At 44.5% G+C, this 65,962-nt stretch overlaps 1 long non-coding RNA gene across 1 annotated transcript; it reads left to right on the top strand.

Moving 5' to 3' along the window:
* The first annotated feature begins 12,212 nt into the window (after window positions 1–12,212).
* On the top strand, window positions 12,213–45,825 carry LOC132210697 (uncharacterized). Its single transcript, XR_009446858.1, has 5 exons — window positions 12,213–12,600; window positions 25,574–25,984; window positions 26,564–26,697; window positions 37,710–37,881; window positions 45,385–45,825. It is a non-coding gene; the product is annotated as an uncharacterized LOC132210697 (long non-coding RNA).
* Window positions 45,826–65,962: the final 20,137 nt, after the last annotated feature.

Below are 65,962 nucleotides of genomic sequence, written 5' to 3'. Positions count from 1 at the left end.
AGCACTGCAGCATACGCTCATCATTGCCCCTCTGATATTGCAGTGCTGCCTTCATACTGACCCTTTCACAATCCAGGACACACTAATATTGAACATCTAAAAGTGCAGCTCTCCCTCAGTGCTGACCCCCATCCATGCCACACCACCTCATTTCTGACCCCTTAGTGCAGCACTCCCACAGTAATGACCCCATCAGTGCTGACCTCCGTTCAGTGTTGGCCGCCCTCAGTGCAGCATTCCCTCAGTGTTGACCCACTTCAATCCTGACCCCGCCCAGAGCAACACTCCCTCAGTGCTGATTCCCCCTCTGTACCACCGTCCCTTAGTGTAGCACTCGCTTAGTGCTGACTACCTTCAGTCCTGATCCCTCAGAGCCAGCCCTACTTTGTGCAGCACTCCCTCAGTGCAGCATTCCCTCAGCGCGGACATCCCTCAGATACTCTCGCAGTACTGCCCCTCCCACAGACCCTCACAGCTGACAACCCTCAGTGAAGCACTCCCTCAGTGCCGACCCCGCTCAGTGCAGAACTGTTAAGGTGGGGATGCAGGTGCACTCAATCTGTTCATTAAGAACTGTCGACGTGATATCACCTCAATTTCTCTGCTCCCCGCACCAAACCCAACCTACGTCCTGCCCAACTGACCGCCCTCCATGCACTCAATTCTAACCCCGACTTCGTTATTAAGCCTGCTGATAAGGTGGTGCTGTTGCAGTCCGGCGAGCTGAAGTCTACCTTGCAGAGGCTGAGCGCCAGCTCTCAGACACCTCCTCCTACCTCTCCTGGACCATGACCGCACCATGCCATAGTATCTACTACAGTAACTGATCTTGTTTCATCCGACGATCTCCCTACAGCTTGCTTCTGCGTCCCCCTAAAAATCCACAAACGGAACTGTCCTGGCACACCCATTGTTTCAGCCTGCTCCTGCCTCACAGAACTCACCTCTTCCTACCTTGACTCAGTCTTCTGTTCCCTGGTCCCAGCTCTGCCCACGTACATCCATACATCTTATGCAGGTCTAAAAACTTCCAGCTGCTTCCTCTTACACATCCATTCCCCATCGGGAGGTTCTTAGGGCTGTCCTCTGCTTCCTGGAGCAAAGACCTGAACATTCCCCTCCCACCACCACCCTCCTCCACTTGGCCGACCTCATCCTCACTCTCAACAACTTCTTTTTCAACTCCTCTTATTTTCTTCGGGTAAGAGTAGCAGCTCCGGGCACCTGCATGGGACCGAGTTATACCTGTTTCTTCGTGGAGTACGTGGAACATTCCCACCCACAACGCTTTCGCCGATACATCAATGATATCATTCGGGCTGCTTCTCTCTTGCATCTGAAATTGGAAAACTTCATCAATATCGCCTCCAATTTACACTCTGCCCTCACTTTCACCTGCTCTATCTCTGACTCCTCCCTTCCCTTCCTCAACATTTCTGCTTCCATTCCTGGGGGTAGGCTTTGCACCAGTATCCATTACAAACACTCTGACTCCCACAGCTACCTGGTCTATATATCCTCACACCCCACTTTCAGTAAAGACTCCAACCCCTTCTTGCAGTTCCTCCATCTCCATCGAATATGTTCTGATGAGGCCAACATCAACAAGGGAGCCTCCAAAATGTCCACCTTCTTCCTCAACTGAGGATTCCCCAGCTCCGTGGTTGACAGGGCCCTCAATTGTGTCCAACCCAGCACTTTTGCCCTCACCTTTTCTCTTCCCTCCCAAGATAGCAATAAGGTTCCACCTGACCTTACCTATCAACCCACATGCCCACATCCATACCAACCTCAGGCACCATTTCCACCACCACCAGCAGGATGCCGCCACCAGACACATATTCCCCTCACCTCCCTTATCCGCCTTCAGCAGGGACTGTTCCCTCCGGGACATGATGGTCCTCACTTCCTTCGCCCCCAAACCCACCATCTTCCACACAGCCACACAGCACCTTCCCCTGTCACCAGTGAAAGTTCAACACTGCCTCCTCCCTCCCCAGTATCCATGGACCCAAACACACCCTCCAGATGAAGCAACACTTCACCTGCGCTTCCCAGAATCTAGTCAACTGCATTTGCTGCTCACAATGTGGTCTCCTCTACATCGGGGAAAGGAAGTGTAGACTAGGTGACTGCTTCACAGAACATCTACCTTCAGCTCGCAACAAAGACCCTGAATAACCTGTTGCCTGCCACTTTAACACACCACTCTGTTCCCTGATCAACATGTCTGGCTCTGGTTTGCTGCAGTGCTCCAGCAAAGCTCAAAGCAAGCTCAAAGAACAACACCTCATTTTCCACTTGGGCACCCTACAGCCCTCTGGACTCAATATCAACTTCTACAATTTTAGGGCCTAAACTCTCCCAGATCCCAGCCCCCTACTCCACACACCATGCCTTGTTACCACATAGCCGGCCATTACACACTACTGTTATTATTCACTAATAGCTCCCATTTACAACTGGTCACCCTCCCATCCTTATTGGTATCACTTCTTTGTCTGTCCAACTATTATTCTCTCTCTTTAGCCTCTATCCTATCATTTACTCCCTATCGCATCCACCTGTCCACTTTTCTGCACATGAACTCATATTTTCAGAGGAAGGGTAACTGGACCCGAAAAGTTAACTCTGTTTTTTCCTTCACAGCTGCTGCCGGACCTGTTGAGCTTTTCCAGCAACTTATGTTTTTGCTCCAACCCTTGTATTGCTGGCATTAATAGCAACTTTAAAGAGTTTCAAGAAATTTGGTGTAGCTCAAACTGGTGTGGTGGCTAATGCAGCTTTTAAGTTCTAAATTCCACCTGGCATTGTGTCGTACACCAAAATTTTGTGTTCTTCTTTCGCAAATCTGTCAGCACTGCCAGTGTGCTACTAAAATTCAGCACAATTTCCAGTAAAATCTACTCAGTCCCAAAATTCAAAGTACCTCTTTCTTCAAGGACAGTGTTGGAAATTGCTCGATGGCCTGTGTCTTTCTGTTCCTTGGGGCCATCCTTCCATGTCTAATGTTCTGTCCCAAGAATGTCACTTCTGCTTTCTGTCTTTCCTATGTTGAAGATCAGTTTTGCCTCCTGCAATGCTTCGAAGAGCTTTGCCAAATACACCATGTGATCTTTCAATGAGTGACTAAAGATCACAACGTCATCTACACAGACAGCACAACTATTCAACCCTGCCACAACTCTGTTCATAAGTCTTTGAAATGTGGTTGTTGCATTCTTCAAACAAAAAGACATTACGTTAATTTGATACAGCCCATTTGGTGTCACAAATGCAGAAACTTGCCTTGCTCTCGTGGACAAAAGTACTTGCCAGTAACCATTGAAAAAGTACAACTAGGTGATAGAAATGGCTTGTCCAACATTTTCCAGACTTGGCATTGGGTATGAGTCCGATTTACTTACAGTATTGACCTTCTGATAATCCACACACAGCCATTGAGTACCACCAGGCTTTTGAACAAATATGATCGGCAAACTCCACTCACTTTGACTTGGGTCAATGGAGCCTTCTTAGAGTCTGGCTTCTACTTCCTTCTGTACCTGTGCGCCTCTGAGATGATTAAGCCTGTAGAGTTGTTCTTTTAGTGGAACAGCATTCCATACTTCAATCTCATGCTTTGAAGTACGAGTCCTCCCCATTCTATTTTCATCGATGCCCTCTGCAACAAGTTTTTCAATTCAGCCCTCTGTTCCTGAGACAGATAGGTCATTCTCTCAGATCTTCCTCAATGTTTAATTTACATTGAGGTGCATTAAAATCAAATGATTCAGATTATGATTCCTCACTCCGAGGGACAGAAGCTCGTACCTGTTTTTCCGGTTCCCTGTCCCTGTCATTGTAGAGTTTCAACATATTCATATGAAATACCTGATGAAGCTTCTTCACATCTGGAAACTTCAACTGATAGAGCACCTGACTGAAACTTCTTCTTAATCTGATAGGGACCACTATACCTTGCTTTCAAGGGGTCTCCGTTTTCTGGCAAAAGCACCAATACTTTATCCGCATGGGCAAACATCCGAATTTTAGATTTCTTATCTGCTTCTTATTCACCAAATGCTTTGCCACCTCTAGAATTAGTCCAGTTAATTCACCAACTCTGTATAATCTCTCTCTCATTTCAGATAAAAAAATCCAACTTTGCCATCTCTGACTTTGGACCGATCAACTATTCCATTTAAAGGCTCTCTTACTTCGTGTCTGAATATCCACTCAAATGGAGTAAACTGCTTTTGTGCTCCTGAGATGCTGTGTTCATCCAGCCTCACATTTTATTATCTTGGATTCTCCAGCATCTGCAGTTCCCATTATCACTGATACGATTTTAACCTCACTGCGAAGCCTCTTCCAGGGATGCCTAACTTGAAGAAGTTACCCTCCTCCCTCCGGACCAACCTCAGGGAATCTCTCTTCCATTGCTCCTCTCCACCTATCTTCTCTCCATCTTCGGTCCGCCTCCCCCTCTCTCCCTATTTATTCCAGAACCCTCACCCCATCCCCCTCTCTGATGAAGGGTCTAGGCCTGAAACGTCAGCTTTTGTGCTCCTGAGATGCTGCTGGGCCTGCTGATTCATTTTTGGCATTTCTAATGGCAAACAATATTAAGTGGGATAACTTTATCCCAATCATTTGGGCAATCTGGGAATAAGCCCTCAGCATAGCATTCTTTTTAGGGTCTTATTCTGCCTTTCCAACGCTCACTGAAATTGAGGATAGTACGCACTCGATTTCAAGTGTTTGATGTCTAAACTATCCACGGCCCCCTGGAACAGTTTGGCAGTAAAATTGGACACTTGTTCTGACTGAATCTCCCTCAGTGGGCCATAATGTGTAAAGAAAGTAACCAACTCTTCCACAGCCCTTTTTGCCTTGACACTCCATAATGGAGTGGCCTCTGGAAATCTGGTAGACAGTTCCGTTATGGTTAGCAAGTACTGGTTCCCACTTCTGCTTTTATGGAGGGGAACAACAGAATCAACCATTACCCACATGAAAATTTCTTCAAATGCTGGAATTGGAGCTAAAACTGCTGGCTTTATTCCTGCCAGAGGCTTCCTTATCATCTGACACGTATGACAGATACAGCAAAATTCAACGACATCCTTAAGCAAACCAGGCCAATAGAAGTACGTTTGGATTTTAGCCTGAGTCTTCCCGAGCCCGAAATGACTGCCTACCTGTAATTTTTGTGCTACCCGGAATACCACCTCTCTGTATGTTACCAGCAACAGAATCTGGTGCACTTCAGCCCATGTCACCACTGTACTATCCTGCCAAGGTCTCCATTTTCGCCTTCGCATTCTATCCTTGACATCATAACACTCGGGAAAACATTTTTATTCCTTTTCCGAGTGAGATTTATGATATAGATCTTTTATTGTCTCTTTTTTTGATGTCACTCCAGTAATCATTCAAAACAAAACTCCTCTGCCTGATTGTCTACCTGTTTAGGTTCTTTCTTGACCATTTTGTCAAACGGGGTTACAGCTAATTGGGCCTGAACTCCTTGGTTTTCCCCTCCTGCTTCAACCTTTCTCTGTAGGATCTTGTCACCACATGGTCAGGAAAAATTCCAGGTTTTATTTTTGTTTTTCAATCCCCAGTTCCCTGGTTTTCCTTCAGTTTCTCCACAACAAGGGAAGTCATGCCCACTTTTGTTCTTGCCAGCTCGTTTCTAAGACAAAAAAAACCTGATTTCCTGGAATTGACCGTCTCAATCACACCCACCTACACTTCCCAGTCTTGGCTGGACTTTCCAACCTGATCTTACACAGGGGAATGCTAAATCTCTGGCTGCCTTTTCCACAGATTACCCATCTCTTGGGTAACATTTCAGCAGGAGTATAAATATTTTCATCTCTTACCATGAAAGACTGACCAGCTCCCCTATCTCTCAATACCGTAACTTCTTTACCTTCTCCCCCGCTCGCCCCCTTCTTACTGAGTAACTCTTACCCAGGGAAGTGATGTCTTTGTAGAGATTGGGCTTTGTTTCACTGTCCAGTCCAAGGCGAGGCTGTACACACTCCTGCAGCTCCTCGACTCCTTTTGGAATTTCCCTCGCTACCTCAACTATATTTTTTATTCATTCACCAGATGAGAGCATTGCTGGCCATGCAGCATTTATTGCCCATCCCTAATTGCCCAGAGAGCAGTAAAGAGTCAACCGCATTGTGTAGGTCTGGAGTCACACAATGATGGTCATTTCAGAGTAGGGAAGACTCAAGATAAAATCCAAACGCACTTCTGTCGGCCAGACCAGAGAAGGATGGCAGTTTCCTTCCCTCAAGGACATCAATGAACCAGATGGGTTTTTCCCCAACAATCGGCTATGGATTCACTCTCATCATTAGAGTGTCAATTCCATATATTTAACTGAATTCAAATTCCACCATATGCTGTGGCAGGATTCGAACCTGGGTTGTGAGAACATTATCTGCATTTGTGGGTTAACAGTCCAGTGGTAATACCATGAGGCCATTGCCTCCCCAATCCCACTGGTTTAGCATCTTTTACCACATCTTTTTTCCCAGTGCCTTTCTTAAACTACAAGCACTGTGACACCGCTGTCAAGGGAGCGAGTCATTGTCAACAGTTCAGGAGTAAGGGAGCGCATCACTGTCAACGGGTCAGAATTGATGCAACGCATCGCTGCCAACAAGTCAGGACTGAGCAAGTGCGTCGCTGCCAGCTGGTCGGGACTGAGGGAGTGCATCGCAGTTGCAGGTAAGGACCGAGTGATGGCATCGCTGACAGTGGGTCACAACTGAGGGAGAGCTTTGCTGTCATCGGGTTGGGACTCAGGAGTGCGTCACTGGCAACGGGCCAGGACTGAGGGAGCACGTCGCTGTCATCGGGTCGGGATGGAGGAGCACATCGCTGTCAACAAGTCAGGACTGAGCAAGCATGACACTGTCAACAGGTCAAGAATGAGGGAGCATGTCGTTGTCAACAGGTTAGGAGTAAGGGACCATGTCACTGTCAATGGGTCAAGAGTGTGAGAGTTTGTCTCTGTCAGCATGTCAGGTCTCAGGGAGCATGTCGCTGTCAATGGGTCAAGACTGCAGTGAGGGACCACATTGACCTCATCAGGTCGGGACTGAGGAGCGTGGCGCTGTCAGTGGGTCAGGAGTGAGGGTGCACATCACTGTCAGCGGGTCAGGACTGAGTGAGAGCGTCGCTGTCAACAGGTCAGGAGTGAGGGTGTGCATCACTGTCAGCGGGTAGGGACTGAGGGAACGCGTCGCTGTCAACGGGTCAAGACTGAGGGAGCACGTCGTTGTCAACAGGTCAGGAGTAAGGGAGCACGTCAATGTCGCGTCACTCTCAGGGAGTGCATCCCTGTCAATGGGTCAGGACTGAGGGAGCGCGTGGCGAACAGCGGGTCAGAATTGATGTAACACATCGCTGTCAACAAGTCAGGACAGAGCGAGCGCGTCGCTGTCAACAGGTCAAGGCTGGGGTAGTGCGTTGCATTTAGCAGGTCAGGACAGAGGGTACGCATCACTGTCAAGAGGTCAGGACTGAGGGAGCGCGTTGCTGTCATCGGGTTTGTACTGAGGAGCGCGTTGCTGGCAATGGATCAGGACTGAGGGTGCGTGTCGTAGATAGCGGGTTACGGCTGAGGGTGCGTGTCGCTGTCTGAGTGTCACGTCTGAGGGAAACCGTCACAGACAGAAGATCAGGACTCAGGGAGCGCGTCTCAATTAGAGGGTCAGGACTGAGGGAGCGCGGCGCTGTCAGAGTGCCAGGATTGAGGGAGCTAGTCACAGTTAGCAGGTCAGGACTGAGGGAGCGTGTCACTGTCAGTGGGTCAGGGCTGAGGGAGCTCGTTGCAGTCAATAGGTCATGACTGAGGAGCGCTGTGCTGTCAGCAGGTCAGGGCTGAGGGAGCGCATCAAAGTTAGCAGGTCAGGACTAGGGAGCGTGTTGCTGTCAGCGTGTCAGGATTGAGGTAGCCTGACAGAGTTAGCCGCTAAGGACTGAGGGAGAGCGTCGCTGTCAATGGGCAGGACTGTGGGAACACATCGCTATCAGCGGGTCAGGACTGAGGGAGCGCGTCACTGTCAGCGGGTCAGGACTCAGGGATTGCTTCGCTGTCAATGGGTCAGGACTGAGGAAGCGCGTCGCTAACAGCGGGTCAGGATTGATGTAATGCATCGCTGTCAACAAGTCAGGACAGAGTGAACGCACCGCTGTCAACAGGTCAAGGCTGATGTTGAGCATCGCTGTCAGCTGTTCGGGACTGAGGGAGTGCGGCACAGTTAGCAGGTCAAGACTGAGTCATTGCGTCACTGTCAACGTGTCAGGACTGAGGGATCGTGTCGCTGTCAGCAGGTCAGGGCTGAGGGTACGTATTGCTGACGTCGGGTTGTGATTGAGGAGGACGTCGCTATCAACGGGTCAGGACTGATGGAGCGCATCGCTGTCAGCGGGTCAGGACTGAGGGAGCGCATCTCTGTCAACGGGTCTGCAGTGAGGAACCGCATTGACCTCATCGTATCGGGACTGAGGAGAGTGTTGGTATAAATAGTTCACGCCTGAGGGAGCACTTGGCTGTCAATGCGTCAGGACTGAGGGAACACATCAAAGATAGCGGGTCAGGGCTGAGGGAGTGTGTCGTTGTCAGCGTGTCGAGTCTGAGGGAAACTCAGGGAGTGTGTCTCAGTTAACAGGTCAGGACTGGGGGAGCACGGCACTGTCAGAGTGTCAGGATTCAGGGAGCGTGACACAGTTAGCGGGTCATGACTGAGGGAGCGCGTCAATGTCAGTGTGTCAGGAATGTGGGGAGCACGTCGCTAACAGCGGGTCAGGATTGATGTAACGAATTGCTGTCAACAAGTCAGGACACAGCCAGCGCGTCGCTGTCAAGAGGTCAAGGCTGAGGTAGAGCATCGCTGCCAGCTGTTCGGGACTGAGGGAGTGCGGCACAGTTAGCAGGTCAAGACTGAGAGATTGTGTCAATGTCAACGAGTCAGGACTGAGGGATCGTGTCGCTGTCAGCAGGTCAGGACTGAGAGAACGCGTCACTATCAGCGGGTCAGGATTGATGTAACGCATCGCTGTCAACAAGTCAGGACTGAATGATGTTGTCAGCGGGTCAGGAGTGTGGGAGTTTCTCTGTCAGCATGTCAGGACTCAGGGAGCGCATCGCTGTCAACGGGTCTGCAGTGAGGAACTGCATTGACCTCATTGTGTCAGGACTGAGGAGAGCATAGCTGTCAATAGTTCAAGCCTGAGAGAGCGCGTGGCTGTCAATGCGTCAGGACTGAGGGAACGCATCGAAGATAGCGTGTCAGGTCTGAGGGAGCGCGGCGCTGTCAGAGTGTCCGGATTGAGGGAGTGCGACAGTTAGCGGGTCAGGACTGAGGGAATGCGTTGCTGTCAACTGGTCAGGACTGAGGGAGCATGTCACTGTCAATAGGTCAGGACTGAAGGAACTCAGCGCTGTCACAGGGTCAGGACTGAGGAAGCGCGTCACTATCAGCGGGTCAAGATTGATGTAGCACATCGCTGTCAGCGGGTCAGGAGTGAGTGAGCGCATCGCTGTCAGTGGGTCAGAAGTGAGGGAGCGCATCGCTGTCAACGGGTCAGGAGTGAGTGAGCGCATCGCTGTCAACGGGTCAGGAGTGAGGGAGTGCGTCGCTGCCAGTGGGTTGGGACTGAAGGGAGTGTGTGGTTGTTATCGGGTTACGACTGAGGGAATGCATTGCTGACAGTGGGTCAGGACTGAGGGAGCACATACCTGTCAATGGGTCAGTAGTGAGGGAGCGCGTCGCTATCATCGGTTTGGAACTGAGGGAGTGCATTGCTGGCAGTGGGTCAGGACTGAGGGAGTGCGTACCTGTCAATGGGTCAGTAGTGAGGGAGCGCACCACTCTCAATGGGTCAGGAGTGTGGGAATTCATCTCTGTCAGCATGTCAGGACTCAGGGAGCGCGTCACTGTCAACAGGTCTGCAGTGTAGGACCGCAAAGCCCTCATTGTGTTGGGACTGTGGTGAGCGTCGCTGTTACTGGTTCTGGCCTGAGGGAGCACGTCGCTGTCAATGGGTCAGTACTGAGGGACCATGTCGCTGTTGGCGGGTCGGTACCTAGGGAGCGCGTCGCTGTCAATAGGTCAGGACTGAGGGAGCACGTCTCTGTCAATGGGTCAGGACTGAGGGAACGCATCACTGTCAGCGGGTCAGTAGTGAGGGTGTGCGGCGCTGTGAATACGTCAGGACTGAGGGAGCGCAGCGCTATGAGCAGTTCAGGACTGAGGGACCATGTCACTGTCAACGGGTCAAGCCTGAGGGAGTGCGTGCTGTCAATGAGTCAAGAGTGAGGGAGTGCATCGCTGCCAGCGGGTTGGGACTGAGGGAACATGTCGCTGTCATCGGGTAGGGACGGATGAGAGTGTCGCTGTCAACGGGTCAGAGCTGAGAGACCGTGTCGCTGTCAATAGGTCAGGACTGAGGGAGCGCAGCACTGTCAGTGGGTCAGGACTGTGGGAGCACGTCACTATCAGTGGGCCAGGATTGATATACCGCATCGCTGTCAACAAGTCAGGACTGTGCGAGTGTGCTTCTGTCAACGGGTCAAGACTGAGGGAGCGCGTCGCTGTCAGCTGCAGATATGGGCTGAGAGATGGCAAATGTAGTTTAATGCTGAAAAGTGTGAGGTGACTCACTTTGGAAGGCATAACAGGAACACAGAGTACTGGGCTCACGGTATGATTCTTGGTAGTGTGAATGAGCAGAGAGATCTCAGTGTCCATGTGCATAGATCCCTGAAAGTTACCACCCAGGTTGATAGGGTTGTGAAGAAGGCGTACAATGTGTTAGGTTTTATTGGTAGAGGGATGGAGTTTCGGAGACATGAGGTCATGTTGCAGCTGTACAAAACACTGGTGCGGCTGCACTTGGAGTATTGCGTACAGTTCTGGTCGCCGCATTATAGGAAGGTTGTGGAAGCATTGGAAAGGGTGCAGAGAAGATTGACCAGGATGTTGCCTGGTATGGAGGAAAGGTCTTATGAGGAAAAGCTTAGGGACTTGAGGCTGTTTTCATTAGAGAGAAGAAGTTTAAGAGCTGACCAAATAGAGATATACAAGATAATCAGAGAATCAGATAGGGTGGACAGTGAGAGCCTTTTTCCTCAGATGGAGATGGCTAGCACGAGGGGACGTAACTTTAAATTGAGGGGTGATAGATACAGGACAGATGTCAGAGGTGGGCTTTTTATTCAGAGAACATGAAGGGCAGGGAATGCCCTGCCTGCAACAGTAGTAGACTCGCCAAGTTTAAGGGCATTTAAATGGTCATTGGATGAATATATGGATAATAATGAAATAGTGTAGGTTAGATGGGCTTCAGTCTGGTTTCACTGGTCAGCGCAACATCGAGGGCCGAAGGGCCTGTACTGTACTGTACTATGTTGTATGTTCTAATGAAGCCACACAAGTATTTAAAGTAACAGTTGGGGGGGAGGTGTGGCGAGAATTTTCCAGATATCTTAACTCAGATTCAAGGTAGTTAAAGAAAAAGGGTAGGGAAAGACCTTAAATCAATGTTCTAATCCAAGGGTAAGCTCAATTTAATAAAGACCAGGTGCAATTTATTCAGAGTAGGCTGAGAGCCTATAATTTCAAGTAAAAGACTGTCAGGGCAGCAGGTGGCATTCTAAGAGTATGCAGGGACAGTACAGGGTCAACATGTTCCAATAATCCCTGAATTTCTGCCTTAAATCCCCATCTCTCTTCCTACCTATGTCATTGGTGCCAATGTGGACCATGACTTGGGGCTGCTCCCCCTCCCCCTTAAGGATCCCAAAAACACGATCAGAGACATCACGCACTCTGGCACCTAGGAGGCAACACGCCAACCGTGAGTCTCTCTCGTCCCCACAGAACCTCCTATCTGTCCTCCTAACTATAGAGTCCCCAATGACTACTGCTCTACTCCCCTTTGCCCTTCCCTTCTGAGCAGCATGGACAGACTCCTTGCTAGAGGCCTGTGCCCCACTGCTTTCCCCTGATAAGTCGTCCCCCTCCAACAGTACCCAAAACGGTATACTTATTGTTGAGGGGAATGGCCATAGGGGATCCCTGCACTGCCTGCCGGTTCCCTTTCTGTCCCGTGACCGTAACCCATCTGCCTTTTTCTTGTACCTGAGGAGGGACTACCTCCCTGTAACTCCTCTCAATAACTCCCTCTGCCTCCCGAATGATCCGAAGTTCATCCAGCTCCAGCTCCGGTTCCCTAACGCGGTTTTCGAGGAGCTGGCGTTGGGTGCACTTCCCGCAGATGTAGTCAGCAGGGACACTAATGGTGACCCTTACCTCCCACATTCTGCAGGAGGAACATTCAACTGCCTTGACCTCCATTCCCATTATTCTAAATTCCCAGAGACTGGTGAAAAATAAAGAATAAAAAATAAACTAGTTACCTTACCAATCTGGCGCACAGAACCTTTTTTTTGGTTACAGGAGGAGGATGGGCGGGAGACACTACCCGGATAGTGTTTCGGGTAACGCAACCACACAAATATATTACTTCACTTACTCAGCAGTCCCGTGTCCGCTCCTGCTCAGCGTACCTCCGCCTATTCACGAGGTAAGCTTTTTAAAGATTCAAAACAGTGACTCACCAGCTTTCCGACAGGCCCCCGCTCCAAGCTCCCACTCGCTAGAATAATGTACAGTAGGCTATTGTACAAAATGCAGAGGAATGGAATTGTGGGAGATATAGCAGTTTGGATCGGAAATTGGCTTGCTGAAAGAAGACAGAGGGTGATTGTTGATAGGAAATGTTCATCCTGGAGACCAGTTACTGGTGGTGTACCGTAAGGGTCGGTGTTGGGTCCACTGCTGTTTGTCATTTTTATAAATGACCTGGATGAGGGCATAGAAGGATGGGTTAGTAAATTTGCAGACGACACTAAGGTCGGTGGAGTTGTGGATAGTGACAAAGGATGCGGTAGGTTGCAGAGAGACATTGATAAGACGCAGAGCTGGGCTGAGAGGTGGCAAATGGAGTTTAATGCGGACAAGTGTGAGGTGATGCACTTTGATAGGAGTAACCGGAAGGCAAAGTACTGGGCTAGTGGTAAGATTCTTAGTAGTGTAGATGAGCAGAGAGATCTTGGTGTCCATGTACACAGATCCTTGAAAGTTGCCACCCAAGTTGACAGGGCTGTTAAGAAGGCCTACAGTGTTTTAGCTTTTATTAATAGAGGGATCGAGTTCCGGAACCATGAGATTATGCGGCAGCTGTACAAAACTCTGGTGTGGCCGCACTTGGAGTACTGTGTACAGGTCTGGTCACCGCATTATAAGAAGGATGTGGAAGCTTTGGAAAGGGTGCAGAGGAGATTTACTAGGATGTTGCCTGGCATGGAGGGAAGGTCTTACGAGGAAAGGCTGAGGGACTTGAGGCTGTTTTCATTAGAGAGAAGAAGGTTGAGAGGTGACTTAATTGAAACATATAAAATAATCAGAGGGCTAGATAGGGTGGATAGTGAGAGCCTTTTTCCTAGGATGGTGACAGTGAGCACAAGGGGACATAGCTTTAAATTGAGGGGTGAAAGATATAGGACAGATGTCAGAGGTAGTTTCTTTACTCAGAGAGTAGTAATGGAACGCTTTGCCTGCAACGGTAGTAGATTCGCCAACTTTGGGTGCATTTAAGGCGTCATTGGATAAGCATATGGACGTATATGGAATAGTGTAGGTTAGATGGGCTTGAGATTGGTATGACAGGTCGGCACAACATCGAGGACCGAAGGGCCTGTACTGTGCTGTAATGTTCTATGTTCTATGTCCTATCAGTACATAAATATACAAGGAATGTAGGGATATAGATCAAGGACATTCAGAAGGAATGAGCTAAATTTGGCATCATGTTTGTCAGAACATTGCATGCTAAAGATTAGATTCCCTCCAGTGTGGAAACAGGCCCTTTGGCCCAACAAGTCCACACTGCCCCTTGAAGCACCCCACCCAGACCCATCCCCCTGTAACCACACATCCCTGAACACGATGGGCAATTTAGCATGCCGATCCACCTAACCTGGACATCTTTGGATTGTGGGAGGAAAACGAAGCACCCGGAGGAAACCCACGCAGACATGGGGAGAATGTGCAAATTCCACACAGACAGTAGCCCGATGCTGGAATTGAATCCGGGTCCCTGGTGCTGTGAGGCTGCAGTGCTAACCACTGAGCCACCATGCCACCCCAAAGGGGCCTGTTCCTCTGCTGAACTGTTCTCGGATCTATGTTCATCAATGTGACTGGAACTATAGATCAGAGACAATAGATTCTATAGCAAGTAACTCACTTTGGACTTCTCAAAATCTGTCCACTACCTTTAAACTACAAATTTGGGTGTCAGTGAAATACTCTCCACTCAGCTGAATGAGTGCGACTCCAACAACACTATCGATATTTGACAGCAATGCAGTCAAATCATCCCATTGATTGATCCCCCTTCTTACGTAAGGATATAGGAAAACAAGTCAGCCATTCAACCCTTCAAACACTTTCGACCATCCAATGAGATTATAACTTAATTGCGGCCTCCCTCCATATTGCCTTTGGTCTATATCCCTCAATACTTAAGTAGTTTTTTTCTTTTGGTTGAACTGAAAATTTACAATTAACAATGGATCTAGAATTGACTGCTGTTTGAGATGGGGAGTTACAACGAGACAGTGCACCAATTCATCAAACTCCTTCCACAGTACCTGATAATTGTGTGATCCCTACCACCCAAAAATATTTAAAGAGCAGCTCCAGAATCTGCATGTTCCCTGTCGAAATCAGCAGAATTCTGATGTGGAACTGTCTGACTGTTACTTCATTTCCAGTGAGTAAAAGCAATTAATCTCCTGTCCTAAGTAGTTAATTAATATATTCATACCACGTGCATTGCAGCTATTCAACAGGCCAATTCTCCACAACCTTCTCAACAGCAATTATGGATGGATAACAAATGCAGCCCAAGAAAGCAACATCAATAACATGTTCGTGAATTTTAAAAATTATAATGACAATATTTATGGATTACAACAAATCTCAGACTTCATGACATCTCAAATCCATTCTCCCCCTCTCCCCACTGCTTTGAGGTGCATTCATGATCGTGATTTACAAAGAACAGCAACTAATTTGAAACAGAGATAATGGGGACTGCAGATGCTGGAGAATCCAAGATAACAAAGTGTGGAGCTGGATGAACACAGCAGGCCAAGCAGCATCTCAGGAGCAAAAATGCTGACGTTGACAGAAGTATAAGGGTCTAGGCCCGAAACGTCAGCTTTTGTGCTCCTGAGATGCTGCTTGGCCCGCTGTGTTCATCCAGCTTCACACTTTGTTTACTAATTTGAAACAATTCACTTTCAAAAACAGAACAGAAATATAGTTTTGTGCAAAACCGATACGAAACAGATAGTAACAGATAGCGAAGGGAACTGTTGGAGAATGCAGAATACAGATAGATTGGAGAGTTAGGTGGAGAAATGGCAGATGGAGATAAATCCAGGCAAATGCGAGGTGATGCATTTTGGAAAATCCAATTCAAGAGCAAACTATACAGTAAATGGAAAAGCCCTGGGGAAAGCTGATGCAAAGAGAGATCTGGGTGTTCAGGTCCATTGTACCCTGAATGTAGCAAAGCAAGTCGAGACAGTGGTCAAGAAGGCACACGGCATGCTTCGATTCATCGGACGGGGTACTGAGTACAAGAGTCGCCAGGTCATGTTACAGTTGTATAAGACATTGGTTCAACCACATTTGGAATACTGCATACAGTTCTGGTTGCCACATTGCCAAAAGGATGTGGATGCTTTGCAGAGGATGCAGAGGAGGTTCCATAGACAATAGACAATATTTGGCCCTTCGAGCCAGCACCACCATTCATTATGATCATGGCTGATCATCCACAATCAGTATCCTGCTTCTGCCTTAACCCCATAACACTTGATTCCACTATCTTTAAGAGCTCTATCCATCTCTTTCTTACAAGTATCCAGAGACTTGGCCTCCTCTGCTTTCTGAGGCAGAGCATTCCATATATCCATCACTCTCTGGGCGAAGAAGTTTTTCCTCAACTCTGTTCTAAATGGCCTACCCCTCATTTTTAAACTATGTCCTCTGGTTCTGGACTCACCCATCAGCGGAAACATGCTTCCTGCCTCCAGAGTGTCCAATCCCTTAATAATCTTATACATCTCAAATGAGATCCCCTCTCATCCTTCTAAACTCAAGTGTGTACAAGCCCAGTCACTCCAATCTTTCAACATATGATAGTCCCGCCACTCTGGGAATTGACCTCGTGAACATACGCTGCACTCCCTCAATAGCAAGAATGTCCTTCTTCAAATCTTGAGACCAAAACTGCACATAATACTCCAGGTGCGGTCTCACCAGGTCCCTGTACAGCTGCAGAAGGACCTCTTTGCTCCTGTACTCAATTCCTCTTGTTATGAAGTCCAGCATGCTATTAGTTTCTTCACTGCTGTACCTGCATGCTTGCTTTCATTGACTGATGTACAAAAACAACTAGATCTCGTTGTACTTCCCCTTTACCCAACTTGACTCCATTGAGATAGTAATCTGCCTTCCTGTTCTTGCCACCAAAGTCGACAACCACACATTTATTAAAATTAAACTGCATCTGCCATTCATCCGTCCACTCACCTAGCCTGTCCAAGTCACCCTGCATTCTCATAACCAGGATGTTGCCTGGTATGGAGGGCGCTAGCTTTGAAGAAAGGTTGGGTAGATTAGGATTATTTCCATTAGAAAGACGGAGGTTGAGGGGGGACCTGATTGAGGTCTACAAAATCATGAGAGGTATAGACATGGTGGATAGCAAGAAGTTTTTTCTCCAGAATGGGGGTCTCAATTAATGGGGTCACCATTTCAAGGTGAGAGGGGAAAAGTTTAAGAGAGATACCCTTTCCGCAGAGGGTGGTGGGTGCCTGGAACACGTTGCCAGTGGAGGTGGTAGAGGCGGGCACAATAGCATCATTTAAGATGTATCTGGACAGATACATGAATGGGCAGGGAGCAGAGGGATACAGATCCTTGGAAAATAGGTGACAGGTTTAGATAGAGGATCTGGATCGGCGCAGGCCTGGAGGGCCGAAGGGCCTGTTCCTGTGCTGTCATTTTCTTTGTTCTTTGTTCCCACCCAAGGGTAGATATACTTGCCATAGAGAAAAAAAGGTTCAACAGATCCCAAGTTCACATCCCGGATGGCAAGTTTATCTCAAAAGGAGAGATATAAAGTGTCCAATTGTATAATCTCTAAATTTTAGAAGAATGAGGTGACCGAAATGAAACTTAAATATTTTAGAGGGCTTGAAAGGGTAGATTCAAAAAGACCATTTCACAGGCTTGGGTTCTCACTCGGGCTCATAGTCCCAAATGGCCTATCGCTTATGCTGATAAGGAGATAAATAAGAATTTCTTTACTCAGTGGGTGGTGAGTCTTTGAAATTCTCTGCCCCCGAGAACTGTGGCGGTTCTGTCGCTGAGTCTGTTCAAGACAGAGATTGACAGATTCCTTTCAACACAGCAAGGCAGGCCAATATGCAGGAAAATGGCATTGGCGTTTCTGAGAAGATCTGTAGCTCGGGTTGTGGATGAGGTTGTAGACGAGGTAGACTTGGATAGCAAGAAGCTTTTTCCCAGAGTCAGGGACTCAATTACAAGGGGTCATTAGTTCAAAGTGAGAGGAGGATAGTTTCAGGGAGAGATGCGTGGAAAGTTCTTTACGCAGAGGGTGGTGAGTGCCTGGAACGCATTGCCAGCGGAGGTGGTAGACACAGACACGTTAGCGGCTTTTAAGATGTATCTGGACAGGTACATGGATGGGTGGGGTGCAAATGGAAACAGACCCTTAGAAAATAGATGACAGGTTAGACAGAGGATCTCGATCGGCGCAGGGCCGAAGGACCTGTTCCTGTGCTGTAATTTTCCTTGTTCTTTGTTTTGTTTTGAGGCTGTAGACTTGCTGGCTCAGCATGTATCTGGGTGCAGATGTTTCGTCACCCTGCTAGGTAACATCATCAGTGCACCTCCAGTGAAGCGTTGGTGTTCTGTCCCGTTTGTTATTCACATGTCTCGGTTTGTTGGGGTGGTTGGCATCACTTCTGGTTCTGTTTCTCAGTAGTTTGGATATCGGGTCCAGTTCAATGTGTTTGTTGACGGAGTTCAAGTTGGAATGCCAGGCCTCCAGGAACTCCCTGTCACGTCTCACATTAGCTTGTGCGAATATGGAAGCATTGTCCCAGAGTTCGGATATGGATCCTCTACGTAGATTATCAAATGCACGAGACTAGAAGAAAGCTACTGACACATAAACAACATGCTCACTGGAATAAAATTCACAGAAGAAGAGAACAATAACCGACTGCCCTTCCTGGAATAATGGTATAACGCAAGAACAACAGGCAAATCCAGTCTAGCATATACAGAAAGACCGCACATACAGATCAGATAATAAAATGTGAGGCTGGATGAACACAGCAGGCCAAGCAGCATCTCAGGAGCACAAAAGCTGACATTTTGGGCCTAGACCCTTCATCAGAGAGGGGGATGGGGTGAGGGTTCTGGAATAAATAGAGAGAGAGGGGGAGGCGGACCGAAGATGGAGAGAAAAAAAGATAGGTGGAGAGGAGAGTATAGGTGGGGAGGTAGGGAGGGGATAGGTCAGTCCAGGGAAGATGGACAGGTCAAGGAGGTGGGATGAGGTTAGTAGGTAGGAGATGGAGGTGCGGCTTGGGGTGGGAGGAAGGGATGGGTGAGAGGAAGAACAGGTTAGGGAGGCAGAGACAGGCTGGACTGGTTTTGGGATGCAGTGGGTGGAGGGGAAGAGCTGGGCTGGTTGTGTGGTGCAGTGTGGGGAGGGGACAAACTGGGCTGGTTTTGAGATGTGGTGGGGGAAGGGGAGGTTTTGAAGCTGGTGAAATCCACATTGATATCATTGGGCTGCAGGGTTCCCAAGTGAAATATGAGTTGCTGTTCCTGCACCCTTCGGGTGGCATCATTGTGGCACTGCAGGAGGCCCATGATGTCATCTAAAGAATGGGAGGGGGAGTGGAAATGGTTTGCGACTGGGAAGTGCAGTTGTTTATTGCGAACCGAGCGGAGGTGTTCTGGAAAGCGGTCCCCAAGCCTCCGCTTGGTTTCCCCAATGTAGCGGAAGCCACACTGGGTACAATGGATACAGTATACCACATTGGCAGATGCGCAGGTGAACCTCTGCTTAATGTGGAAAGTCATCTTGGGGCCTGGGATAGGGGTGAGGGAGGAGGTGTGGGGGCAAGTGTAGCATTTCCTGCGGTTGCAGGGGAAGGTGCCGGGTGTGGTGGGGTTGGAGGGCAGTGTGGAGCGAACAAGGGAGTCACAGAGAGAGTGGTCTCTCCGGAAAGCAGACAAGGGTGGGGATGGAAAAATGTCTTGGGTGGTGGGGTCGGATTGTAGATGGCGGAAGTGTCGGAGGATGATGCATTGTATCCGGTGGTTGGTGGGGCGGTGTGTGAGAACGAGGGGGATCCTCTTTGGGCGGTTGTGGCAGGGGCGGGGTGTGAGGGATGTGTTTCGGGAAATGCGAGAGACGCGGTCAAGGGCATTCTCGACCACTGTGGGGGGAAAGTTGCGGTCCTTGAAGAACTTGGACAGCTGGGATGTGCGGGAGTAGAATGCCTCATCGTGAGAGCAGATGTGGCGGAGGCGGAGGAATTGGGATTAGGGGATGGAATTTTTGCAGGAGGGTGGGTGGGAAGAGGTGTATCTAGGTAGCTGTGGGAGTCGGTGGGCTTGAAATGGACATCAGTTACAAGCTGGTTGCCTGAGATGGAAACTGAGAGGTCCTTGAAGGTGAGGGATGTGCTGGAGATGGCCCAGGTGAACTGAAGGTTGGGGTGGAAGGTGTTGGTGAAGTGGACAAATTGTTCGAGCTCCTCTGGGGAGCAAGAGGCAGCGCCGATACAGTCATCAATGTAACGGAGGAAGAGGTGGGGTTTGGGGCCTGTGTAGGTACGGAAGAGGGACTGTTCCATGTAACCTACAAAGAGGCATAAGCCAAGCAGAGACATGTCAGGGAATTCCTGGAGGCCTGCCATTCCAACCTGAACTCCATCAACAAACACAATGAGCTGGACCTGATATACAAACCACTGTGAAAAGAACCAGAAGTGATGCCAATCACACCAGGAAACCAAGGCATTAAATGAGACAGAACACCAACACTATCTGGAAGAGAGCTTCAGGAGCATAAATGCTGAGACAGGACAGAGTCAAACAGTGTGATGCAGATGGAAATAAGTGGACTTATGATCGTGCGGATTTACAGCTGAAGACCCATCTTGAGGACATATGTGACGATGTGTTTACCAACCAATAGGGACAGGAGAAAGCAGTGAAGATGGTGGCAAGATTACTGGATCCTCAACCCACAGATTGAGGCTAATGCTTTAGGTACCCTGTTCAAATATCACCATGGCAGCTGGTGGAATTTAAATTCAACTCATACCCTGTAATGTAAGCTCGTCTCACTAATGATAATTCTAAGAACTACCATCAATTCAATGATTCAATAGTGTGCTTTAGGGAATAAAATCTGTCATGTTTACATGGGCTGGCCTATAAGTGACTCCAAACCTATAGCAATGCGCCATATTTTTAATGGCCTTCTAAAATGGCCTGGCAAGCCATTCAGTTCAAAGACAGTTAGGTCAATAAACACTGGCCTTGCAAGCGATGGCCATGTCCCGTGAAAGGGTAACAAAAATGAGCAATCAGATTCAGCGTCAGACAATTACCAGGGAAAGGGATGGAACTGGTTGTGAGGGAGTGAGGTTTGTGAGTATCGTGGACAGTATCAAATATTGACAAACAGCATCTTGGTCATGCAGCGGACAGCCTCTTTTCCAAAGGGCTGCTTCATTTAAGTGCCCAGTTACAGTAAGGGAGCTGACAACAAGAGCAGAGATAATCTCAAAGCAGGCCCCTCTTTCCTATACCAGCAGCCTCAGTCAGGCACTGAGTATCTTAGAACATGGATTACCTTCTCCTTTTGTTGAACACTGGCAGCAATGGGCTAGGCCTTTACATGGGAATTAATTACACAGTTAAGAGCTTCAGTTTGGTGGTAGGGCAGAAAAGAAAACACTATTTATAAGCTTTCTCTAACCCTAACTCAATCACACACGCTTACTCAGGGCAAAAGTGGGAACAGCAGTGGATCCCAACTGGTTGTCCTTCTGCCTGATTAAATGTCCATCTGACATCAAACCTGTCATGAGGAACAGCAGTGAATTGCAGCCAATAGTTTCATCTTCTCATCATTTAATTAGAAGAAATGTCAACTCATCCAACAGCAGATGTCAATTGGCAGTCTCACCTGAGGTAGAGCTGGTAATCATCATTGTACACATGGAAACAGATCTATTTATAAATCCTGTCGCTGAAGGGAACCAGCTTCAAGAGAAATGGGAGCGGTCCGGGCAGATGAAGGTGCAGGAATGGGAACAGAAGCAATCGGTTGCTAATCTCTGGATTTTATTAGACAATTGTGTGAAGCCTGTCACTTACAGGCCCACGTAGCTGGACAAGTATGGAAGGATGATCAGGTGACCAAAAACTACAGGGAAAGGAGAAGTAGGGGCTGCTTGCCTTTGTCATCATCATAAAGGATATAAAATTTATAACTTTGATAGGAGCTGTAATTGTACAGTGGCAAGGCTATAAAATTGATCAGGTGAATTCAAATATGAAATTACACGAAAGACAGCAATGAATTTAATGCATCAAGAGGAAAGGGATTTGGAATAGAGCATTAGTTCATGGGGATGGAGCAGCGCTTGGAATATTGCCTTCAGTTCTGGTCGGAAGGATGTGGAAGCTTTAGAGAGGGTATAGAGGAGATTTAGCAGGATGCTGCCTGGAATGGACGGCAGGTCTTATGAGGAAAGGTTGAGGGGGTGAGGACTTTTTTCATTGGAGCAAAGAAGAATGAGAGGTGACTTGATAGATGTGTACAAGATGATGAGAGGCATAGCTGGAGTGGATAGTCAGAGATTTTTTCCCAGAGCAGAAATGACTATTACGAGGGGGAGAAATTTTAAGGTGACTGGAGGAAGGAATAGGGGAGATGTCAGAGGTAGGTTCTTGACACAGAGAATGGCGGGTGTGTGGAATGCGCTGCTGGCAGTGGTAATGGAGTCAGATACATTGAGAGACTTTTAAGCGACTCTTGGATAGGCACATGAAGGACAGTAAAATGAAGGGTATGCAGGGTAGTTTGATCTTAGTGGGATACTAAGTCAGCACAACATTGTGGGCCGAAGGGCCTGTACTGTTCTTTGTTCTATGTTCAGCCAAAGGTTCTTTTGTTTCGAGGAGAGGCTAATTGATTGTAGTTTTTAAAGACAGAACTGGAGGACAGAGAAAGATATCAAGGAAGGTTGCACGTTAGTGACAGTATGAACAAGCCCTCAGCAGATGTACTCTCTGAGTAACTACACTGTTTTGAAGGCGAGAGGACCAATGATATCAGTTAAGCCCCCCTTGTTTTTGTATTGTGTACTTCTGACATATGCGCAAATGGACAACCTCACTCTCCTACAAAGCTGCAGAATGAATAATGCTGCAATATTTGTCAACCCCCAATGGGCATTGATACATTAGTAAATCTCACATCAATAAACTTACATCTCGAGGTTCTCACCTTCTAGAACTGTTTGTACTGGTAAATAACCCAAGCGAGGATGTTTAGCAAAGTATTTCTTTGATCTGAACTTATTTTTCAGCACCTTGGTGAAATCACGCACACCTTCACCTGATGTTGTCTAAAAATGTAAAATAAATCAAATTTAGTTCAGAATTAATAATGAACCAATCTACTCAACTCACTCTATAATCCATGCTATCCCTGCTAAATGTCTTTGAGGATGTAAAACTAAAGAGTCTGCAATTCTGAGGGATAACGTCGCTATCTTTCTTCAAGATTATGATAAAGGTTAGATATGTCTGAATGTGAGTTTCGAACAATTAAGCTTGAGTTTCATAGAGTCATACAGCATGAAAACAGATCCTTTGGTCCAACCAGTCTATGCTGATCACAATCCCAACCTGAGCTAGTTCCACCAGCCTGTGCTTGGCCCATATCTCTCCAAACATTTCTATCATCTTTCTATGTTCTAGGACAACATCACCTGAACAGAATTCTCCATCTTGTGGTCAAATACTAAAACTATCCAATTGAATAATTTCAAGTGATACACAGATCCAGGATTCACATTCGTGGCCTTTCTGGTTGAATTGCTAATTATTTTAACAATAGTGCATTTTTTGTCCAATTATGCCATGTATAATTACTGATCCAAAATTCATCTTATTGGGGTTAATTTTTTTGGTTTTTTGTATTGAGTCAAAGATGAGATCAATACATTGGTGAGAAATTATCTTGGTTTGGAGATTCAAAGTCACTATAGTCCCAGACGGGACCACAGGGCTGCTCTCACAGGAGAGAGAGATAACTGGAGGTGGTTTAAACTGAAGGTTACCACACCTCAGATGAGGGGAGAAGTTGAGAAGGAGACTCCTTCATTGTAACATCAGACAGTGTAGGATCCCATGATGTTGGTATCACTCTGAATTACAAACCAGCCAACTGAGCTAACTGGCTCCCAGGCAAAATATACAATCAGTTTGGGGAGAGCTAAGGAACAGTAAAGGAAAGTTGTCACAGCTGTGACAGTTTCAGATTCATAGATCCCCTGACAGAAGCTACAGTCCAGGATAGCATACAGTCTACAGACCAAGAACATAGAACATAGAACATAGAACATAGAACAGTACAGCACAGAACAGGCCCTTCAGCCCACAATGTTGTGCCGACCATTGATCCTCATGTATGCACCCTCAAATTTCTGTGACCATATACATGTCCAGCAGTCTCTTAAATGACCCCAATGACCTTGCTTCCACAACTGCTGCTGGCAACGCATTCCATGCTCTCACAACTCTCTGCGTAAAGAACCTGCCTCTGACATCCCCTCGATACTTTCCACCAACCAGCTTAAAACTATGACCCCTCGTGCTAGCCATTTCTGCCCTGGGAAATAGTCTCTGGCTATCAACTCTATCTATGCCTCTCATTATCTTGTATACCTCAATTAGGTCCCCTCTCCTCCTCCTTTTCTCCAATGAAAAGAGACCGAGCTCAGTCAACCTCTCTTCATAAGATAAGCCCTCCAGTCCAGGCAGCATCCTCGTAAACCTCCTCTGAACCCTCTCCAAAGCATCCACATCTTTCCTATAATAGGGCGCCCAGAACTGGACGCAGTATTCCAAGTGCGGTCTAACCAAAGTTTTATAGAGCTGCAACAAGATCTCACGACTCTTAAACTCAATCCCCCTGTTAATGAAAGCCAAAACACCATATGCTTTCTTAACAACCCTGTCCACTTGGGTGGCCATTTTAAGGGATCTATGTATCTGCACACCAAGATCCCTCTGTTCCTCCACGCTGCCAAGAATCCTATCCTTAATCCTGTACTCAGCTTTCAAATTCGACCTTCCAAAATGCATCACCTCGCATTTATCCAGGTTGAACTCCATCTGCCACCTCTCGGCCCATCTCTGCATCCTGTCAATGTCCCGCTGCAGCCTACAACAGCCCTCTACACTGTCAACGACACCTCCGACCTTTGTGTCGTCTGCAAACTTGCTGACCCATCCTTCAATTCCCTCGTCCAAGTCATTAATAAAAATTACAAACAGTAGAGGCCCAAGGACAGAGCCCTGTGGAACTCCACTCACCACTGACTTCCAGGCAGAATATTTTCCTTCTACTACCACTCGCTGTCTTCTGTTGGCCAGCCAAGAAGTAATGGGATTTTGTAAGAAAGATGTTACAATAAACTGTGAATCCAATTGGCACAGGTAGCCTGGAGGATTCTTTTTTTTATTCACTGTGGATGTCACTGGCTAAGCCCAATTACCCTGGAGAAGGTGGTGGTGAGCTGCCTTCTTGAATAACTGCAGTCCTTCGAGCAGTGCTGTTCAGATAGAAGCTCCAGAATCTTAACTCAATGACTATTAATGAACAGTGATATCGTTCCGAGTCAGGAACGTGTGTGTGGCTTGGAGGGAAACTTGCATGGGGCACTAATTATGCATTAGTGATGATAGAACAGATGTTGAAGGTGGTGGGTGGGGTACCAATCCAACAGGCTGCTTTGTCCCATATGGTTCAAGCTTCCTGAGTGTTGATGGAGCTGCACCAGTCCTGACTAGTGGAGATTACATTCCTGACTTGGGCTTGATAGATGGTGGACAGGCTTTGTGTAGGTAGGGGGCTCATTATTCACTGCAGAATTCTTAACCTCTGACCTGCTCTTGTCGTCACAATAATTATAAGTTTGGTCCAATTCAGTTTCTGGAAACCTGATAAGCCTCAGAATATTGGCAGTAAAGGAGTGTAAGTCATGGGACAATGGTTAGATTCTCCTTAATGGTGACGTTCATTGCCTGTAACTTGCACAGCTCAACTACCACTTGCTTCTCTTCAGCTCAAAACTAGTTATGTTCCGTGGACATGGACTACTTCAGCATCTGAGGAGCTATGAGTGGTGCTGAACATGACACAATCAACTGAGAACATCCCCACGTACGACCTTCTGACGGAGGGATGGCATTTGATGAAACAGTTGAAGATGGTTGAGCTCAGGGCACAAATTTACGTAACCCCCGCAGTGACGCTTTGGAGTTGGGGCAACTGACTTCCAATAACCACAACCACTTCCTTTATGGTAAGGTTCCAGCCGGCAGAGGGTTTTTCACCTGATTCTTACTGACTGCAGCTTTGCGACGGCTCCTTGATGTCATATTTGGTTGAATGGCACCTTGATGTTATCTACCCCTCAGGACATATTCACAGAGTGCATTTGGAATCTTAAAACTGTACCACTGGAACCAAGCAGGTAATATGTTTTGAGATACAACTCATCAATCATAACATTCTCTGGATAAGAATGATCAGGATGTGGTAGAATTTTACATCAAGGACGAGGATGAGAATTTGGTCTGAAACTGTTTAATATCTTAAACTTTTATTTAAGATAATTCAGGAGGAAAAGGCAGAGTTGAACTGGGAAAATATTTTAAAAGGTAAGACCATAGAGAAACAATGGCGGATGTTTCAGGGGATATTTCATAACTCTGAACAAAAATATTGTCAATTTAGAATGAAAGGATGTACAGCTAGAATGCACCATGGTACCATCTGTTGTTATCTAAGAAAGTTAAAGATAGTATAAATTGAAAGAAAGATTGGAAAATTGTGGAACTGGAAATATTTCTGATGTGAACAAAAGATGACCAAAATAATAATGAGGGAGCCATTAATATAAATACAGTAAAAGCTTCCACAAGTGTATCAAAAGGAAAAGAGTAAAGACAGTGAATAATGGCTCATGAGAGGGTGAGACTGGGGAATTCATGATGGGAAATGAGGGTAATGGCACAAGCTTTGAACCAATATTTTCCATCTGATTTCACAGTAGAAAACGTACAAAAAATATCAATGGGCGAAAAGTAGGGAGCGAAAGGGAGAAGGAAATCCTCAAGGAAACATTGAGAAAAACTGAGAAGACTAAGTTAACAGGTTCCCTGGACCTGAAGACTTGGATCCCAGGTATGCAAAGAGTCCAACCCCACATCGTACCATCAGAGCTTTATTTCTTTTAAAAATACTCCATAAACTTCAACCCCTAATTACTAGCTCCCATATTTATACAGCCAACTCACACTCAATTCATCCTCAATTAATACAGACATAAAACCTGTTCCGTCACTTCATTAGTTCTCAGGCATCCCTTCAGACTAAATTAGATGATAACATGAAGGATTATAAGAGTTGACTGCAGAGATTGGTTTAGATTAGATTCCCTACAGTGTGGAAACAGGTCCTTCGGCCCAACAAGTGCACATCGCCCCTTGCAGCATCCCATCCCACCCCTATAACCCACACACCCCTGAACACTATGGGCAATTTAGCATGGCCGATCCACCTAGCCTGCACATCTTTGGACTGTGGGAGGAAATTGGAGTACACGGAGGAAACCCACGCAGACACAGGGAGAATGCGCAAACTCCGCACAGACAGCTACCTGAGTCGAACCCGGCCCCTGGCGCTGTGAGGCTGCAGTGCTAACCACTGAACCACCATGCTGTCTGAATGGATGTATCAGCTGTAATCTTTTGTAGATTCTGGAAAGATCCCAGCAGAATGCAGCCAAGTACGAATTTACTTAGTCTAAAATTTGTCATTGGGAAATTGCTAGAATTTATTATTGAGAAGACAGCAGCAACCCATTTAGATCATATTCAGGCAGAGTTGACAAGTTATATGAAAAGGATACATTAAAAAATATGATGAATCCAATTGAGTTTCTACTTCAAGGAATTCTAATTCTTCAACAAACCAAGTAGTTAAAGCAAAATTAGTAGATGTAGTTAATTTGGATTTTCAAAAGGCATGTACATGAAGCACAAAAATTTAGCTTCTATGCACAGCATGTATTTTAGAGGGCAAGTGAGGTGCAAATCTTTATTTCAAGGAGGGAAGGAGTGAAAATCTTTCCACACAAGACATTGGTGACGCCACTCATGGAGCACAGCGTACAGTTTTGGTCTATTAAACCCGGATATGCTTACAACAGCGGTTCTCAGAACGTTCATAATGTTAATTCCAGGGATAAAAAAGGGTTGTTTTGTGCAGAGTGACCTGGACAATGTTCAGGCTCAGCGGATAACATGCTGGGTCAAAATCCAAAATTCCCTCCCTGGTGGCATTGTATCTACCTACAGCAAATGTACTTATAGCAGTTCAATTGGGAAACTCACTATTACCTTCTCAAGGGCAACTAGGGACAGTTGTGCTTCAGACTTCAAATGCCCGTTCTCATTTAGAAAGTAATCTATGCCTCCATTTTTCCTACCAAAACACATAACCTCATAGTGTCCCACACAGTATTCTGTCTGCCGTTTCTTTGCCCACTCTCCGAGCCTATGCAAGTCCTTCTGCAACTTCCTCACTACTATCTGTCCCTCCATCTGTCACTGTATCAACTGTAAACTTAGCAACAATGTCTCAGTTGCTTCATCCATATCATCAATGTATTACGTGAACTGTTGTGGTACTAACACTGATCCCTGCGGGTCTCCACTAGTCACCAGCTGCCATCCTGTAAAAGATCCCTTTATCTACACTCTCTGCCTTCTGCCAGTCAGCCAATGCTCTATCTATGGCAGTATCTTGCCCAAACACTATGGGCTCTAATCTCATTTGGTACCTTCTCAACAGCATTCTGGAAATCCAAACAAATCACATTCACTGGCTCCCTTTTGTCTAACTTGCTCACTTCCTACTCAAAGAATTCTAACAGATTTATCAAGTTTAACTTCCCCTCGATGAAGCTGTGCTGATTCAGCCCGATTTTGTCATGTACTTCCAAGGTCTCTGCAATCTCATCCTTAATAATGGACTCTAAAATCTTACCAATGATTGGGGTCAGGCTAACTGACCTATAATTTCCCTTCTTCTGTCTCTCTCTTTTCTTAAACAGTGGTGTTGCATTCGCCATTTTCCAAACCCCCAAGATCCTCCCTATCTCCAGTGATTCCTGAAAGATCACCACTAATGCCTCAACAATTTCTTCAGCTATCTCCTTCAGAAGTCTACAGCACAGTCCATCTGGTCCAGGGGTGATTGGTCCACCTTCAGGCTTTTCTGCTTCCCCAGCACCTTTTCCTTAGTTATGGCTGTTGTATTCATGACTGCCCCTAACTCTCAAAGTTCTAGTATGCGATGGGTGTTTTCCACCATGAAGACTGATACAAAGTGCCTGTTCAGTTCCTCTTCATTCCTCATACTGATTCTTCAGCCTCCTTTTCCAGCGATCTACTGTCTACTTTTTAATGTCAGTTGCAATACTGGTCAAAGACGATATCACAGCTGTACTGAAAGAGGGCCCCATGGAGGGCTCGAGCAGTGAGGCAATATGGGTAGAACTCAGAAATAGGAAGAATGCAGTAACAATGTTGGGGCTGTACTATAGGCCTCCCAACAGTGAGCGTGAGATAGAGGTACAAATATGTAAACAGATAATGGAAAGGTATAGAAAAACAGGGTGGTGGTGATGGAACATTTTAATTTTCCCAACATTGCCTGGGATTCACTCAGTGTTAGGGGTCAAGATGGAGCAGAATTTGTAAGGTGTGTCCAGGAGGGTTTTCTGGAGCAGTATGTATGTAGTGCAACTCGGGAAGGGACCATACTGGACCTGGTGCTGGGGAATGAATGTGGCCAGGTGGTTGAAATTACAGCAGGGGACTACTTTGGAAATAGTGACCACAATTCCGTAAGTTTTACGTTACTCATGGACAAGGATGGGAGTGGTCCTAAAGGAAGAGTTCAAAACTGGGGGAAGGCCAACTATACCAAGATTCGGCAGGATCTGGGGATTGTAAATTGGGAGAAACTGTTTGAAGGTAAATCCACATTTGATATGTGGGAGACTTTTAACGAGAGTTTGATTAGCATGCAGGAGAGACATGCTCCTGTGAAAATGAGGAATAGAAAAGGCAAGATTAGGGAACCATGGATGACAGGTGAAATTGTGAGACGAGCCAAGAGGAAAAAGGAAGCATACATGAGGTCTAGGTGACTGAAGACAGCCGAAGTTTTGAAAGAATACTGGGAATGTAGAGCATATCTGAAAAGAGGGATTAAGAGGGCTAAGAGAGGACATGAGATATTGCTGGCAAACATGGTTAAGGAAAATCCCAAAGCCTTTTATTCATATATAAAGAGCAAGAGGGTAACTAGAGAAAGGATTGGCCCACTTAAGGATAAAGAAGGAAAGTTATGCGCTGAATCAGAGAAAATGGGTGACATTCTTAACGAGTACTTTGCATCGGTATTCACCAAAGAGAGGGACATGACAGATGTTGAGGTTAGGGATAGATGTTTGCTTACCCTAGGTCAAGTTGACATAAGGAAGGAGGAAGTGTTGGGTGTCCTAAAAGGCATTAAGGTGGACAAGTCCCCTGGTCCGGATGGGATCTATCCCAGGCTTTTGAGGGAAGCGAGAGAGGAAATGGCTCGGGCCTTAACCAATATCTTTGCAGCATCCTTAGACACGGTTGAGGTCCCGGAGTACTGGAGACTTGCTAATGTTGTCCCCTTGTTTAAGAAGGGTAGCAAGGGTCATCCAGGTAATTATCAACCAGTGAGCCTGATGTCAGTGGTTGGGAAGCTACTGGAGAAGATACTGAGGGATAGGATCTATTCCCATTTGGAAGAAAATGGGCTTATCAGTGATAGGCAACATGGTTTTGTAGGGAAGGTCCTGTCTTACCAACTTAATAGGATGCTTTGAGGACATGACAATGTTGATTGATGAGGGGAATGCTGTAGATGTCATATACATGGATTTCAGTAAGGCGTTTGATAAGGTTCCCCATGGCAGGTTGATGGAGAAAGTGAAATCGCATGGGGTCCAGGGTGTGCTAGCTAGATGGATAAAAAAACTGGCTAGGCAACAGGAGACAGAGAGTGGTAGTAGAAGGGAGTTTCTCAAATTGGAGACCTGTGGCCAATAATGTTCCACAAGGTTTTGTGCTGGGACCACTGTTGTTTGTGATAGACGTAAATGATTTGGAGGAAGGTGCAGGTGGTCTGATCAGCAAGTTTGCATATGACACTCAGATTGGCGGAGAGGCAGATAGAGAAGGGGACTGTCAGAGATTACAGCAGAACAGAAATAGATTCGAAAGTGTGGCAGATAAATGGCAGATGGAGTTCAATCCGGGCAAATGCGAGGTGATGCGTTTTGGAAGTGCGACCTATACAGTAAATGGAAAAGTCCTCAGGAAAATTGATGAACAGAGAGATCTGGGTATTCAGGTCCATTGTTCCCTGAAGGTGGCAACGCAGGTCAACAGGGTGGTCAAGAAGGCATACGGCATGCTTTCCTTCATCGGACAGGGTATTGAGTACAAGAGTTGGCAGGTCATGTCACAGTTGTATAAGGCTTTGGTTTGGCCACATTTAGAGTACTGTGTACGTTACCAAAAGGACGTGGATGCTTTGGACAGGGTGCAGAGGAGGTTCACCAAGATGTTGCCTGGTATGGAGGGTGCTAGCTATGAAGAGAGGGTGAGTAGATTAGGATTATTTTCATTGGAAAGATGGAGATTGGGAGGGGACCTGATTGAGGTCTACGAAATCATGAGGGTATAGACAGGGTGGATAGCAAGAAGCTTTTTCCCAGAGTGGGGGACTCAATTACTAGGGGTCATGAGTTCAAAGTGAGAGGAGGAAAGTTTAAGGGAGATATGCGTGGAAAGTTCTCGACACAAAAGGTGGTGGGTGCCTGGAACATCTTGCCAGCGGAGATGGTAGACGCAAACAGGTTAGCATCTTTTAAGATATATCTGGACAGGTACATGGAAGGGCGGGGAGAAAATGGACACAGACCCTTAGAAAATAGGTGAGAGCTTAGACAGAGGATTTCGATCGGCGCAGGTTTGGAGGGCCGAAGGCCCTGTTCCTGTGCTGTAATTTTCTTTGTTCTCTTTATTTGTACTCTTGCCTCTCTCTTACCTTTTGCAGCTTAGAAAAACTTATGCAATTTTTTAAAATATTACCGGCTAGCTTGCCCTCATAGTTCATCATCTTCCCGCTGATTGCTTTTTAAGTTGTCCCCTGCTAGTTTTTGAAAGGCTTCCTAATGCTCTGGCTACCCACTAACCTACACCACATTTTATGCTTTTTCTTTTGCTTTCATCCTGTCCCTGACTTATCTTGTTAGCCATGGGTGCTGATCTTTTCGTGATCTCAACTCCACTCTCCTGCCTGCTCCCCATTGCCCTTTATCCCTATTTTTCATCAGAAACATATTTATTTCTTTCTTGAATCGGTCGATAGGTGCTGCCTCCATTGTATTCAGGGGCAATGAATTCCACAAATTCACAACCCTCTCCTCATCTCCATTTTGAACATTGCATCTCTCACTCGATGGCTACAGCTTCTTGTTTGAGACTGTCCTGCAATGGGGAACATGTGCTGAATGCCCATCTTTTCAATCCCCTTTACTATTTTATATACCTCAATCAGAACCACCCCGCTCACTCTTTCGAACACCAGCAAGTACAAGCCCAAGCTACTCGGTCACTTCTCATATGACGGCCCCTTCATCCCGGGAATCAATCAGTTAAACCTCCTCCGAACTGCCTCCAGTGCAAACGCATCCATCCTCAGTCAGGGGATCAAAACTGGACACAAGACTCTGGTCTCACCAACACCCAATGTGTTCGGATAAACACTTTGTTACTTTAATGATCCAGTCCTTTTGTGATAAATGCCAGAGTTCCATCTGTCTTTCTTATGCTATGCTGTACCTGCATACCCACTTTCGGCTATTCATACACAAAGACGGCCAGACAACTCTGCACTGACACACTTTGAATCTTCCTTCCTTTTAAATAATAATTCACCCTTTTTTTCATGGACAAAATAGGCAAGCCTCGTGCTTATCCACATTAACTACCTGCCAGATTCTGGTCCATTCTCCTCGCCTATCAATGTTCAGCTGTGTATGTTGTATTTCACATCACAGGCTGTTTTCCCACCTATTTCAGAAGCATCCGTGCATTCTGCAATGTTACATTTTGTCTCTGCTTACAGATCATTTTTTTAGGTTATAAATAGTTGAGGTCAGAGAACTGAACCCTGCAGCACCCCACTACTAACGATTCACCATCCAGACAAAGACTCATTTATCCTGACACTCAGCTTTCTGTCAGTTAGCCAGGCCTTTATTCAAACCAATATTCTACACTTAATCCCCTTGGATCAAACCTTCTGGTTCACTTTTTTATGCAGCAACTGGTCAAATTCTTTCTGGAAATCTAGATATGCCACATCCCTCAGATCCCTTTCCAAGATCCTCAATTCTGCCACGTCATCAGTTCCTGAATTCATTACAGCTTTTGTTCAAACGCCGTCAAAACAGTTGAATTCCGGAGGTGAGCTAAGGATGGCTACATGTGACCGAGAGTGGCATCAAGGAGTGCTAGCAAAACTGGAGCCTGATGGGAATCCAGCAGAAACTCACCACTGGTTAGAATAATATCTGCACAGAGGACAATATTTTTTCATTCTTTCATGGGAAAGAGGGCATTGCTGGCTAGACCAGCTTTTATTGCCCATCCCAAATTGCCCAACTGATATCTGGAGTTCCATGTAGGCCACACCAGGCCATGCAGTTTCTTTCCCTGAAGAACCTAAGTGAACCAGATGGGTTTTTCCGACAATTGACAATGGATTTACGATCATCATTGGACTCTTAATTCCAGATTTTCATTGAATTCAAATTCCATTGTGTGCCATGGTGGAATTTGAACTGGGTCCTCAGAACTTTACCTGAGTGTTTGGATTAATAGTCTAGTAATAATACTATCAGGTCATCGCCGCTCCTAATGGGAGGCATTTTGGTTGTTGGGGGTCAGCTGCAGGAGGTCCTGAGGGTAGAGTCCTAAGCCTAACCATCTTCAGCTGCTTTATCAATGATCTTCCCTCCATCATAAAGTCAGAAGTGGGGATGTTCACCAGTGATAGCAGAATATTCAGCATCGTTCACCACTCCTCATACTGAACCTGTCCATGTCCAAATGCAACAAGGCCAGAACGATATCTAGGCTTGGGCTGCTAAGTGGCAAGTTGCATTTATACTACACAAATACCAGGTAATGACCATCTCCAGGAAGAGAAAATCCATAAATTGTCCCTTGACATTCAATGGTGTAACCATGACTGAATTGTCTGCTACCAAAATCCTGGGTTTTACCACTGAACAGAAATTCATCTGGACTTCTTATTTAAATGCAGTGGCGACAAGAGCAGGCCCAAAGCTCGGATTACTGCATCAAGTAACTCACCTCCTGATTCCCCAAGCCTGTCTACAAGCTGCATGGAACAAGTCAGAAGAATGATGGAATAATCCCCACTTGCCTAGATGGGTGCAGCTGCAAAAGCACTCAAGAAATTCGATACCATCCAGGAAAAAGCAGCCTACTCCCTCCAGTGCTCAATGGCAGCAGTGTATACCATCTATGAGAAGCACTGACAAATCTACACAAGATGGTGAGATAGGACTTTCCAAACCTATGACAAATTTCATCTATAAGGACAAGGGTAACAGATATATGGGAACAGCACCACCTACAAGACCCTGTCTGAGACACTAATCATCTCAACTTGCAAAGAAATTGCTGTTCTTTCACTATCACTGGGTCAAAATCCTGGAAATTCCCCCCTTATTGACTGAGTCTACCGACAGCACATGGACGATAATGATTCAACAATTACAAGGGTAACTGAGGATGGGAAATAAATGCTGGCCCAGTTCGCGATGCCAGTTGCCCAGAAACAAATGAAAATAAGTATCACATATCTCCTCTTAATTCCAGTTTCTCTTGCAGCACCATTCTGATTAATCTATAAAACCTGGTCTTTCTATAGCAATGCTCAAAACTACATACAGTACTCATTTGTGATCAAATCATATTCTGCAGAATATTAAGAGCCATCACTGGCAGATGAGTATGATTGCACAGCTCGGAAAGTCCGTATCACTGGTCATGAGCACTGTGCGGGTTGATTAGCCTGAACTAGAGCCACGTATCTGACCACATGTTTAGGAGGTCTTTCAGAGTAATGGAAATGGTCTTGGCCTTGAGAACACTAGCATTCCTTTCCCCAGTTACTTTCCCACACTTCAACTTCTTGTCTGGTGTTCATAAAGAATTACGTGCATTCATACAGGACATTCCCCCAAATTGGTTTCTTCTGAATGGGGATTTCCCATACTTTGAGCTCGATGTAGTATTTCTTGAAGGAACATTTCAAGGTCTTGGAAATGCTTTCTTTTACCTCCTCTTGTTCAGATGCCTTCCTTGAGTTAGCAAAAATTTACTTTGGTAGTCATAATGTGGGCATCCTAAGTACTTGGCCAGCCCAATGGGGTCTGTTTCAAATCATCATGGCGTCAATGCTGATGCTAGTAGGTTTTACCTCCTAGCTGATGTGGAGAATCCATGACAAAACTGTGCTGAAAGGGTCTTGAGGTGGGAGCTGTATGTTGTCCAGGCTTCACAGTCATATACAAGAGGCTGAACGATGCATGCCTGGAACTCAAGGATCTTGCTATCAGCACAGATGTCACAATTGAGCATTCTCATCCTTGGGAGTCCAAAGGTAGCCCTTGCATATTGGACGTAATGTTACAACCTCTGTATCAATGTCAGCCTGAGAAGGGAGAGAGCGTCCCATGTAAGGGAAACGTTCTACATTTGGGAGGATTTCTCTATTAATTTTGATGAAAAGATGGATCACAACTTGACAGATTGGTAAAGGATTTTAGTCATCTTGAGGTTAGAACAAAGAAAATATCAATGCAGTGCAGGTTCTTTAGGCCTCAATGTTGTGAAACCAACCTGAAGCCCATCTAACCTACACTATTCCATTATCGTCCATATGTTTATCCAACGACCTTCAAGTTGCAGGCAGGGCATTTCACACAGATACTACTCTCCGAGTAAAGAACCTACCTCTGACTTCTGTCCTATATCTATCACCCCTCAATTTAAAGCCATGTCCCCCCGTGCCAAACATGGCCATCTGAAGCAAAAGACTCTCACTGTCCACCCTATCTAATCCTCTGATCATCTTGTATGTCTCTATGATGTTGCCTCTTAATCTTCTTCTCTCTAACGACAAAAGCCTCAAGTCCCTCAGCCTTTCCTCATAAGACCTTCCCTCCACATCAGGCAACATCCTGGAAAATCTCCTCTGCACCCTTTCCAAAGCTTCCACATCCTTCCTATAATGTGGCGACCGGAACTGTACTGCGGCCGCACCAGAGTTTTGTACAGCTGCCGCATGCCCTCATGGCTCTGAAACTCAATCCCTCTACCAATCAAACCTAACACACCGTATGCCTTCTTAACAACACTATCAACCTGGGTGGAAAATTTAAGGTTGAGGCTAATTCTTCAGTATACTTCTGCAAAGGCCTTAAGGGAGATTTGAAGATTTCTGAGAGCGGAAATGACATTGTGAACCACATCCTGAAGTTCCATAAGCGAGGTCAGTGTCATTTTCTTCTTTGATTTCAACTGGTTGAGGTTAAAAGGTTTTCCGTCAATCCTGTCCAGACTGGGAAGCTTGTTCATGACGAGATTAAGAATGGTGGTGACAAAGCTGGAGAAAAAGGTGGGTGTGACGACATATCCCTCCTTGAACCTCAACTTGACCTCAAGGAGCTTCTGCACAATATTGCATTTCTGGTATTGAAGCCTGATTTAAGCTGTTGGCCTTTTATCATTTTAGCAAACTACTTCAACTTTGAGGGAAGATTGTATTTAAATCCGCAGATCTCTTGCTCAGCTGCATGATTTAGCAGTTTTTCATTGATTTTACACATTGCAACACAAGTAAACAAATTAAACTCCATCATTTTTCTTACTCCATGGGATGTGGGCAGTGCTGGTGGTATTGCATTTAATGCGTATTGCTAATTGACCTAGTGAAAGTTATGGTGAGCTGCCTTCTTAAATCAGTGCAGTCTTTCAGCTATATAGGCACACAGTGCAGTTCAGAAGTGAGTTCCAAGATTTTGACCCTGTAATCGTGAAGGAATAGGCTGATATTGCTTCAGGTCAGTAAGTTGCGAGATTTGGAGAAAACCCTAGTGGTCACATGCATTTGTTGCCCTTGTCCTTTGGGTGGTACAGCCGATCAATGTGGAAGAAGTCTGCCGATTGCACTCATCTGTTTATGTCTTGTTTGAGCAATTGATTGTGCTGCCTTTGTTCTCCTAATCAAAGAGCGAACTGAAATTGACTGCACCAGTCACATGTGCGGAATGGACAGTTTGATGAAGTGTTAGAAATCGGCTTGGGTTCTGGGAATGTATCCAAGCTGAAGATAGAAAACTGAAAGATTACAGCAGCTGAGATAACAAGGTGTAAAGCGGGATGAACATAGCAGGCCAAGCAACATCAGAGGAGCAGGAAAGCTGATGTTTTGGGCAGAGTCCCTTCTTCAGAACTGAAGACCCTTCCACAGAAGGCTGTTGCCCTTGAATCAACTGTTAATCTGGGCACAAGAAGTTGCTTTGGAAATGACACCTACATCCGCCTCTGACACTCGATAATTACTGCAGCTGGCCTTTATCATACATGCCAGAAGGTAACATCATAGAGGTGTTATGTTATAGAAACATAGGGCAGCACAATGGCTCAGTGGTTAGCACTGCAGCCTCACAGCCGCAGCAACCCGGGTTTGATTCCAGCCTCAGGCGACCGTGTGGAGTTTGCACATTCTCCCCGAGACTGCATAGGTTTCCTCCGGTTGCTCCGGTTTCCTCCCAGAGTCCAAAGATGTGCAGGCTAGGTGGATTGGCCATGCTAATAGTGCTCAGGGATGTGTCGATTAGGTGGGTTATCTGGGGATGGGACTGGGTGGGATGTCTTAAGGGTCGGTGTGGACTTGTTGGGTCAAAGGGCCTGTTTCCACGCTGTGGGGATTCTTTAATTCTATGTTTCACTTTTAATGGCTAAATCCCTAACTTTCCACAGATTGGAACAATTCTATCAAGTGGAATAATATATTACTCACCGGAATGCAGTACTCCACCATTGGGTAATGCACCTTGTGTCTCTTTGATGTGTGTCCTGACAAGAAACAGCTTCGGCAGATGTCATAATTGAAGTGTTTGAGGCTGCGGTACCTATAAAGGAAGAACAAGAAGTAAGAGGAATGTTCATTTTTGTTTAGATATTTTTAACCATTGAAGGAATGCAAGTTAAGTCGTTCAATTATGTATTTTTTATATTTTGAAGAAACCTCAATTTGTTTGGGGAGAAACTTAACTCACCAGTCAATTTTCACAATGGGATATCACATCCCTGGAATTATTGTAAGTTGCTTCTGCTCTGCATCCAACATATTCACAACGTTCCCATAGTATTGGAGGTTTTCATCTGCCACGGTGGCATAAACCTATTTAGAAGTAACCTTGCCAGAATCTTCCTGGGAAAGGTAAATCTGACAAGCAGCGATTGTAACATGTGAAGCTGTAAAGGCAACAATAAAGGAGGAGGATACACATTTTCAGCTCAGACAGCAGAAGGGAAGTTCTCCAGGGAAAGAGAAAAAATAGCAAAGAAATAAACTGTAACAATGGCTGAGAGACAGTGGGCAAGTGGCAATATCATTGAACTAAAAATCCAGAAACCCAGGCTGATGCTCTGGAGAATGCGGGTTCATGTTCCAACACTGTAGCTGGTCAAATTGACATTTCATTAAAAAAAATACCCAGAATTGAAACTTATTTCCAGTAACGCTATCATGAAACTGTCAAAAATTGTTGGTAAAAATCCATCTGATTCACTCGTGTCCTTTCGGGGAATATTCAATCATCCTTACCCCATCTGATCTACATGGGGCTGCAGAGCCACAGCAATGTAGGTAGCTCTGAACCACCTTCCGAGCCATCCACTTAGTTCAACAGCAATTAGTGAAGGACAACAAAATGATAACTTCGCTGGTGATAGCCACACCGCTTGCAAGGATGGAAAATGTTAGAACAAAATGGAAGGACTTGATCAATGTCGTGTGAAATTATCAACAGATGAATGGATAGAACTGGATACGGAATGCAGGTCATCAATATGATGAGATGGTGCAAAGCAGAGGATATTGCCTTCAGGATTCCTGTCATTAAGGCAAACTCTGAGACTCAGCAAGCAGTTAGGGCACTCATAAATGCATGAGCAGAAACTAAATAGCCATGAAAACCAACAGAAAAGTACAAACAGCAGGCTCTTAAAATTTTTGGAGATGTGTAAGACAATATTAAATTATGCACTGAAGTGGTTAAGTTCAGTTTATCCTATTATAAATAGCACTGGTAACAGGAAACTCACTGTCAATTACAGATTAGTCCAGAATTCTCAAGGCAATAGATAAACTGAAGCAGAATACCAGTTTCCATAAGGAACAAACATAATTTGGAAGTTAAAGGGATGAAAGTAATTACTTTTCTGAACAACATTCTGAATAAATACAAACAGATGGTAGATTGAGAATATGAAACATTGAGGAGATGGTAAGTAAAGAAATAGATTTGGAAGCAACAGTGTGGGAGAATTGAACAAGTTCACCGGCCTCACGCAACATCAGGAACCAATACATTTGATCTTTAGAGAACAGAATGTCAGAGATGAAGGGGGCTCTCCTCCCAAATGGTCAAGCTTACAAAATGTAGGAAAAAGGCTGCCTTCCTCTTGGTGCTTCTCACTGGATGAACATGCGAGGAAAGTTGTGCTCATTGGTTGCGGACCTATTAGTGGTTAGTTCATTCATATCAGGCAGATTCTCCCACAGTGGGTGAAGGTGTGGTCATAGTCTTCGCTGGGGGCAAGTGAATCTATTCCTCTTCTTTGCTCTTTCATGCAAGTTCTGTGTTTCGATTCCTGATTGCGGCTACAGAATCGCCTATCTGTCCCTCGAACTATCAAGTCTCCTATCACTCATGAGAACAAAGTGTGAAGCTGGATGAACACTGCAGGCCAAGCAGCATCTCAGGAATGCTGCTTGGCCTGCTGTGTTCATCCAGCTTCACACTTTGTTATCTTGGATTCTCCAGCATCTGCAGTTCCCATTATCACTCCGATCACTCATGTCCTGTTTACCTTACCCTTTTCTGCCATGTCCCAGAGACAATTGTAGTTTACTTTAAATGAATTTTAAGTCCAAATCACAGTAAAAGGAAACCACTTGGTCCATCATGTTTGAACTAGCTCTCCAAATACATATCACAAATTAGTGCCTTTTCCTTACCCTGCACATTATTTCTCTTTAATTAACTAATGCTTTCTTGCATCTTTTACTGAAACTGCCTCCTCCACGTAATGCATTCTATAGACTGTGATCAAGTGATTTCTTACACTGCAGTTACTTCTTTTGTAAATCACTTCAAACCTCTGCATCTTATTCTCAATTCTGTCACAAGTAGGAAAGTCTTCCCCTCGTCTACTCTGACCAGACCGCAAATGATTTTGCAAGGTTCAAAATAATCTCTTCTAAGTCTTATCATCTTCGAGGAAAACTGTCCCAATTCCTCTAATCATTTTCATAATGAGATATCACATCCCTGGAAACATTATTGTAAATTGGTCCTGCTCTGTTTCCAACATTTTCACAAAGTTCCCTTCGCATGGAAGGTTTTCATCTGCCATGATGGCATAAACCTATTTAGAAGTAACCTTGCCAGAATCTTCCCAGCAATGGAAAGGCTGGTGACCCCATGGTTCTTTGAGCAATCTGACATTTCTCCTTCAGTTTTGTACAAGATATGGCATCTTAAAGATTCTGTGAAATCCTGCCCTGTTCCTCAGAGTCCATGAAAAGCTAACAGATCTTGGCCTTCAGCGTTAGGCCACCATTCCTCATGCTTCAGATGGAATTCAGTTGACTCCGGGTCGCCGTTGCTCTTTATTCAGTTATGACAGTTATAGTTTCATCCACAGTTGGGCTCTCATCCAGTTCTTCTTCGACAGGGAGTTGTTTGATGAGATCAATGGCATAAACACGCACCTTTTCCATAATGGTCAATCTTAGAAATGTAGGAGAATATTTCACCAAAAAGGCTCAATTTACCCCTTAGAAATCCTGTCCAAATCTGCAATTTAATTCACTAATTATGGATAAGACGTTTTATCAATCATTTAGCAACACCACAGCAATCACTTTCATAGGATGCACACACACTGATTACAAGACTAATAATAAGGCCTTTTTGTAAATTCCCAATAATTGCAAATTACAGAAGCAACCAGAAAAGTATAGTCACAATCCGTTCTGAGCCACAGTGTCTGTGATCAATGCAACTGTGAACAAAATACCAAAAACATGCCGCACTCACCTCTCACAAAAATTAAGGTAAAGAAGTTGATACTTAATTTGTCCTAATTACTTCTCTGGTCCATAAATTTGTTGGGATTTTTGATGATTTCAGTTGTATTGTTTACAGATAGAGTTTCTAATAGAACATCTAAAGTTAAATCTTTCTTTAAAAACTAACTCCCACTAACTTTCTGCTAGTTTGCACATCTCACCTGAAACCTTCGATTGGGTACTCTTTGCAGGTGTTACACTTTGCCTGACGTTTTGCAGTTTCAGCAGCTGCCACACAGTGTAGAACAGGCAGCCAGACCATGGAGTGAGGCTCCAATCTCATCCACTCTACAAAGTGTTTAACATCAATCTCTGGTTTGTTCTGGCCCTGGAGGGAAATAAAAGATCAGCTGCATGATTAATTATGCCAAGTTTACATCTGCTATCCTCAGTGATACGGTATCTAATACACTATCACTGGGGTTTCTGACATTGTTTTTGTTAGATGAATGATTAAAAACATTGACTATTTATAAACATGATAGCCTTGGAATAGTGGTGGTACATGTTGGCCTCTGGAACTAATTCAAACCGAAAATGAGCACAAAATTCCTACTGGCAAGTAGACCCGCTTGACCTTATGAATTGGCGTAGAGCACACTTACATGTTGGAAGCAACTTTGTTCAATGTTGCTGCCCCCAAATGAAGCTACCTCACCCAGCTGCCGAGGGATCTGGGCTGCATCGTGAAGCAAAAGGCTCAGGCTTCGTTAGTCACATAAATCTGTGGGCTCAGCTACTTGTTTGAAGAGATCTGCAAAAGTTATCCATAAGAAAAATATTGATATTCCTAAACTTAAGGGAGGTAGTTGAGAGTTCAATCTCTCCAATACATCTTCCTCAATTGCCTTGCTTTGTAAATTATGTTAAAACATTATTTTATGATATTGATTGGCTATTTACAAACAACTGTGAAAACAAAAACTTCTGTTTGTTTACAACAATGGACAATGTATGTTGTATGATTCTCCAAGGAAGTCATTTTGTCAATTTCTTTATTGATTGTAAATCTCAAACCTCTCTAATATCTAATATCTTTTCACAGAGGTAATCTTTGTGTGGACCTGGCAAATATGGGCACTGTCCTCAATGAATATTTTGTGTCAATCTTTGCAATGGAAAAGGATACTGCAGTAAAGATATCAGGGCAGAGGACCTAGGAACATCAGAGGTTAAGACATAGGGAGATGCAGCTGGTTTAGCAACTTTAAAAGTGGATACATCTGCAGGCCGAACTGAAATGTATACCAGCGAGCAAGGGAAGTGAGGAAGGAGATATCTGGGCCCTTGGCAGCAATTTTCAAACCCTTGTCAATCACACGTGAAGTAATGAAGGACTATTAACATTGTCCCACTATTATCAAACGGAGAGAGGAACAGACCAGGAATTTAAAGGCCAGACAGAATAATCTCAGCACTGGAGAAGCTATAAAGAGGCATTCTTCGGGGTAGAATGCACTTGCATGAATTAATCAGGGATAGTCAGTATGGATTTGTTAAGATGAGGTCACGTTTCAGAAATATGATCCTTTTTTGAGGAGATGTTGGAGTGTTGATGAGTTTATGCATTTGATGTGGACTCAGTAAAGTCCCCCTTGGCAGACTGATCAAGAAAGCAACAGTCAACAGGATCAAAAACAAAGAGGCACACTGGAGCCAAAACTGGCTGAGGCAGAGAGCACAGGGTGATTGATGGTAGAGGGATATCTATTTGACAGAACGTTTGCTTTGAGTGGGGTTGTGCAGGACTTGCCACAAGGGCCCTTGAAATTTGTCAACGAGATTCATCATTTCGGCTTAAACACAGAGTGTATGACCGTGTCGCTAGCGAATAACTAATTTAGTGAGGAGGATATTGACGGAATGGTCATGGAAATAACAGCCATGGGATCAAAGGCAAAGTGGCACACTGGATCCAAAATTGGTTGACAGACAGGAGGAATAAACTTCAGGAGGAGATCAACAGACTGGTCAGCTGGGCACAGCAATTGGAACTCAACCAGGAAAAGTGTGAGCTAAAGAACTTGGGAGGGCTAACAAGGCAAGGGATCACACTATGAAGGGTGTGATCCTGGAGATTACTGAAAAAAACAAGATGCTGCCTGAGCTGGGGATTCTCATGGAATCATACAGAACAGAAGAGGTCCTACGGCCCACTAAGGCTGTACCTCTAAAAATACACTACGACATATACTAGTCCCATTTTTACACACTGGACCATCCTCTTCAATATTACGACAGTTCAAGTGCTCATCCAAGTACTTTTCAAAGGTTGTGAGGTTTCCTGTTTCAACTTCCCTCCCAGGCAGGCTTTACCACACTCTGGATGAAAATGATTTTCCTCAAACCTCCTCTAAATTTCCTCTTTCTCTTTAAAATTATGCCCTATTGTTATTGATGCTTTAACAAAGGGGACAATGCTTTCTATTCAACCCATCTATACGTCTCATAATCTTATATGCCTCTATCAGGACCTCCACTCACCCCCCAAACCTTCTCTACTTCACAGAAAATAATCTGAATTTTTCCAGCCTTTCTTCAAGCTAAAATGCTCCAACACATGCAACATCCTTTTCATTCCCTCCAGTGCAATCACATCCTTCCTAATGAGTGGTGACCAAAACTCTACACACGACTCCAGCTGTGGCCGAACCAAACTTTTAAACAGCTCCAGAGTGACCTCTCGACTCTTACAATCTATGCCACTGATAAAGGAGGTGTCCCAAATGTCTGTGTAACAACCCTTACTAGCCTGACCTGACCCCTTCAGGAATTTATGAACAAGCACCCCAGGATCCCTATTCTCCTCGAAGCTTCCCAGTGTCCTGCTATGCATTAGATTTAGATTTAGGTTTTATTATCACATGTATTCAATACAGGGTACAAGAGTACAATGGAAAGAGTACACTGTCACCTCAGATGGTGCCATTTCAGGTACAAAGTACCTCAGTACGAAATTTTAGTTGCAGAAGTAGAAAATTTATCCGTCCTTCTTTACTCAGAGTCGTAGGGGAGTGGAATGCAATGCCGGAGAGGGTAGTGGAGTCAGCCTCATTAGGGGCATTTAATCTGCTATTAGACAAGCACATGGATGATAGTATAAGGTAGGGGTGGAGGTTAGGTAGACCTTAGAATTAGGGTACAAGTTCGGCACAACATCGTGGGCCGAAGGGCCTGTACTGTGCTGTACCGTTCCATGTTCTATGTTATAAAAATAAATGAATAAGTTAAAAAGTTCAGCACGACAGTCTTCTTAGTATAACAGTAGAAAAAGAAAAATAAAAGTTTAAAAAGTCAAACATTACAGTCCTTTCTAAAGCCACAAGTTTTCAGACACTCTGAACGAGGCTTCCCCATGATGGTTCGTATTCCCCTCCGCTGGGCTAAGGCCCGCCCATCCTTGCCAGTGCTGACTGCCATTGCTGATGTCCATCCGGCACGACAGGCTTTGCCACATTAAGTGCTGTCTTATCTTATTCCTTCTTCAGGCTATATCAGTCTGCCACTGACCTGCCCATCAGACCAATGCCAAGATTGAAGCAGACAAGGGGACTTGGTAAAGGTGTTTAAGATTTTGAAGGGCACTGACAGGATAACTGGAAGCTGCTTTTTCCATTAGTTGACGTGTCAATAAACAGGGGGCACAATTGAAGTTCACAGGTAGAAAGCTAAGAGGGGAGTTGAGGAGAACTATTTTCCCCAGTGTGGTGGGAGCCCTCAACTCACTGACTGAAACTGTGACTGATTCAGAAAGTGTCTGAATATTTAAGCAGTATTTAGATATTCACTTGTGTTGCCGTAGGCTCCAGGGCGATGGGCCAAACAATCAAAAAGGAAATCAATGCAGTATGAGTTCAATGTAGAAAGATCTTTGTTGGGCAGTGCAGGAACTACGGACCGCATGGCCTCCTCCTGTGCAACAAACATCCATGAGTCTATAATTACACAGCTTTTCTTGGAGGCATTTCTCCACTTGACTGATTCTTTCGAAATGCAAGGCCGACAAAATAAATCCTTTTATTAAAAGCTTCTGTCTCACTGAGAAAGCTTCAGGCCAATTTGATAATCTGCTCTGAAAAATCTGCTCATATTTTGATAGTTATGACTTCTCACTTGCACCCTCACCAGACATCACAGAGATTATGAGAATACAGTAAACACCTGGTATATAATTTTTGTCAGTTTATTGAGTGTGCTAGTTTGTTAAACAAAGTTTACCTACAGTTAAACCTACAGTTTCCATGTGTATCAGCAATGATAGATTTAGTACTGACACTTGTATTTTTCCTCCAGACCCTTGGATAGACACATCAAGCCAATTTTCAAAGAAAGCACTCTGATTCTTCGACTCCAACCCCTGGAAAAGGAAGTTGCAGAATGTCACTGACTGACTTGACTGATTTGAATACAGCATAAGATACATAGAACATCGAACAGTACAGGCCCTTCAGCCCACGATGTTGTGCCGAACTTTTACCCGAAACCTCAGGTCTATCAAACCTCCACCCCTATCTTATATTACCATCCATATGCCTGTCTAATAGTCACTTAAATGCCCCTAATGAGGACGATTCCGCGACCCACTCGAGCTAAAACAAAGATCTCTTTGAACTGTCATTTGTCACACATGTATTGAATCAAAAAACAAATTTCTCACTTCCATAGATTTCTATAGCACCTTAATATGATGTGAAGATTATACTTCACCCTTTCATTTTATAAATACAACTTTAAACAAAATGCTACTATATAGAACTTCTATGTTGGTATTTGCGCATATGCCATTTCAGTTTGTGTGATCTGTTTCTATACAATGAGTGATAAATACTTCGATTGAAATGGTTGAGAGCAGTATATGTGAGATTTAATACCATGCTTTATCTGCAGATAGTCCATCTGCAGGTAGTTATTCATGAGACTCAAATGACATCAAGTCTCAGGGGAGCTTGTGACCTCTGGGTTATGTACTGTTTGACCGTTTCTGACTGGTCACTGGTTGAGAGGAAAGAGAACTACTGGCTGCTATCCATTTTCAACAAGTGATCACGATAATCTACCTGCGTTTCAACGTCCCATCAACATGCAAGAATTGTTGCTCGAAGAGGCTTCTGTGTAACAAACAGGAGCAGAATCAAGATCAACCATGTTTTCCCTATCTGAACAAGCTGCCAACACCAGAAATATGGGACCGTCTTCATCATTCTTATACAATTAACTTTTACAATAGACAACAGGTGCAGATGTAGGCCATTGCCCTTCGAGCAGCACCACCATTCATTATATTCACAACTCCACCGACCTTAGTGTCGTCTCCAAATTTACTAACCCAGCCTTCTACGCCCTCATCCAGGTCGTTTAGAAAAATGACAAACAGCAGTGGACCCAACACTGACCCTTGCGGTACACGACTAGTAACTGGTCTCCAGGATGAACATTTCCCATCAACTACCGCCCTCTGTCTTCTTTCAGCAAGCCAATTTCTGATCCAAACTGCTGTATCTCCCACAATCCTATTCCTCCGCATTTTGTACAAAAGCTGACTGTGGGGAACCTTAATGAACGCCTTGCTGAAATCCATACACACCACATCAACCGGTTTACTCTCATCTACCTGTTTGGTCACCTTCTCAAAGAACTCAATAAGGTTTGTGAGGCACGACCTACCCTTTCACAAAACTGTGCTGACTATCCCTAATCGAATTATTGTTTTCTAAATGCTTATAAATCCTATCCCTTATAACCTTTTCCAACACTTTACCAACAACTGAACTAAGGCTCACTGGTCTATAATTACCAGGGTTGTCTCTACTCCCCTCCTTGAACAGGGGAACCACATTTGCTATCCTCCAGTCTTCTGTCACTATTCCTGTAGACAATCTGAGTTCAAGATCAATGCCCAAGGCTCGGCAATCTCCTCCCTGGCTTCCCAGAGGATCCTTGGATAAATCCCTTCCAGCCCAGGGGACTTATCTATTTTCACACTCTGTAGGTTTTCTAATATCTCTTCCTTGTGAACCTCAATCCCACCTAGTCTCGTAGCCTGTATCTCAGTATTCTCCTCGACAACAGTATTCGCCTCATTTTCTAGAGTGAATACTGTCGAAAAATATTCATTTAGTGCTTCCCCTATTTCCTCTGACTCCACACACGGATTCCCACTACTATCCTTAATTGGCCCTAATCTTACTCTCGTCATTCTTTTATCTTTTATCTTATTTATCTTCATGACGTACTTTATTAACAATACCACACATCCCCACATCACTTTAAACCTTTGGAACCCTAACAACTTGCAGATATCTCCAATTAGCTAACTTCTTCCCTTGAAGCACATCTAAACTACACTATTCCATGTACGTCCATATGCTTATCCGATGGCGACTTAAATGTACCTAAAGTTGGCAAATCTACCGTCGCAGACAAAGCATTCCATTCCCTTACTACTCTCTGAGTAAAGAAACCACCTCTGACATCTGTCCTATATCTTTCACCCCTCAATTTAAAGCTATGCCCCCTCGTGCTCGCCGTCACCATCCTAGGAAAAAGGCTCTCCCTATCCACCCTATCTAACCCTCTGATTATTTTATATGTTTCAATTAAGTCACCTCTCAACCTTCTTCTCTCTAATGAAAGCAGCCTCAAGTCCCTCAGCCTTTCCTCGTAAGACCTTCCCTCCATGCCAGGCAACATCCTAGTAAATCTCCTCTGCACCCTTTCCAAAGCTTCCACAACCTTCTTATAATGCGGTGACCAGACCTGTACACAATACTCCAAGTGCGGCCGCACCAGAGTTTTGTACAGCTTCACCATAGCCTCTTGGTTCTGGAACGCGATCCCTCTATTACTAAAAGCTAAAACACTGTATGCCTTCTTAACAGCCCTGTCAACCTGGGTGGCAACTTTCAAGGATCTGTGTACATGGACACCGAGATCTCTCTGCTCATCTACACTGCTAAGAATCTTACCGTTAGCCCTGTACTTTGCCTTCCGGTTACTCCTACCAAAGTGCATCACCTCACACTTGTCTGCATCCAACTTGATAGCCTAATCCTGCTTTCTCTCCATAACCTTTGATCCCATTCACCCCAAGTGTTATATCTAGCCATGTCTTGAATACATGTTCAATGTTTTAACATCAACTACTTCCTTTGGTAATGATTTCCACAGACTCACCATTCTTTGGGTGAAGGAATACCTCCTAAATCGCCTATCCTGAATCCTCATACTGTGACCCCTGGTTCTGGACACACCCACCACTGGGAACTGCATCTATCCTGTCCAGTCCTGTTCGAATTTTATAAGTCTCTGTGTGATCCACCTCATTCATTTGAATCCCAGTGAAAACAATCCTCACCTAGTCAATCGCTGATCATACCTGCCATCCCTGGAATCAGCCTGATAAACATTCGCTGCACTGATAAACTACGAGAGTAACAGCATCCTTCCGCAGAAAAGGAGCCCAAAACTGCACACGCTACTCTAGGTGCGGCTTCACCAAGGTGCTGTGTAACTGCAACAACACATTCTGGCTCCTGTACTTGAAACCTCTTGGAATGAAGGCCAACAGACCATTTCAGAGATGGTAGGAACTGCCAATGCTGGAGAATCTGAGATAACAAGGTGTGGAGCTGGACGAACACAGCTGGCCAAGCGCTATCAGAGGAGCAGGAAAGATGACGTTTCGGGTTTGGGCCCTTCTTCAGAAATGGGGGAGGGGAAGGGGATTCTGAAATAAATAAAGAGAGAAGGGGAGGTGGATAGAAGATGGATAGAGGAGAAGATAGGTGGAGAGGAAACAGACAGATCAAAGAGGCGGTGATGGAGCCAGTAAAGGTGAGTGCTGGTGGGGAGTTAGGATGGAGGTTCGTCAGTCAAGGGAAGACAGACAGGTCAAGGAGGCGGGGATGACGCTGGTTGGTAGGAGGTGGGGTGGGGATTAGGGTGGGAGTTAGGGTTACACCCTAACCCCCAGCCCACCTCCTACCTACCAGTCTCTTTCTCTTCACGTATCGATAGAAACTTTTAGTGTCAGTCTTTATTTTCCCTGTATGCTTACTTTTATACTGCATTTACCCCTTCTTAATCAATCCCTTGGTCCTTCTTTGCTAAATTCTACATTGCTGCCAATCCTCAAATATCGTTTCCTTGGATCAGATGCTATCACTAATTGCCTTTGATATGTCATGGATTGGCCCTCTTACCCATTTTGCTTCAATGCCAGACAGGAATAAACAGTTGTTGCTTTCCCCCCATGTGTTCCACGTGTTCCTTAAATGTTTGCCATTGCCTATCCCCTGTCATCCCTTTGAGCGAACTTCATGCCTCATATCTTCAGCTTTCATTATGAAGATTCAGCATCCTGGTCTCCAAATCAACTCTCAGACTCTCCATCTTGATTTAAAAAATTCTATCATGTTCTGGTCACTCATCTCCAAGAAATCTTGCACATCTAGATTGGCAATGATTCCCTTCTCATTACACAGCACCCAAGAAAACCATCCCATATCCACTCCAGGTCTGTTCCAGTTCTGTTATAAACTAGTAGAACTCTCAACAATAAATTATAAGGCTCTGGCTTCAAGCTGTAATTTATATTTAAGCACAGTTTTTAGGGTAATACTTCAATGAAGTACTGAGGAATTTGGATTGTGGGAGATGCCAGCATTCAAAAGAGACATTAACTTGAGGCCCCATCTGCTGATAAGAGGTCAGATCAACTCAAGTAGTGACACACTTTGCCTGGGTAATAAATTGTAGTGACAAACCAGTCCATATCAATAGTGCATTTTGTCATGCTGTATATTGGATCCTCTCAAGATTAACCTTTTTCCACTATCTAAAGGTGAAGGAACCTTGGATGACAAGACATGTGGAACACCTAGTCAAGAGGAAGAAGGAAGCTTCCTTAAAGTTGAGGAAGCAAGGATCGGACAGGGCTCAAGAGGGCTACAAGGTAGCCAGGAAGGAACTTAAGAACAGGCTTACGAAAGCTAGAAGGAAAATGAGAAAACCTTGGTGGGTAGGATCAAGGAAAACCCCTAGGCATTCTATGCTTATGAGGAACAAGAGGATGGCCAGAGTGAGGGTACGGCCAAGGGATAGTGGAGGAAACTTGTGCACGGTGTCAGAGACGGTAAGGGAGGTTCTTGATGAATGCTTTGCTTCAGTATTCACCAATGAAAGGGATCTTGATATTTGTGAGGACAGCATGTTACAGGCAGATATGCTCGAACAGGTTGCTGTAAGGAAGGAAGATGGGCAAGAAATTTTGAAAAACATTAGGGCAGATAAGTCCCCTGGGTCAAACAGGATATACCCAAGGTCATTACGGGAAGTGAGGGGAGAGATTGCTGCCACTTTGTCAATAATCTTTGCATCCTCACTATCCACTGGAGTAGTACCGGAAGATTGGAGGATGGCAAATGTCATTCCCTTGTTCAAGAAAGGGAATAGGGACAATCCTGGAAATTATAGGCCGGTCAGTCTTTCTTCTGTGGTGTGCAAATTATTGGAAAGGATTTTGAGAGGTAGCATTTATGATTACTTGGAAAAGCAGAGTTTGATTAGAAATAGTCAGCTTGGCTTTGAGAAGGGCAAGTCATGCCTCACAAGCCTTCATGAATTCTTTGAGGATGTGACAAAACACACTGATGAAGGTAGAGCAGTGAATGTGGTGTAAATGGATTTTGGCAAGGCATTTCATAAGGTTCCACAAGGTAAGCACATTCAGAAAGTAAGGAGGCATTGGATTCAGGGAAATTTGGCTGTCTGGATACAGAATTGGCTGTTCAATAGAAGACAGAGGGTGGTAGTAGACGGAAAGTATGCAGCCTGGAGCTCGGTGATCAGTGGTGTTCCATAGGGACCTGTTATGGGACCTCTGCTCTTTGTGATCTTTATAAATGACTTGGATGAGCAAGTGGAAGGGTGAATTAGTAAGTTTGCTGATGACACAAAGGTTGGTGGAGTTGTGGACTGCGTGGAGGGCAGTTGTAGTTTGCAACAGGACATTGACAGGTTGCAGAGCTGGGCAAAGAACTGGCAGATGGAATTCAACCCAGAAAAGTATGAACTGATTCATTTGGAATGTCGAATTTGAATGCAGAATGCAGGGTTAATGGCAGGATTCATGGCAGTGTGGAGGAACAGAGGGATCTAGGGGTCCACATCCATAGATCCCTCAAAGTTGCCACCCAAGTTGATTAGGTTGTAAAGAAAGCATATGGTGTGTTGGCTTTCATTGGCTGGGGAATTGTGTTTAAGAGCGATGAGGTTAAGCTACAGCTCTATAAAACCCGAGTTAGTCCTTACGTGGAATATTGTGTTCAGTTCTGGTCGCCCCATTATAGGAAACATGTAGAAGCTTCAGAGAGGGTGCACAGGAGATTTACCAGGATGCTGCCTGGACTGGAGGGCTGGTCTTCTGGGGAAAGGTTGACAGAGCTCGGGCTTTTCTCATTGGATGAGAGGTGACTTGACAGAGGTGTACATGATGATGAGAGGCATAGATAGAGTGAATAGCCAGAGACTCTTTCCTAGGGCAGAAATGACTATTACGGGGACAAAATTTTAAGGTGATTGGAGAAAGATATGGAGGAGATGTCAGAGGTAGGTTCTTCACACAGAGAGCAGAGGGTGTGTGGAAATGCCTGCAGTGGTAGTAGAGTCAGATACTTTAGAGACTTTTAAGCACCTTTTGGACAGGCGCATGGAGGATAGTAAAATGAAGGGTATGCAGGGTAGATGGATCTCAGTAGGATATTAGGTCGGCACAGCATCATGGGCTGAAAGGCCTGGAATGTGCTGTAATGTTTTTTATCTATTAATTTATTGAAGCTACCAAATTCCTTTATATCAGGCTGCAGACATCAAATATGCTATAAGCAAAGATACTTTCAGTTTCTAACTTAAACAGTAAATAGTGCAATTTTTAAGCCTTTCTGAAAATGTCAAAATTCTATCCCTTTATTACCTAAGTTGTATCTTTTACCGGGGGAAAACCCCATTTCCAATCAGTACTTCAATAAAATGAATGGCATTTAATTTTCAGTTCACTGTACGAATTTTCCTCTTAACCACACTTACAAATCCAGTTGTTATCATGATACTGCAAGACACAACAGCAAAGGAAACCTTGAACGATGAACAGACTGGTGAGATCGCAATCCCTGGAGACTGTGCTTAAAGTTAAAATTCTTTTCTCTCTTGAATTAAGTTTATTTTTAAAATGTATCATGGAAACAGGCATTATTTATCATTATAAAACATTGCGTTCTCAGATGTTTGAGGAAGATAGCAGTGGAAATAATGCTTTCGATTCTGTTAATGAACAAGTCAAAAATGGGCTTTGATATAAATAACTCAGAACTGATGTTTTTAAATCTTGCAAATAAGAAGCATCCGACTTTTTACGGAAATATTTCAAGGATAAACATTTCCACTTAAGACTCAACAATTCAACTATTTTCTGAACAGTAAAAGGCTTCAGAAATTTGAAACATAAAGTTTCATATGAGTCCAAGTTCGGGATTCTCTTAACTTCAAGATGTAGGATTAGTCATCAGTTAGGAAGGCAAATGCACTGTTAACATTCATTTCCAAAGGACTAGATTATAACAGCGAGGATGTACTGCTGAGGCTGTCTCAGGTTCTGGGTCAGACCACATTTGGAACACAGTGGGCAGTTTTGGACCCCGTATCAAAGGTAGAATTTGCTGGTGTTTGAGGTAGTCCAGAGGAGGTTTATACGAATTATCCAGCGATGAAAGGCATATCTTATGAGGAGAACAAAGAACAAAGAAAATTACAACAGAGGGACAGGCCCTTCAGCCCTCCAAGCCAGCGCCGATCGAGACCCTCTGCCTAAACATGTCACCTATTTTTTAAGGGTCTGTATCCCTCCGCTCCCTGCCCATCCATGTGCCTGTCTAGATACATCTTAACAGACTGTCATGTCTGCATCTACTACCTCCGCTGGCAACGCGTTCCAGGCACCCACCACCCTCTGCGTAAAGAACTTTCCACGCATATCTCCCTTAAACGTTCCTCCTCTCACTTTGAACTTATGACCCATAATAATTGAAACTCCCAATCTGGGAAAAAGTTTCTTACTATCCACCTTGTCTATAACCCTCATGATTCTGTAGGCCTCAATCAGGTCCCCCCGCTCAATCTCCATCTTTCTTATGAAAACAATCCTGATCTCCTCAACTTTTCTTCATAGTTCGCACCCTCCATACCGGGCAACATCCTGGTGAACTTCCTCTGCACCCTCTCCAAAGCATCCACATCCTTTTGGTAATGTGGCGACCAGAACTGTACACAGTACTCCAAATGTGGCTGAACCAAAGTCTTATACAACTGTACACTGATCTGCCAACTCTTGTACTCAATACCCCATCCGATGAAGGAAAGCATACCATATGCCTTCCTGACCACTCTCTTGACCTGCGTTGCCACCTTCAGGGAACAATGGACCTGAACATCCAGATCTGTCTGAACATGAATTTTCCCCAGGACTTTTCCATTTACTGTACAGTTTGCTTGATCTTCCAAAATGCATCACCTCGCATTTGCCCAGATTGAACTCCATCTGCCATTTATCTGCCCAACTCTCCAGTCTATCTATATTCTGCTGTAATGTCTGACAGTCCCCTTCACTATCTGCTACTCCACTAATCTTTGTGTCATCTGCAAACTTACGAATCAGACCACCTGTACCTTCCTCCAAATCATCTACATATATCACAAACAACAGCGGTCCCAGCACAGATCCCTGTGGAACACCAATGGTCACAGGTCTCTTAATTTGTGAAACCCCCTTCCACTACTACTCTCTGTCTCCTGTTGCCCAGCCAGTTCTCTATCCATCTAGCTCATACACCCTGGACCCCATGCGACTTCACTTTCTCCATCGGCTTGCCATGGGGAACCTTAGCAAACACCTTACTCAAGTTGAGCACTGTACTTGATCGATTCTCAATAAAACTTACAGATTACTGAGAGACCTGGAAAGTGTCACAGATTTGTACAATTCAGAAAAGACCATTCGGCCCAACGCATCTGCACCAATAATAACGACCACCAAAGGCGCACTCATACCAAGTTCCTGAATGTGTCCCATATCCTTCAACGGTATGACATTTCAAGTGAATTTTTTTTAAGGTTTCCAGCCTCCATTACCTTCCCAGGCAACGCATTTCAGATTTCCACTACCTGCGGAGTGAAGAAGTTTTATTTTCCTCAAATCCCCTCTGAATGTCCTGCCCTTAACCTAAATCTATGCCCCCTTCTGACCGACCCTCAACCAAGGAGACAGGTACTCTCTACTCACCCTGTCCATACTCTTCATAAACTTATATACTTCAATCATATCCCCCTCAGCTTTCTCTGCTTGAAAAGAAAACAATCCAAGCCTATCAAGTCTCTTCTCATAGATCAATTTCTCCATCCCATACGACATCCCGGTGAACCTCATCTGTATCCCCTCGAGTGCGATCACATCTTCCTTCAGTGAGGTAACTGGAACTGCACACAGTTCTCCAGCTGCAGTCTAAACAACACTCTGTACAATTCCAACTTGCTCTTATACTCTCCACCATGACTGATCAAAGCAATTGTCCCATATCCCTTCTTAACTACCATCTTCATGTGCTCTGCCAAATTCAGGGATCTGTGCACAATTTCCAAAAGATCCCTCTCTTCATCAAAGCTACCCTGTGTCCTGCCATGAATTTAATACACCCTCACCTTGTTGTTTATACCTAATGCATTAGTTTGCACTTATCAAGGTTAAATATCATCTGCCACTGCTCTGCCCATCTGGCCAAAGTGGACAAGGTGTTTCCACTAGTAGGAGACAAGAAGACATGGGTGCACAGCCTCAGAGTTGAAGGGACAACGCTTCAGAACTGAGACAAGAAGAAATTTCTTCAGTTGAGGATGGTGAATCTGCGGAACTCATTGCTGCAGGAAGCCAACACGTCGAGTGTCTTGACGACAGAGAAAGATGGGTTCTTGATTAGTAAGGTGTTCGAGAGTGATGGAGACAAGGCAGGAAATTGGGGTTGAAAAACAGATCAGCCAAGATCAAATGGCCTAATTCTGCTCCTATATCGTACAATCTTTTCAAGAGAAAACTCAATAAATAAAAGAAAATGAAATCGATCTGACAGATAACAAAGTGTGAAGCTGGATGAACACAGCAGGCCAGGCAGCATCTCAGGAGCACAAAAACTGACATTTCGGGCCTAGACCCTTCATCAGAGAGGGGGATGGGGAGGGGGTTCTGAAATAAATCGGGAGAGAGGGGGAGGCGGACCAAACATGGATGGAGGAGAAGATAGGTGGAGAGGAGAGTATAGATAGGGAGGTGGGGAGGGGATAGGTTAGTCTGGGGAGGGCGGACAGGTCAAGGAGGCGGGATGAGGTTGGTAGGTGGGAAATGGAAGTGCGGCTTGAGGTGGGAGGAGGGGATAGGTGAGAGGAAGAACAGGTTAGGGAGGCGGGGATGAGCTGGGCTGGATTTGGGATGCAGTGGGGGAGGGGGAGATTTTGAAGCTTGTGAAGTCCACAGTGATACCATTGGGCTGCAGGGTTCCCAAGCGGAATAGGAGTTGCTGTTCCTGCAACCTTTGGGTGGCTTCATTGTGGCACTGCAGGAGGCCCAAGAACAACATGTCGTCTAAGGAATGGGAGGGGGAGTTAAAATGGTTTGCGACTGGGAGGTGCAGTTGTTTATTGTGAACTGAGCGGAGGTGTTCTGCAAAGCGCTCCCCAAACCTCCGCTTGGTTTCCCCAATGCAGAGGAAGCCACACCGGATACAGTATTCATCCAGCTTCACCCTTTGTTATCTTGGATTTTCCAGCATCTGCAGTTCCCATCATCTCTGTCTGACAGATTGCAGCAACATATCAGGTGTAAAATGGTCAAATCTGAAAAAAAGATCAGCGATGGTCCGAGAACCAGCTTCGAGGTGGTCACTGCCATGGGTCTGTCCATCATCTACAGGGCATAAGTGTGATGGAATACTCTCCACTTGTCTCGGTGAGTGCAGCTCCAACAACAGAAAAAGATCAACACTACCATGTTTGGAATCAGGAGACTCCACCAATACCTTTTGGATGAAAACTTGTGATAATCAAGGACCAGAAACTCCAACTTGATCCATTTAAAAAGAGGATAAGGTATTGTTGCCCATAGCTTTGGGACAGATTTGGCAGTAGTTTCTAATATTACATGCTTAAAATTACACGTTAGAACACCAACTGGGAGGCCAAGTAGCAAATGTGGATGCTTTGAGCCCCCTCCCTTTAGCAGATACACCACCAGCGATACACCCAATGGAAGAATCTGTCATGATATTAAATTTCTGGACACGCACCCAGTCACAGCTGACAATATCAGACTTTAGATGTAAATAAAAACAGTCCTTTCAAAACTGAAACAACTGGTGAAGATGGGGGAAATCAAAGGGCCACCGCAACTAGAATTGAAACCTTTCTGAACCGGGAGAGAGTGACTCACAGTAGAGGGTGGCATATCATTATGGGGAGCAAGTGTGATCGTCCCGAGCAAAGTTTGCCACCAAATACTCACTGAATTCTACCATGGGTCTCCAAAATAAAGATATGAGCGACAAGTTACGTCCAGAGGCCAGGCCTGGATGCAGATATAGCTACGCGGGTGGGGCAGTGCCCAGAGTGCCAACAGGGACAAAAATTACACCTGCAGCTCCCTCACATCTGTTGGCTATGCAGGTCCTTTCACGGGTTCAACGTTCTTAGTCATTGTAGACACACACTCAAAGTGGTTGGACATACATAGGGTTCATTTGTCAAACATAGAGGTGCCGATAAAAAAAGGTTTCTACTTCTTTTTCCAGACACGGAATCCACGTCACAAATAACAGACCACTGCTTAAAAACAGGGAATTTGGGCATTCCCTAAAGTTGAACGTGATTCATCATACAAGGATAACTCCATACCACACATCATCCAATGGTGTGGCAGAAAGTACAGTCCAAACTTTGCAAGTCTGCTTGAAGAAACAGCCTACAGCCTTGCCAGATATTAAGCTGTCATGGTTATTATTTGATTATGGGACCACCCCATTTACACCACAGGGATAGCATTGGCAGAGTTGTTAATATGTAGAAGACTCTGCAGCGTTGAGGGTATCCAAAAGGTTGCCGGAACCTGTGGGTTCACTCTCTCCAACAAGTGTTGATGAGTCCTCAGAATCAGAGATGGTCATATTAGACGTAGCGGCTTGATGCCTTTGCCACCAGAACAGGTAAATGAAATTCGACTGACGCACTTCTGGCTCAACAGGTGAGTTCCCATGCATTACATGCCACCTGTAACAGGCACCGAGTCAGAGGAACCGGACCAGGTGTTAAAATGCCCAGGAAACTCTCCAAAAAAAAGGGCACACCCATGTCCTTAAATTTAGAGGGGGACGGAGATAGTGACTGAAACAAGGTCAGTCTCATGGAATATGAGTTCCCAGGCTGGATCAGATTAAACAGCTCCAACCATGTAGCTCTGCGTGACAGATAAAATAGGACTGTCAGAGATATTGATTCTTGTTATTGAGGTATTGAAGATAGTTATTGAGAGGCTAAAAGAAGCTACATACTTCAAGAGAAGATACTTTTGGAGCACTTGTCTTCATCAGACAGAACATTGAGTACAGGAATTGAGACATCATCTTGCAGCAGTACAGAACATTGGTGAGGCCACAAATACAGGAATTGTTGGAAAAGCTCAGTAGGTCTGTGGACAGAAAACACAGTTAACATTGTGGGTCAAGTGACCCTTCTTCAGAACAAAGGAAGGATTACTCCACCTGAAACATTAACTCTGATTTATCTCCATGAATGTTGCCAGACCTGCTGAGCTGTTCTAGCGATTGCTATTTTTTGTCTCCGATTTACAACATCTGCAGTTCTTCCAGTTTTTATTGGTGAGGCCACTTACAGAATGCTGCATACTATTCTGGTCACACATCCATAAGGAGAGTGTTGTCAAGCTTGAAAGGATGTTGCCAGAGTTGGAGGGTTTGAGGGACAGGGAGGGACTGAATTCACTGAGGCATTTTTCCTTGGAGTGGCAGAGGCTGAGGGGTGATGAGTTTTATGTAAGGTCATTATCTTCGGGAGGGAATGTTGTCATGAGGACATTACAAATCTGCAAGGGATAGACAGGTCGAGCAAGTCGGAAAAAAGTTGGCAGATAGTGTTTAATGGAGGAAAGTACACTTTGGTAGGAAGAATCAAAAGATAGACTATTACTTAAACAGAGGGAGACTCTTAAAAAATGCAAGGGAGGGGACTTGGAGGCTCTCGTCCATGAAACACGGACCAGCATGCAGGTGACTGATTGCTTTATTGCTGTCACATGTACTGAGATACTGTGAAAAGTGTTGATTTGCATGCTGTATAGGCAAATCATACTGTACAAAGTGCAGAATACAGTGTTACAGCCACAGAGAAGATGCTGAGAGAGAGAGATCAGAATTAACATTTGAGAGGTCCGTTCAAAAGTCACAACAGGAAAGAGGCTGTTCTTAAATCTATTTGTACGCATATTCAAACTTATATCCTCTGTCTGACTGAAGAGGATGAAAGAGAGTATAATCAGAGTGAGGGGGTATTTTGATTATGTTGGTTGCTTTCCCAAGGCAGTGGGAAGTGTAGATGGAGTCAATGGATGGAAGGTTAGTTTGTGTGATGTTTTGGGCTGTGCTCATGATTCTCTTTAGCTTCTTGCAGTCTTCGGAACAGCAAGTGCCATACCACATAGTGATGCATCCAGATAGGAAGCATCTACAAACGTAGGTAGGGTCCTCATGGACATGCTGAATTTCCTTAGCCTCCTTGACCATCGCGTCGACATGGGTAGACCAGGACAGATTGTTGGTGAGCAACATTCCCAGGAACTTAACATTGTCAACCATCTCCACCTCAGCACCATTGCTGCAGATGGAAGCTTCCTGAAATCAATGACCAGCTCCTTAATTTTGCTTATGCTGATGGACAGATTGTTATCTTTCCATCACGCCAGCAAGCACTCTTTCTTTTCCTGTAATCTGACTTCTTGTTGTTTGAGGTCCGACCTACAATGCAAGTGTCATCAGCAAACTTGTAAATGGAGTTGGGGCACACAGACATGATTGCATAAGGAGTATAGAGTAGGGGCCTGAGTATGCAGCTTTGCTGGGCACCAGTGTTGAGGCTTACGGTGGAGGAAGTGTTGTCACCTATCCTTACTGCTTGCAGTTTAGAGAGGAGTTTGTTTGGATTAACAGTGTGGAAGGTCTGATCAATAAGTAAGAGCCTGATGTAGGTATCCTTGTCATCCAGACATTCCAGGGATGACTGTCAGGCCAGGGAGATGGTATCAGCTGGAGACCTGTTGCAGTGGTAGGTGAATTGCAAAGGATCAAAGCACTTTGGTAGGTTGGAGTTGATGTGAGCCATGACTATGGTGATGCAAGTAATTAAGAAGGCAAATGGAATTTTGGCCTTTATTGTAAGGAGGTTTTAGTTCAAAAAAGGGGAAGCTTTTTTGCAACTGATCAGGCTATTGAGGAGGTCACACTTGGAGAAATACAAGAAAGGATACACAGCCATGGGAAGCAGTTCAAAAGAGATTTACTGGGCTGATTCATCGGATCATGATTTATCAAGAATGGTTGTACAGAAGGTCTTTATTCATTCAAGTTTAGAAGAATGAGGGGTGATCTTACTGAAACACAGAATTTTGAGGGGGCTTGACAGGCTAGATTTGAAGACAATGTTTCCATTAGTGTGGAAATCTCAAACTCAGCAACATAGTTACAGAATAAGGGAACATTTTTTTAAACCTGAGATGCAAAGGAATTTCTTCTTTCAGCAGGTAGTGATTGTTTAGAATACAAGAGAATTGTGAAAGGTAGATCACTGAAAGTATTTAAAGAAGGTGGGAGATAAGATTTTTGAAATAAAGAAGTTGAGCGCTCTGAGAAGCTGCTATGGAAGAGGAGTTGAGTCCTGGGCAGGTCAGCCATGTTCTTATAGGATGGTGAGGCAGGGTCGAGAGGTAAAACATCCAGATCCTGTTGCTATTTCTTATGTTTTTGTCTGCTTTCTAGAACTGATAAGGAGTTTTATTGTGCTACATGGCTAATGACACAGAACAAGACTGAATAATTGGCTCAATAAAACATTTCATGAGGCTTTATGGGATAAAGAAAATTTTCATCTACTACTTTGCTGACATAAATCAAAATCTGCTCAATTGAAAGAAATACATGCAGTCATACAATTTTATATCATTCTTCCCTTCAATGCATCAAGTATATCTTTCTTGAAATTCGTTAAAGTTTGTCTTTCTCAGGGACTTAAAATATGAAACAATACATAATACTGAAGTGTACAGCAGCTAGCACAATGGTCCAATTCCAAATTCTTTGAGATAGATCGGGAAAAATATCTGCTACCTGCAGCTTCATCCTGAATATATTCAAATTGTTCCAGTCCTGAACCATTTCAGACTGTAGTTTGGATGCTCACATCTCTCACTATTTGGATTTTGTGTTGCAATTACGTTCTAAAGTGTAGACTACAGACCAAAAGATTGTATTTTTGAAAAAGAAATATTATAAAATTGAATAACTTCATAAAACATGATAATAAAATATTAATTTCTTGCTTAAATTGAAAGGGTCCTTTATCTTGGTCATATGTTTGAAGCCAAATTATTTGTACATGCTTTCTACAACAGATTGGCTGGCTTTGAAAATGTTTTCACTGTTATCTGTATGAATTTCAACCTCATATTTAGGTCATCAAGCTGGTGAGAAATCTTTGGAGAGAAAGAGACATCAAGTGGAGATAACTGACTGGCTAGATCATTTAATATTTTGACTTCTTGTTTCACTGGGGCAATTTCTTCTTTCAAAGCCTAATGGAGAGGAAGCATATAAAATCTGAGAAATATCCTGAAATTAATTCTTAAATGTTAATAAGAAATTAAGTTAAAACTGACATCCTAATATTAAATACAAAATACAAAAGCATCTGCTGGAAATGACATTCACTTAATAAAGATCTCGAATTAAAAGTAACAGTGACGATGAAACTATCATAAGTTGTTGTAACAGCAAACTGAATTCAATAATAGCGACAATGAGAACTGCAGATGCTGGAGAATCCAAGATAATGAAACGTGAGGCTGGATGAACACAGCAGGCCTGCTGTGTTCATCCAGCCTCACATTTTATTATCTTGAATTCACTAATACATTCTTTAGGGAAGGGAATCTGCTTTCCTTAGCCATTCTGGTATATGACTTCAAATTCACAGGAATATGGCTGACTCTCGACAGACTTCCAAAATGGCCTACCAAGCCATTCCTGGATGGGAAATGAATGTTAGCCTTGCCAGCAGTGCCCTCATCCTGTGAAAGAATGCTTTAAAAAAAGTGGATTTCATAAATGTAGAAGTAAGTAACAAAACAGGACAAATCAACTCAACAAGGTTTTGAAGGATAATTCTACTTAGTCCTGTTCTTCTTTCTTATGTTATGCCATCTATATGCAGAACTGTATTTGAAATTACAGTTTGACACCTGCCTGATGCACATCACATATAAAGACATCCTGAGGCATCCCAAAACTCAATCTGTTCACCAGTGCCAATTCAAACCATTAGGAAATCAACCTCTGAATGTAAGGTACGGGTTGCCTGAACAAGCATAAACTCTTCCCTTTTTATACATACCAACAAGCAAATAGCAGACAATTAGGTTTAATGCGAAAGGGTTTTCGGTTTTGGTTGGGCAAATCAGGGCGGAACTTATACACTTAATGGTAAGGTCCTCAGCAGTGCCGCCAAACAAACTTGGGGAGCAGGTTCACAGTTCCTTGAAAGTGGAGTTGCAGGTAGTGAAGAAGGCGTTTAATATGCTTGCTTTTGTTGGTCACAGCACTAAATATAGAAGTTGGGAAGTCACCTTGCAGCTACAAAGGACATTGGTTCAGCCATTTTTGGAATACTGCACTCGATTCAGGTTTCCTTGCAATAGGAAAGTTGTCGTGAAACTTGGAAGGGTTCAGAAAAGATTTACAAGAACATTGCCAGGGTTGGAGGGTTTGACTGTAGGGAGAGGCTGCTTTCTCTGAAGTACCTGCTTCAAAATCTTCCCACCCCCAGCCTCATCTCATGTCCAGCCCGACTGATCCAAACTGATCACAAAGGGAACAATGTGACCACGTATGAATGGCACTTCTCACAAGACATTCGAAAAAAGTCGCTCAGCCACACAATTTCTTTTTCTGGCAACTGAAGTTTTAAATGCAATAAATTAAAAAGAATTAACGAAAAGAAAAGCATGCTGCCGTTCAACTCTTCAGAAATATGACAAATCCCAAATTTCCAGTTAAATCTTGGTAAAAATGGAGTGATGAAAATCATCTGCACAGCACAGGGTGTTCTTGAATCCATCGTATTTATGTAGCTGATCTTGTTCAATTTCTGGTTGAGAGTAACACCTGTGATGTTGACGGTGGGGGATTCAGTGATGGTAACAGCAATAAATATCAAGAGATGATGGCTAAATTCGCCCTTGTTGGAGATGGCCATTGCTTGGCACTTGTGTGGTGTAAGTATTACCGAGCACTTATCAGCCTAAGCCTGGATAGTATACTGGTCTTGCTGCATTTAAACATGGACTGCTTTATTATCTAAGGAGTTGGAAATGGCACTGAACATTGTGGAGTCATCAGTGAACATCCCCACTTCTGACTTTATAGAGGGAAGCTGAAGCAGCACAGATGTTTGGGCCTTGGATGCTGCCCTGAGGAACTCCTAAAGAGATGTCCTGGAGGTGAGATGACTGTGTCTAACAATCACAGACATTTTCCTTTGTGCTTGGTATGACTCCAATTAACAAAGACCTTTTCCCTGCCTTACAAGAATCTAAGTCCACCTTAAAATATTCAATGACCCCAACTCTGTCATCTTATGAGGCAGCTAGTTCCAATGTCATTCAACTATCAGAGAGAAAATGCTCTGCTCATCTGTCCTTAAGTGGCAAGTCCAAATTTTGCATAAGTGTCCCGAGTTCTGCGCTCGCCAAAGTATAGGAAAGATCTTTCTACATATTCCTCGTGAAGACCGTTCAGAATCATATATACTTCAAGGAAATCACCTCCTTACTCTTCTCAACTTCAGCAAAAACAAGCCCAGTCCTTCTAAGACAACAAAGTGTGGAACTGGATGAACACAGCAGGCCAAGCAGCATCTCTGGAGCACAAAAGCTCATGTTTCAGGCCTAGACCCTTCATCCTCTCTGATGAAAGGTCGAGGCCCGAAACGTCAGCTTTTGTGCTCCTGAGATGCTGCTTGGCCTGCTGTGTTCATCCAGCTCCACACTTTATTATCTTGGATTCTCCAGCATCTGCAGTTCCCATTATCCCAGTCCTTCTAATCATACTTGATAAGATAACCTATTAATTACAAGTATTGTTCTCGTAGACCTAAATCTGAACTGCGTCCTTAAATGAGGCAACTTATATTATATGCAATAATTGAGGTATGGCTTCAATCCTATGGATAAATGTGGCATAAAATCCTTACTTGTATATTCATTCCCTCTTGTAATAACATTCCATTAGCATCCCTAATCACTTGCATTTAATCAGAAAGCCTGGTACAAACACCAGATAACATGACAGTCCGAACAGAATGCATTTTCCAATGCTTAAAACATATGGTCATGTGTGTCTCAGTGAATAAAAATCCTCCTCATTTTACCCCAATTATATCTCATAATAAAGGGAGTATATCTGAAAGTCGTCTCATCCTAAGGAAAACAGACTTGCTCCAGGAAAGCTGCTAAAATATATCAAGAAAAATATATATGAAATGATTCTAGAAATTTCTGCAACACAAAGATCAAAGGAAACAATAGTTTGATGAACACACTGTTAAGTGTTGCACTTACACATCACAGTTTGGAAAACAAACCACACTGATTTTCTACTTGATTAAAAAAAAATTGTTCCAAGTCTTGATTATGCAGCACTGCAGTGAACTGAAAAGGTGTAGACTTTCAACCTGCAAAGAAAGTATGTGCAGAAGTTAAGACAAACAAAAAAAAGCCACTTCTGTCCTAAAAAGACAATATTATATTACAAAAAGGCAGGGAAGTTGAAGAATGCACATCATGCTTCTTGCAGAGATCAAGTTTTGTCTGAGTTATAAAAAACAAAAGAACTGTGGGCACTGTAAATCAGGAACAAAAGCAGAAGTTGCTGGAAAAGCTCAGCAGGTCTGGCAGCATCAGTGAAGAGTGAGATCTGAGGAAGGGTCACAGGACCCGAAACGTTATCTCTGACATTGTCTACATCATAGTGAGTTATGTCTATTGCTTCAGCAAAATCCAACCAACTCTGAATGAAAATCAATGCTGAAGAAATATCCAAAACATCCGCTGTACCCGTTGTGGCTTCCTCTACATTGGGGAAACGATGTGGAGGCTTGGGGACCGCTTTGCAGAACACCGACGCTCAGTTCGCAATCAACAACTGCATCTCCCAGTCGCAAACCATTTTAACTCCCCCTCCCATTCCTTAGAGGCCATGTCCATCCTGGGCCTCCTGCAGTGCCATAATGATGCCACCCGAAGGTTGTAGGAACAGCAACTCATATTCTGCTTGGGAGCCCTGCAGCCCAATGGTATCAATGTGGATTTCAGAAGCTTCAAAATGTCCTGTCCTCCCACTGCATCCCAAAACCAGCCCAGCTCGTCCCCGCCTCCCGAACCTATTCTTCCTCTCACCCGTCCCCCTCTCCCACCTCACGCCACACCCCCATTTCCTACCTACTAACCTCATCCCGGTCCCTTGACCAGTCCGGCCTCCCCCGACTGACCTGTCCCCTCCCTGCCTCCCCACCCATACTCTCCTCTCCACCTAGCTTCTCCTCCATCCATCTTCCATCCAGCTCCCCCTCTCTCCCTATTTATTTCAGAACCCTCTCCCTCTCCCCCTTTTCTGATGAAGGGTCTAGGCCTGAAACATCAGCTTTTGTGCTCCTAAGATGCTGCTTGGCCTGCTGTCTTCATCCAGCTCCACACGTTGTTATCTCGCATTCTCCAGCATCTGCAGTTCCCATTATCTCTCCAAAACAAAGGCTGCTGCCTTTCAAAACTCAATCTCAGATTTTGCAGATAGCTCTTACCTTGAAAAATACCAAATATGTATAAAGAAGAAAACTGGAGATGAAACCATTCAAAAAATTTTCATTGGCACAACAAATGTTCAAACTGTAAAAGCAGGTTAAGCACCTGTATATAAGGAAACTTTAAACAGACACTTACGGCCAACAAATGTGAGAAATATCCATTTCTTGCTGGATTACCAATTTTGCTGTTGGGAAAATAGGCCTAGGCTTAGCAATGTAAATTCAAACAAAATAGCACCCTCTCAGAACTCAACACTCACAGCCGTAGAGTTCCGTTTTCACAGGTTGGAGTATAATAGCATCAAACACAATACACCAAATCTTCTTTGGTACCTTTTCCTTCCATAAAACTGCTTCTACTAGATGCGCACAGAATTCATTTTATACACATGTAAAAGTTTCTAACTTCGAGAGGCCAGTTCCAGCACTTTGACTTGCATCTGCTTCATCATCAAAACAGAACAAAATAAAGACCCACTCTTTGTAAGTCACGTTTTCCATTTTTAGTGACAAGGTGAAGTGCGAGAACTGCTCACTTGATGTTAAAATCTCTAAAGTATGTAACTATATATTTCAATTCTGTGAAATATGTGGAATGAGTTCGAGAGAAGGATTAATTTTGTTGCTCTGGGAGAGAGCT

The sequence above is a fragment of the Stegostoma tigrinum genome, chromosome 18, assembly GCF_030684315.1.
Source record: "Stegostoma tigrinum isolate sSteTig4 chromosome 18, sSteTig4.hap1, whole genome shotgun sequence".
NCBI classification, from domain to species: Eukaryota; Metazoa; Chordata; class Chondrichthyes; order Orectolobiformes; family Stegostomatidae; genus Stegostoma; species Stegostoma tigrinum.
This window is presented reverse-complemented; position numbering and strand designations above follow the sequence as displayed.